Source organism: Scaptodrosophila lebanonensis, unplaced genomic scaffold (genome assembly GCF_003285725.1).
Source record: "Scaptodrosophila lebanonensis strain 11010-0011.00,11010-0021.00 unplaced genomic scaffold, SlebRS2 tig00000159-arrow-arrow-pilon, whole genome shotgun sequence".
Taxonomy (NCBI): Eukaryota; Metazoa; Arthropoda; class Insecta; order Diptera; family Drosophilidae; genus Scaptodrosophila; species Scaptodrosophila lebanonensis.
This window is the reverse complement of record NW_022060596.1, coordinates 224,287-296,375: the sequence shown is the minus strand read 5'-3', so window position 1 is coordinate 296,375 and position 72,089 is coordinate 224,287. Positions and strand designations below refer to the sequence as shown.

General features: G+C 38.1%; 4 protein-coding genes and 1 long non-coding RNA gene across 6 annotated transcripts in view; 3 read left to right on the top strand and 2 right to left on the bottom strand.

The window, feature by feature from the left end:
• Positions 1-5,194, top strand: part of LOC115629605 — a 5,920-nt gene extending 726 nt beyond the window's left edge. The window contains exons 2-7 of the mRNA XM_030526101.1: positions 1,190-1,362; positions 1,993-2,109; positions 2,175-2,423; positions 2,490-2,707; positions 4,218-4,421; positions 4,563-5,194. Of these exons, the coding sequence (XP_030381961.1) occupies positions 1,190-1,362; positions 1,993-2,109; positions 2,175-2,423; positions 2,490-2,707; positions 4,218-4,421; positions 4,563-5,003 (1,402 nt within the window). The 3' untranslated portion in view covers positions 5,004-5,194. The remainder of the gene's footprint in view (positions 1-1,189; positions 1,363-1,992; positions 2,110-2,174; positions 2,424-2,489; positions 2,708-4,217; positions 4,422-4,562) is intronic.
• Positions 5,195-15,649: 10,455 nt separating this feature from the next.
• On the top strand, positions 15,650-30,067 carry LOC115629566 (proteasome subunit alpha type-2-like). Its single transcript, XM_030526058.1, has 2 exons — positions 15,650-15,762; positions 29,401-30,067. Exons 1-2 carry the CDS (start codon positions 15,650-15,652, stop codon positions 30,065-30,067), a joined length of 780 nt encoding a protein of 259 aa, XP_030381918.1.
• A 2,085-nt stretch (positions 30,068-32,152) lies between these two features.
• LOC115629565 (proteasome subunit alpha type-2-like) lies at positions 32,153-34,281 on the bottom strand. Its single transcript, XM_030526057.1, has 3 exons — positions 33,599-34,281; positions 32,296-32,437; positions 32,153-32,188 (listed from the first exon to the last, which is right to left on the bottom strand). Exons 1-3 carry the CDS (start codon positions 34,279-34,281, stop codon positions 32,153-32,155), a joined length of 861 nt encoding a protein of 286 aa, XP_030381917.1.
• Positions 34,282-46,476: 12,195 nt separating this feature from the next.
• On the top strand, positions 46,477-50,619 carry LOC115629621. 2 transcript variants are annotated; one of them, XR_003995936.1, is made up of 2 exons: positions 46,477-46,535; positions 50,223-50,619. It is a non-coding gene; the product is annotated as an uncharacterized LOC115629621 (long non-coding RNA). The 2 variants fall into 2 exon arrangements; XR_003995937.1 differs by lacking the exon at positions 46,477-46,535 and adding an exon at positions 50,050-50,143.
• Positions 50,620-59,825: 9,206 nt separating this feature from the next.
• On the bottom strand, positions 59,826-60,702 carry LOC115629564 (mediator of RNA polymerase II transcription subunit 7-like). Its single transcript, XM_030526056.1, has 2 exons — positions 60,236-60,702; positions 59,826-60,161 (listed from the first exon to the last, which is right to left on the bottom strand). Exons 1-2 carry the CDS (start codon positions 60,662-60,664, stop codon positions 59,826-59,828), a joined length of 765 nt encoding a protein of 254 aa, XP_030381916.1. The 5' UTR covers positions 60,665-60,702.
• Between the last annotated feature and the right edge of the window lie 11,387 nt (positions 60,703-72,089).

The window sequence follows — 72,089 nt, the reverse complement described above, 5'->3', positions numbered from 1 at the left end:
ATTGCGTTTATGCAAACAAAAAGAAGGCAGCTTCTCTTCGATATACAAATATATATTTAAGTACATGTGTAATCAGGAAATGCATATTATGCATAAATTGGCGATCCTCAAATTAAGAGGTGGAAACAGCACTTTGACATCTCCTGCTAATAGAAGTCGCTTTTGCGAACAAACATATATTTTAGAAAAATAAAACCCAAATTTGTTCAAACTTTAATTAAAAAATATTAAAATAATTATAATTCACTCACCTCAAGTGAGTGTGTGTCTGTGTCTGTCTGCAGTTTGCATTTGAATCACAAAAATAACACCGGCAACTGTTTCTAAAGAAGAGGCAGCGATTTAATTCACAATTTTTGATCGAAATTTCAATAAAATACCTAGAGTAAACGTACTATGTATAAACGCCTCTTTCTGGATGTTACACAATGCGAACGGTTTTATAAGGCCATGCAATTATATGGATAATAACTTTTCTAACTTGTCTTTTCAAATAGAGGATGGCTATACAGATTACGTCTGCAGTGTTTGGCTTATGAAGCTTCGGAATTCTGTACAGTATGTTCAAATTTCTATAGATGAAAGGGTGGATAATTAAAACAAAATAGGCCCTAGGAATTAGGGAGTCTACATACTTGTTTATACCAAATAAGGCTAACGTGGGCTCAGTCGTTTTCGAAACCCATGCACGCAGATTTAATATATATCAGTACTTATATTTTATGGATCCGCACATCTTTGATGAACCCTTTATCTCTGCATATATAGTATTATATACTGAGTATATTAAAAAACATAAAAATGTTTCTAGCTTTTCGGTCTACAATAAACAGACCTCCGAATAATTAAGCGTTTAATTAATGACAACTCGAATAGGATAGGTAAAAATCTAGAAAGTGTGTACAAACTAATATTTGTTTGTCAACAATCTGCATAACACGCCAGAATATATTTATGTAGGTTCCTCCGGTTCTTCGTTGACATCAGCGTTTCAGTTACAATGAACCAAAAACCCTCATATTTTCGCCATTTTCGACCGTATGCATAACTGTTTGCACAGCGCCTTCATCGAATGTGTTCATAATTTCTGTAAACAATTTCATTTTTAATTGTATATTGTTGCTCTTCATCTAATTCAAGCAACTTGGAAATTTTGTATATTATTTTCTCCTTCGATGCTATATCACAGGAAACGGATGCGTTGTACCACAAATATATATTTAACGGCCCTGGCAATCACGGACATAGCGTACCTGACTTTTCAGCTCATTTTATCACTCAAGCATTACGACTACATAAAATACCACTTGGAGTTATACTGGATGCTCTATGGCACATTCTTGTGGCTCTGCGATGCATGCGGTAAGTATTAAATTACTGTATAAAAGGATCACTGAATGAAGGATGACAGTGTCTAGTAACTATTTAAAATTTGTAATTATTTTAAATTTAAAATATATGCTATACTCTTGCAATTGATAACGCCAAGTTTTCATTTTTAAGAAGTTCTTAAAAGTAAATCGATATTTATTTATTTATTTTACCAAGAAAGAGAGGAAGAATTTGAATTTGACATAATCCTATACGCCTGTTAATTTTAAGTGTACTCCGACTTACATAAATTGAATTGAAATTGCTGATAGGCTCTAATGTTCTCCACAGCATACATCTCCATTTACATAGCCGTGTGCTTTACTTAAAAGATTACTGTAAAAATGGATTACTGTATAAAGGATACCAGTTTCTACTCACTATTTAAATATGCTATTTAAATATGCTATACATTTAATAGCGCCTTTGTAGTGCACACCAAGTTTTCATTTTGAAGAAGTTCTTAAAAGTATATACTTAGAAATTTATTTATTTATAGAATGTTAACAAGAAAGAAAGGAAGAATTTAAATCGAAAATGTGACACAATCGTATACACCTTTAATTATAATTATACACAAATTGAATTGAAATTGCTGATAGGCTCTAATGTTCTCCACAGCATACATCTCCATTTATATAGCCGTGTGCTTTACTATCGAACGATTTATAGCGATACGCTATCCGCTGAAAAGACAAACATTCTGCACTGAGTCGTTGGCCAAGAAGGTAATAGGAGGTGAGTAGCGTATAAGCGCTTGATGGGTCTCCATGCTTATGCTTTTCACGAATGCCTCCATGCAGCTGTGACGCTCTTTTGTCTGCTGTCCACCGTGTCCACGGCCTTTGAGCACACATACAGCATCAGCGCTAAATTGATTGATAGTGAGTATCGGCCATGCAATCTGACGGCAGCGAACGTGTTGCCAGCGTCCGGGCCAGGAACATCAGACACGTCAGCAACGCCATCCACGACGACGACAACGACTATGCAGTTGTGGCCAGAGCTGCTCGAGAGGTGGGGCAGCGGTGACGATGACGATGACGAAGCAGGTGAGTCGTTAGCTATCTGTGAAAAATATTTACAAAATATTCTTGCCATTTCATTGCAATTTACAGCGACGCTTGCAGACAACATTCCAAGCATTGTGACGCCCCGGACGCGGCTTAAGCCGGCGACTGCCGTTGGTGGCACACCAGTTGCCAGCTTAGAGCAGTCGGCGATGCAGACATGGGCGACACAACTGTCACGTGAGCAGGATAGGAAAAGCTGGGCTCGCACAAATGGGAACAACAGCCGCGTGCTCGCATTTAATGTAACGGAATATTGTCAAAACGTAAGAGACAGAGCGACAGAGAGTGAGAGTGAGGGAGAGAGCGAGAGAGAGAGGGAAAGAGAATGGCAACAGACAGCTGTAAAATGCGAAATTGCAAGTGCATTTGTTTAGTATATACTAAGTACTTAGTATATAGAAAGTGTCATCACAAGAATTTTCTACTGCCGCAGAGGTATCCCCCAAGGGGAAAAGGCAATCGAGATGGTTTCAAAATCTCCTGTTTTATGTTAAAACCACACACAATTCGAGAAATAGCTTCGCAAAATAGTTTATATATAGTTCGTTGTAACTCTCCTAGAAAGCCTCGTGTTAAGCGAAATCGTGTTGAACGAGACAAAAGTGAATTAAAGTAATAAGCTTCATTAAATATTTAAAAATATTTTTTAACTTATGTCGTGTAAGAACGAGCAAATTTTTAAAGGTGTTAGACCGTGTTCGTTTTTAAGGAGGTCGTGTTAAGCGAGTGCTTGGTGTATTAGAAAATTAACTAAAGGCGGCCCTGCGTTCTGTTGTTATTAGAACATAACTACACTATGCTCATGAGAAGTCCATAAATTAATATTGAAAATAATTGTCAATATTTTCTAATAGGAAATACATGTTTCCTCTCAAATGATGTGCAAGCAAAATAATTCCATTACAATTACACAATTACATTACTTAGCAGTTGGTTACCATTTCTATTCCAGAAAGGAAATATGATATATTTCGTAAATTATAGGTTACATGCAATGGCATGCGTCTCCGACCCGATAAAATGAATTATAAACACCGGTACTTAACTACACTATGCCCATGAGAAGCCCATATATGTATATAGATATATTCAGAAGCAAAATAATGCACAATTGGAATATATTGAAAATGATTCTATTGAACAATTGCACAAAACATACATTTTCCAAAGGAGGCAAGATTGCGTATTTTTTTTATAAATTAAATTGTCTAATTTGCTTAGACAAAAATTGCACTGCTTGTTAAAAGGCTGTTAGTGACAATAAAAAAGAAGCAGTCCGATGGTAAAGCAGTTCTTGCTAATAATTAATTATGTTTATTATGATAATCATTAATTAATGAGCAATGTTCACAATGTAAATAAAGTCAAGTCAACTAGAAATCGCCTATAATGTATCTAAATCTCTATAAGATAGAAAGCAAAAAGTTAGTTGACAATAGAAGAAAAAGCATTTGCCATTAAAGATGATTGAAGAGGATTGGACATCTTTATTCCCCTCTTCAAGACTAATTACTGGGTGTCCACAAATGATGTGCATGCAAAAATAGTTCCGTTAAAAAACTTAGTACTTAGCTACTAGTCTAATCAGATATTTTCTTTCGCCGTAATTATAGACTGTACCTTAAGTGGAATAGGGCATATTTTCATAAATATTTACAATGGGGAGAAAGCAGCGTATTTCATTGTCGGGCATATTCTGAAGTAGCATTCATATCTAATTCGGTGTTAACAATTTAGCACTTTATATACATTTTTTTTATATATTTTCCTCAGGTAACTTTTTACACAAACGCCTACTCGCAATTGGGACAGAACACTTTGTATATTAATATCTGGAGCATGGCGACTCTACTGGTCTTCGTGCTGCTGCCCCTGAGCATGCTGGCCACCTTCAATTGTTTCCTCATCATGCTTGTGCATCGCTCGAAGAGTTTGCGGGGCGATCTGACCAATGCCAGTAGCATGCGGCGCACCAAGGTGAGTCAAGTGGACTCGAGTCGAGTCGAGTCGAGTCTGGTCGAGTTGTTGATTCGACGCGATTCGCTTCGATTCGATTCGAATCGCTTCGATTCGTAGGCAATTCTAATCAAAATTCTAAAAACCACATACACTTGGCAGCGGAAATCCAATTCCGGGCTGGCGGGCAGTGTTTCGCAGGAGAATCGCGTGACCATCACACTCATTGCTGTCGTGCTGCTGTTCATCGTTTGCCAGCTGCCTTGGGCCATATATTTGATATTGGTACAGTATATGGAAATTGAGTGGAATATACAATTGGTTGCGGGCAATGTGTTCAATTTTCTGGCCGCCATCAATGCCGCGGCCAATTTTTTCCTATACTGCGTGCTGTCCGACAAATATCGGAAGACCGTGCGTGAACTCATCACGGGCTATCGCTACCGCCACCGACACGCACGCAACAATACGAGTATATATACACCTCACACCACCACCACACTGACCCACATCAATGGCGATGGTGGCTATGGGGGAGCAGGCAGCAGACGTAGTCGAGGAAAGGCGGCTGGGACGACAGGACAGGCGCGTCTGATTTCGTGAATCACGCGTGCATTGAAGCTCATCGCTCGCTCTCTTTGTTTTGTTATATCTTTTAATATGATTACATTTTTGTGTTTTTTTTTTTTTTTTTTAAGGTACCTTAGCAAATTTGTTTAGGTTAAGCTGATCAATCTACAAGTATATATATACGAGTATATATACATACATTGTGCCATAATGTGATGATTATAGTCTTATGCAACTAATATTGTAACATAATTGTCGTCGTATAGTTTAAATACACACGCACACGGAATGCACATCATTTTGATCATTTCTTTTAGGCATTGCAGCACTCATTTCTGGGATAATCCACCGAAAATAAGGGAACTGTTTATGAAAAACCAATATGCAATTACTTATTATTCTGACTTTCTCATTATCAATTCTCTGTTCGACAAATTCCAACAAATCCATCGAGTAATGCTTCAAAATTAATATTATTTATTATTTTGAAAAACATAAAATCTATTTTCAATGATATTCCCATTTCTTTATTGAATGCATTTGAAAAAAGCTGCAACTAACGTTTTTATAATTCTGATATAACTCGTATTAGCCAAAGGACTGTCAATTGTAATATCCTGGTATTATTTTATATTTAACTATCGTCCCGCCCCTGCCCCTCACACACATACACCTTTCTTTTGCTATGAGTTACTGAAAAATAGGAAAATTATAAAAATACTTCGTTTGGATATCGTTATTTAATGATTTTTTTTCTTTAGATTTTCTCTTTTATTCTTTATTGAGTCAGAGCTTCTCTGTAAACAATATTTGATATTGTTTTATTTTATGACAGCAAAATAAAATGTTTTTCAACATTCAGTTGTCGGTGAGTTAAACATTCCTTCTGTAGGTCGATCGCTACTAATTCGAAGGTTTGGCCTTGGAAATTATTAATTGTTAACGCGAAAGATGTTTTTTTTTTTTTTTTTTTACCGGAAATTGAAGTTGTTTTAATTGGATTGACAGGTCAGTTGGAATCATCGGGCAGCTCATATACATCAGCTAGTTGATCAGCTGCTAATAATGGTTGCTACACTTAAATTGTCCTGCAATTCCTTAATAAGCACATGCTCGGAGGGCTTTAATTTCTCAAAAGCATGCTTGGAATCGGAATGATTTTTAACTTCAATTCATGTGGCGGCAGTCCAGAAGGGCTTAGAGAATTCAAAAATCCCTGTGGATCATGGACAGTGTCTTCGATATTAGTGACATAATGTTTCGAGGATGATTCTGAGCCTTTTCAGGAATTTTGCAAATAAAATATAGTCTATGTTAACCGGGGATAGTATAGATTCCCAGCAGTGAATACTTTAAATCGATCCAGTAGTTTCGGAGCCTGTTCAATTCAAATAAACAGACAAACAATCAATGCTCTTTATAATATTAGTATAGATTATATAAAAGCACATGGGGTTTAAATTGTTGCAGAGTTGTTTTGAAAGTCTTCATAGATTGCATTTCGCAAAGCTGTGGATTAAATTAAGCAAATGCTGGCTCTCCCACTTAGACAAGGGCGTTGTCAGCTACCATCTTGCCCAGCAGTTTTCTTTTCGTGGAGTTCACGACGTGCATGCCAGTGGCTGGCATTGTCATTGCCTGCTGCTGATGGCATCATTTAATCCTGGCGGAGGATATGCAGCTAAACCCAATATTGATTTTCGAATGCACAAATGCAGACATCATGGCTCGCAGTGGCCGCCAGTTTCATGTGCGAGCAAACAACAATACGGCAACAAATTGTCAAGGGAATGCAAATCGAACGAACACGAGCATGCAAAGTGCAAAGCAGAGAAAACAACAACTGCAACAACAACAACAGTATCCACACACTGCCACCATCACTACCACCACCACCACTAACAACAACAACAATAAGAACAATATTCTGCAATAGCACAAAAATGAAATATCTCAAAAAATTGGTGCAGAAATATTGAGTTTTATTTCAACGAGTATAAGATAGCCGTTGCTTGATTTTTTTGATAATTGAAGTATTGACAATGTACCACGTACACGTACATGCCTGTATACGAGTACTATGTGTATGCCTGTGTGTCCCTTTGTAGGTGTGTATATGTGTGTGTGTCTGTGTGTGGACACCTGCGCACTTGTACATGCTATTGGCCGTCCAATACTTAATTGAAAGCGAGAGCTGCAACTTGCCAGCACATGCGGCTCAATAAAAATACCAGATTCCGAATGCTGTGCTGTTGAAAGCACACTCGACTCTCGGTCTGAAGCCGGCTACCCTAATAGGATGAGTTCCCCAATAGCTTAAGCTGTTAATTGGCTGCAGGCTGCAGACTGCAGAATTGATTACAAAGTTGGATACTAAGCTCAAAAGTGCAGACTGTGCACCACCTGTCTACACTGAAGTGTAGACATGGATTCCTAGTGTACCTCAAAGTATAGTATTTCACAGCTATATGCAAATATTGTTGGCATTGTTGCGTCAGAGTCTCTAGAAAACCTTTTAAAAGAATTTTCAAATGACTATGCGTTTTATGAAATGGTTGTTGTTGCCGCTGAGGACTTCAATGAAATACAATTTGAAAACAAGATAGTCTAAGTACTTAGTATTCAGTATAGCGCAAAAAACATTTTCGAGTTGTGTTGGGCATTTTTATTTGAGAAGCATATATGTACATGGTCTGTTTAAAAAAAAAGGTGAATTTTGAATTTTTTTTTAAGAATTTATTTATTCATCAATATCCATTTTGTCCCCTTTAAATTAATCCTCCTCAGATATAATGCACTTATGCCTGCGCTTGTTCCAATCCTCGAAACACTTCTGAAATTCACTTTTCCTTTTCCTTAGACCGATTTTGAAAAACAACATTAAAAAAATATATTAAATTTTAATTAAATAATGAACGATGCATTTACAAAATAATTTCTTCATATGATCAGTGAAAAAACTTCAACAAATCCAACTAAGTTTCATTTTAAGGCGAAACAGTGCGTCATAGTAATGAACGTGTGGTCGACTTTATATGGCAAAATCCCCCCTGCAAACGTCCTTGACTATATATAATGAAGTAAGGTATTAGGTATTTGATGAACGTTTAGTTAAATAAGGCCGGTGGATCGCTATTGGCACTCCCACATAGACACTAGTGGGTGCTTTCTATTGCGACTAAAGATCGCTTTGGAGAGCGATTTAATAAGCCGTCAGCATCCTGATGGGCACAGGGAGCATTTTATACTTATACTTAACCCCATTTTTTAAGAGGGCTGGACAGTGGCAGAGAAGGTATTCCAGCGTTTCGATCGCTTCCTGCAGCTGTCGTCCGCTCATTGCTCTCTGTGGAGTTTCAATGTTTGCATTCGTTTTTCTCAGTGACTTATGTACATATATATAGTATGTATATATCTACACACATACATACAAGTACATATACTTGTACAAGGAGTCTGTCACGCAAATACTCTCACCTACCTACACATTTTCTTTAACAAACGTAATGGAGTAACAAACATTTGCGGCTTACTGCATATATTTGACGGTCGGTTTGTTTGTCTGTTTTTCTGTTTGCCACACAAAAAATTTATCAAGTGGCTCGGCAGGAAAACACACACACGCAAACGCACACTCACAAAAAAATCAAGTAAACAAAATACAATATATGTAGATGCATGTGTGTGTGTGTGTGTTGCAAATGTTTCTACTGTGGATTGAGAGTGTCAGTGCATGGAGGAAAAGCCTGAAGTTGGAGCTGCGGCCACTGCGACTGCGACAGCGACTGCGTCTGCAAATGTGACTGCGACTGTGGCACATAACGTTCTGTTCGCTCTACTGGACGCGTGTGCGGATGTATGTATGTGTATGTGTGTGTGTGTGTGTGTGCATGAAAAATTACAAGTCAGCGTCACAATTGAAATATTTCCGACTCAACGCACAGAAATGCGCAATCGAAAATAGTTATCTTGCCATTGGAATTTGCCCAGAAATATGCATTGCCGGCTATATGGAGGGCCACTACTGGGGCAACTGGGGAGGACGGCCCCGGGCGGAAGTGGCAACGGCTGTGGCAGCAATACTCACCATTGAACTAACCATGCGGGGCCATATGTGTGGCAGCAGTGCATTATATTTTTACACTGTCAGTCCCGCAGCCATTCAGTCTTTCCGAAACTCTGCCCATCTCCCTGAATTTGTGTCTGTGTGTTGTTTTGGCGCTTTGTACGCCACACTGGACAAAATTTCCATATTTGATTGTTTTTGGGGGCACGAATGCTTTTTGCATGCGTTGCCCCCATCCCCCGCACCCAACTGTCCTTCCCTTCTGTTTATTGAAAATCGCACATACGTAAAAATTGCGGAGTGGCAGGAGCGAGGAGACAGAAGAGAGGCAACAAAAGCATTGCATACTAAGATGACAAAATGTGATTCACAATGCCGACCAACTAAATAGCATTACTGCCTCACAAACACGATTACCAAATTCTCGTACAAAAAACAAGGTACTAACTGTCCCGCTGAAGTGTACTGCAAGACTGTAGTTATATTTCGGATTGGGACTTATTGAAAATGGAATCGCATTCAAAGTTTCCAACGCTGCCGGCCACATAGAGAAGCTTCAGTCTCCTCCCGACTACGCTGTTATCGCAATTCTTCCTGATTCGGATGTTTTTTCTTCGACGTTACAGACCGTGTGGAGGGGTTTGAAGTCAACTTTCTAATATACCTGTAATGACGAACGAATTATAAACGAGTTGAATATAATTTTCGAATTTCTGAGACAACTCCTTGTAAGATGGAGATCATCTCTCTTGCTCTAGCTCGTATAGATATTGCTAGACAATCGAATAGTTTGTGCACACATCTCTCAAATTGCGAAATATATGCACTACTAACCATTTAAGAGATTTGTAGTCATGGCGTATATTTAAATTATTTGCCCTTTAATATTTAAAGTTTTAATAAATTAAAAGTTTTAATTTAATAATAAATTTAATAGTGCTTTCTCATTTCGTCTAATACAAGTAACAGCATTTTCTTATGGTGTAAGTATTTAGCTGATCATCACTGTGCGCCATGGCTTTGATAAAAAATGGTACTTAAGTAAAGAAAAAAGCTGTGGAAAAATTAAGCCACATATGACCAAGCAAAAGGGAGAGATAATGCAACAGAAGCCAAAAAAAAAAAACAAAAAATTAAATCGCAAAAGAATGAAAAGAGTAACATTCGCAGCAATAACAATAATAATAATAGCAAGCACTGTAAATGAACAAGTCGGCAATAGTTGGGCTGAGGAATGAAGCTTTAAGTGTATGGTAGTGGCTGAAGCAGAAATGATCAACTTTAAACACTAATGATAATTACCACAACTTGAGAGAATGGCAAAGCATACAATTCCTTCATACTTCCACTTGTTGCACTAAGAATAATTAACAATAAATAAATAATAAATAAATAAAATAATAGGTGTTGCCCAAATTGAATTTTTCTAGAATTGTTTAAGCTCGACCTTACTCACAAACTGGCTTACCTCGTCCCATCGTGCCCAAAATTTAGAAAACTTATCTGGAATTACAGCTGAAAGTTTTACAATTAATGGTGATATTTTACTTTTTTACAGTATTATTAAAAAATTAATATTGCCGTTAAAAGTATTTCGTGTTTTACGAAAGTTGTTTAAGTTGTTTAATTTAAATGTATTCTTTGCATTATTGTTATATGAAACGAGTGCATGTTTGGATATGAAATTAAAGGTAATTCAATTACCTTTTAAAGAGTATAAATATGCTTGGGCAATTATCACCCAAAAATAAAAATAAGCCATATAGTTGCACTAGCGAAAAAAACCTAGCCGTACCAATTAATAGTGTTTAAGGCTCGTACTAGGCGTATAGTGCGAGTGGCCTTGGCTTAGTTGCTTGTGATTAACTTTTTGGCTGTGTTAGTTTTTCGATTAAGAGAAATGTTTTAGTGTAAGCATCTGCTCATTTTTTTGTTGCTTTTTTTTCTTCCTCCGTTATCCATCTCTGCGAAAGCAGAGTCAATTTGTGCAATTTTTTTTTCTGTTGTTCAATTTGTTCCCCTTTCTGTGTGTTTTCTGGTTATTGTGCCTATAAGTGAATGCCAAATTTTCAGTCCCAGCCACACTTTTAAAAGCGGGTAAGTGTTGGAATTTATTAACAAATTATTATTATAAGTGCACATGCTTCTGCGCTTAAGAAATATTTAATAACGGCATAGTTGTACTTTCCGCTTATTCCCCTTCGCAGCAGAAGAGCTGAGGAGAGAGCCGGGCAGAAGTTTGGGAGTTTACTGCTCTCGCGGCTAAAGTCCAGTTCTTTTGTTCCGCTCTCTTGTGCTCTCCCATGTTACAGTTATTTGATGCGGTTTGAGCGTAGGAATACGTTCGTTTATTATGTATGTATGTGTTTTCTCTATGAATTTTGTTTTGTTTATTAGTTTTTAAATGAATAAGTTCAGTTCTTTGTTAACTATAAATAAATAAATAAAGCAGTGGATATAGCACATTGCACATAAGCTCCATCTTTAATGAATTTTTTTTTTTTTTTTAAGAACTAGTGATCTTTATGTAATTTTCTATTAACTGGAACTAGAGGGCTCCCTTTCTTTTTTTTAAATTGTAAGTTAAGAGAGTAGCACATGATATATCTTTATTTATGAGATGGAGGGTTTCTCACCTCCAAAGCCGACGAGCTAGAGCCAGACAACGGAGAGTCCTTGGTGGTCGTTGATCAAGCGGCTTAAAATAAGCTTTAAATAAAAATGAATGACAGTAGTATTTGATGAAAACAATGATCAACCTGCTATGAATATATAGTACTTGTATGCATGTAGCAAAATTTTAAATCTTTCTATAAGCTTCCTTATATTTAACACTATTTTAGGGAAATTCTTAACAAAGTCCAGCAGCCAAGTCAAGGATTTGCTAGCTATAAAAGAAACTCTTGCACCTGCACCTGTTGTATCATAAAACGTACAAGTAAACATTCTTGTTAAGATGATGGTAGGTGTATAAGCAGACCTGTAGGAGCATGAAACGTAAACTTTCTTCTTAAGATGATGCTGTATGAGCAGAAAAAGGCATAGAATTCTGCCTTTAATCTCGTCGGCAAGTAGCACCGCTGCAATGCAAAAGTATCTGAGCAAAATGTTAGAATCTGTGAACAAAAACAAGGTAGAATGTAACAGTTGAACAAACCTGGCCGAGTGACACCCTGTACCCAAAAAAAAAACAGTTAGAATGCGAAGTTTTGTGGGAAAAGAGGGGGAAATCATAAAAATAAACTCGTATTGTCCACGGCTTAGGAGAGTCTAGCGATGTTTCCTTCTGTTACATACCTTACACAAACCCAATATACCCTTTTTACCCATCGGAACAGATTGGATTCCATAGCGACTTTAGGAACAGGGAATTAAATGTTAAAAGAATGAGTTTACTTGATACAAATAGGCTGCCTTGAATACCTAAATAAGTTACTAAGAATAAGAACTGCGGTTCTGGCCCTGGATTGTTTTTCAAGAAGAACTCGAGGAATTCCTTAAAGGCCTTGAGCTGTTTTTAAATGTATTTAAATTGAATATCGTATTTTGTCTCATGGCCATTCTGTCCCTACTGAATTATTGCTTGGCCTGAAAAGGACTGGTAGTATTTCCATATTGGGCATTTTTGTCATATATTTTTGCTACCGCTGCAGCACCCATAAATAACATATATATAGAAAAATTCCTGAACAATTTAAAAGTGCTTTAAATATTTTTGATTTGTTTTTTAAATTCATATTTCGTGTCACATTGCACATTTTCAGTTAAAATGTCAAAAAATGTAGACAACTGATTCTGAAGGCAAAACTATTTCATTTTGTTGATTATACAACAAGAAGAACAACAACACGAGCAACACCGATGACCAAATATAGCTTCAAATTGTTGAGGCCAAAGCCATAAAATGTGCCGGACTAGAATTTTACAATTGAGGCTCGTAAAATTTTACGAAAATTGCTAGGGGAAAAAACATTTTGTGGTTGAAGGCAGTTAGCCAAATAAATGTACAACTAGATAAACAAGCCGTTGAAACTATTGCCGGCACACACACTCCCTCACATATTCACACACACACACACACACATACAGATTGCTGCAAACATTCAGATATAGCGCAAATAATGTGTGGCATGCCTGCTCGCCTGAAAGTAGGCAACAAAACGCCAGCCAGCGGCCAACCCTTTTAATCATCAGCTGCTTACTGTTTATTTTTCATTTCATGCTACTTCTTTGCGAACATACATACATATATACATATTTGCCTATGCTAGTGAACAAACATGAGAACGTACACACATACATAAGGGGGTGGTCCGATAAGTACTTGGCCTACAAAAGAGAAACAAACGTTTTGAAAAAGTGCCGATTTTTTTCTCAACATATATAAGGAGACTCCTTATAGCTCGATACAATTGACCGAGCGATTCTCCAACCTCTTTCACCCGTCTGAAAATATACGTTTTCGGCGATAACGTTCTCTTTCGACTCTGTTGTTTCTTTCTTTGGCCGTTTTTTCTGAAGTGGTCTTACGAATGCCATTGTTTTCGGGAGTAAGCAAACGCCGACACCTTTCTCTGGCCAAATATTTCATTCAGTATTCGGCCCACGCGGTCCATTGAGGTGCCTACTGTCTCAGCTATCTCGGGCATCTTCAATTCGCGGTCTGCCAATACGAGATCGTGGATTCACCGACCGATATTGCTCTTTTCCCATTTTTCTACAATCCGCGAACACGGCCGCTTTCACACGCGGTAAAAATAATACCAAAAGTCCGATTCGACTTAAATCTTAAAAGTAGCCATCTCCAAGGATGTACTGCACGATAGCTACTTTCGCTTACCATAGTGGTGCCATCGGGCGGTAAGGCCTACAAGTAGTACTTATCGGACCGCCCTCGTACGTGTTGGAGTGTTGTTGCCAATTACGCCGCTTGCCACTTCAAACTGGAAGTAGCGTATTTTCTGAGGCTCTTTAATGAAATGGCACCATCTCGTTTCATTAGTTGCGCCCATAAATACGTTACAAATTTATAGTGGCCGAACACTAGTCGAACACCCTTATACACACACACTCGGACAGGGCATTAAATATTTTTAATTAACAGTTTTCTGTGGGTTAACATGCCTGCCATTATTTAAGCGATTTCATTTGTATGTGTATGTATGTATGTCTGTATGTATGTCTGTCTGTCTGTAGGTCTGTATGTGAACTGTGCCTTGTTTTCTTATGTTTGCCGAAAATTTGCTTAATTAAAAATAACAAGCTGTGGCAACAACGAACCCAGCAACCACACAGCCGCAAAGCTACAAGCAAAACTTTGTTTAATAGTTAGTTAAGCGTTTAATTTTCACAGTAACAACAACAGCTCCCATGAAAGCAACAATAACGGCAACAATAAGATTAAAAAAAAAAAAACGAAACAAAAAACGAACACTTTCCATGAGGGGAGGCCACATATGCTTTTTGTGTGAGTGCGTTTCTTCTATATGTGTGTATAAGTTTTCGAAAATGATTTCCTTCTTATTTGTTACGTGAGGATGGCAACTTCTTCCTAATGCAACATTTAAGTCTAGGTATAAATGTTTCAAAGCAACACATAACGACTTTGTCTCAGACTGCAGAAACATTTGCATGTCCTTCTACTCTAGGAGAATTCAGTTAGGTTTTGAGAAAGTAATGATTCAATATACTTACTCTAGAAAAGGGTCACATCTTATATTTTATTTCTGCATGGATTCAAAGTTGATTAAAAAGCTTTATTAAAATTAAATACTCAGAATCGATTAAAACATTTGAGCTAACTGCATTACGCGCTGTGATAAATTTTATACAAAACTTAAAAGCTGTTTTCAAAACAAATGAATGGAAAGTAGTACAGACATTAGCGCATTAGCAACTGACTACCATTTATACGGAGAGGTTCCATCTCGTTTCAATTAACCTTTAATACTGATATAAGGTCTCCTCCACAGAAGAAAACGATCCTATTTCAATTCAATATCAGAAATAGATATTTCTCTATAAACTTCATATAATTTTAATTTTTACGATCCGCACAATATGCCAACGAACTCGATCTATATCATACTCTACTAAATCATTTGGTGAGTGAACCAGGAAGTGCGTGCTGCATAAAAGCGAAGCTGTCTTTGTGGCACCAACAGTTTGAAATTAGTTCATAGACTACTACTACTGGTACTCGCACTGGTGAGCAAACATTAAGCTGCATTAGTACATGGGAACAGTTTCCAGTGCTTATCGCTTATCGCCAATGTTAATCAGCAAGAACTCGGAACGAAGACAAAAACTTTTGCTTTCAATGCCCAGGATAAGCCAAATTGAAATCGTGTACGCCAAAGTATAAGAGGCTTAAAGTTGCCGCACTAAAAAAATTTCAGTGTTAATTTTATTTAAAAAGGCAAATCCGGCGCCCAAAAACTTTCATCTACGTCGACGTCGACGTTGGCGCTTGCGTCGACGCCGTCGCAGTTGCTTGCCGCGCGCCTAATGCCAATTAGAGGATATTTGGCGAACAGACGGCCGCAGAACATTTTTGACGATTAGTGTTCCTGATTATGCAATTCCCTTTAATCTTCTGCTACGACACGACAAGATGGCGATGTACGACTACGGGTACGGGTACAGATACGAACCGGAGCGTAGCGGACCCGAGGAACAACATCAAAATCAACTCAAAATCAAAATCAAAATGATTGACAACCGACAGTTAGCAGTTGGCAGAGAGCGAGTGTAAACTGTAAACTGAAAACTGAAAGCTGAACGAAAATTATGCACTTTAAATAAGTTTTTGCGTTAAGTCATTATTCAATTAAATTTTGCATTGCCAGTGGCAACGACAGACGCCACGGACTCTTCTGGATGGGGCAGGGAATAGAATGGTGGGGAATGAGAATGGGAATGGGATGCTGAATAGAGAGTGTGACTGTGAATGCGAGTGTACGAGTATAGTATGTGGGTGTAGGTGCGGGTGTGTGTGTGTATTTTTGTGTCTGTCTTTGGTCTGTTTAAAGCGGTTGGATGCTTCGTACATTTTTAGCTTTTTCATAATGTAATTTTTCGAATAAGTGCCGCAGGCTTAGAATGTTATTGGGTAGCAAAAGAGAGATTGCCACAACAAATTGGTGAAGGGAGGAGAGTAAATCGCGAAGCATGAGCAACAAGGATGTTGAGTGACTGAAGGACGAAACGAACGAACTGAACTAAACTGAAGGAAACTGAACTGAACTGAACGCTTCTCTCTCTTTGTCTGTCTGTCTGTCTGTCTGTCTGCCTATCTGTCCCAGTCTGTCTGTCTGTCGCAGCACGTCAGTAAACAACGTTAGTGTGCGGCATCGCCACCACCCCTCCAGCCCTAGAGGGCGCCTCCACTACATGCCATTTGCCAGCATTTGGGGTACGACAAGTAACAAATAACAAGCAACAAGCTACAAAGTACACAAACGTTCCCAGTCAGTCGGCAGTTGTCAGACAGTGGCTCAGCTGTCAGTCAGTCAACGACGGCGACGTTGGCCACATTCAGGCAATGTTTACATAGCATAGCAAAAGATTTTCAGGCCCCATCGCCCCCATCTTTCTCTCCATTTCCTCCATCTTCCATCCATCCTCCCTTCCCCTTACCTCCCATACAGCTTACGCCAAAAACAAAGTTGTCGCAAGTTTTATGGGCGCGGCAGTTGCAAAAATTTAACTTTTTAATTAAGCATGGAAATTGTTTAGCTGCTGCTACTGTTCCTGCTGCTGCTCAGACACACACACACACACACACACATACATATATACATACTACACATACACACAGACACACATACAATTATACATATACCGAAACAAAAGATAGCGCACAGCAATGCAGGACGGGACAGCGGCAACAACAATGCCGTCAGCCACAACAAGCGCAATAACTGCGGCTAGTCAAGAACTGAACGCAACAGGCAAACTTGACACAAAAAGCGCTTCAAGAGTCGCGACGACAAAAAAACAACAACAACAACGACAACTTTAAAAATGGCGACAGCTTACCGCGGTCAAGTGCTTGTGTCTGTGTGCGTGTGTATTAGCCAACCAGCAAGTGGACGACTATAGTAGCACAACACAAAGTCCCCATTATATTATATATATATATATATATGTATTTTATCAAGTCAAAGTGCTAGGCAGTGGTTTTTCTGATTGCTGCCGCCATTGTTATTGCTCTTAACATACTACAAGCCATAGAGGCAGAAAGAAGGGACCAACTGGAATACATACTGGAATATTCAATAGAAAAAAAATACTGCATTCCTGTATTTTGATAATATATATATCTGTATTTTCAATCACAATCAAAACTAAACACAAAATAGTGCACTATTCACAGTTAAATTAAAAGGTTTCAATGTGGCACTAAAACATACTATACAATAAAAGAAGCTAAAAATAAATCTTCCCTTATCCTTTACTGTGCCCCACTTTCTTCAATATCTTTATTCATTCATGATCATGGGCACCGGATATATATTTAAAAATTTCCCTTTTTATTTTCCATTTGAAAGCATTATCCCTGAAAGGTTCTGGCAAACAAATGATTGCGTAACATTCAGAAATGATCCTCCGACATCCTTCCAAAGGTACGTTTTTCTGTTGGGCTAGGCAATCATTTACTTCGAAAGGCTTCGACCCTGAACAATGGCCGATGGGATTGAAAAACTTATACGATCGATTGCTGTTTTATTTCAGGCTCAAATCCCTAGAAACGTGATTTGTTTTTTGCAAGTAATATCTCTTTGTACATATTTGTCTACTATTTCTTAAGTAATGCACTTTCCTCATGTGCCTGTTATCCTTTTTTCTATCTCTCCTTCATTTGTCAGCAAATACAATTGCACTAAAATATTTCCTATAGTGTCAATAATAAAACTCAATTGTAATTGCAAATAAACTCTCATATGTCAACACATTGGAGGCAATAAATCAACAACCTTTGTCCACTGATGTACACATCATCGGTGTACATTGTTATACCCTGTAACGAAAGGGCAAAAGACTGTTACGAAATCGTTCAGTTTTTGTAACAACAAATAGGAGACGTGGTAGAGTCAGAATACTAATACTTTAATACGAGTTCTGGAAAGTTTACGAGCTTAAGTCACCAGACTTCGGATTGGCAAAGAACAAAGATGCACCCAGCTCTTCAGTAACTCCAGTAATTGATGGATTCTTGTAGTTGCAATTTTTTAGATTTTTCTTACCCATATGCACAGTTCTTAAGCAATTTATTTATATATTTTTTTCTTATTAGCTGCCCATGCACTGTCCTATATGCCCAACATGGTAACACACTTTTAGGACCTTCACTGTAACTTGTAATATTAATACGAAGAAATTAAATTGGTTACATAGCATTAGCTAGCTTGATTTATTTATTTATACTATTTTTATGTCTATAACTTCATTTAAAGTAGAGCTGTCCCGACGAATATAACTGGAAGTTATTGCCAATTAGGTAGAGAATACGAGGAGTAATGACAGAAGCTTAGGAGAATATGAATACCAGGCTTTGTTAATCAGGCTCTCACGCTCTCCGAGATTCTTTTGGCTATACAGTTGATAGACAGACGGGCATAGCTATTTGGACTCATCTCGTCATACTGGTCAAGAACGCTTTCTTCTCTATGCTATGGATCACAATTTTGGGTATGGATTAAAATTGAGGGGAACTGCCACTCTATTGCTTGAAGAATCTCCTGCATACAACTCAGATTTATAAACTAACTTGCGTTATATAATTATGTACGGTGCCATATTTTAAATAGCAAGAACGTAGAACAGCAGCTCACCGCAGTAGTGTTGACAAAGCAATTAATTAAAAACGTTCATATAATATGGCCAGCATAAAATAAAATAAGTTCATCAACAATGTAATAGAGAGAGTTACTTCTGATCGTCGATCCTCGTAAATTCATTTTTGTACATACAGCAATACTGCTACTTTCCTCCAAATAATTGAGAGCATCAATAAATGACACGGCTAAGTGCATACAAATTGAAATATTATTATTATTATTACTTGTATTCAACTTTTGTCACTTAGAATTAATCCTAAATCAAAAAATTGTATACATATAGAAGTAGTATATGTATTGCCAGAGCATTGAAGGCCTTCAGGCTGAAGAAATTGAAATATCCGCTTAGACAATGAAAGCCAATTCCAAACGTTTTATAAAGTCTTTCATTTCTTTAGTGTGTTTACACGGCTTTCAACATTTTAATGATTTGGCATAGAGGGGAGCTGCAGATTTTCCACACCTTTGCTCAGCTACATGCCCTTCTGCCCGTCCACTGACAGTTGATTTGCACTCTGATTGCTCAAAAGGAAAATGGAAACCCAGAGCCGCACATTAATTAGATATACATACTAGTACATATGTACTCGTACAGTAGTTAGACAGATGCTGAGGCTCCTCAGCCACGATTGGACGGATGGGTAAATAAAACATAAGCTCCTTTTGCCTTGCAATCGGCGCCGGCGCCGGCGTCGGCTCCGACTTAGACGCTGGCTTTCCTCTTCTGCATTTAGAGTGCAGCTTGGATGTTTTTTTTTTCTTTTTTGTATTTGACAACTGATGCTAGTAATTATAACGGTAAACAGCACACACATACACATACATATGTGCATGTTTGATCTTCTCCTGTTCTCTCGCAATTTTTTGTATTTGCTCAGCCAGTTTGTTATAGTCTTTGACTTGGCAAGTTTTCCACTTCCACTGTACAGTGGTCACAAATGCAATTAGGTCCGAGAAAATCAACATTTTTAAATGAGCGCAATCGTTGTTATTTATTTAATTGAAAAACTATTCCGCATATTGAAAGCTTCACAAAACCACAGCAATTTGGAAAACTCAAAAAATATGAAGAGCTTAAGAAAACTTGAAGCAATTAATAATAAATTATTTCAACAACGAATAAAAGAATACTCTTGGCATTCGAACAAATTATTAAAGTTCCACTACGCAATAATATTTATTTCCAAAAATGTATATCTAAGCAAAAGTTAGAGAAAGCTCTTTATTTCGATGTGTTTTAGCATTCGCTTCCAACCCGAAAACAACTTTTAAAACAAAAATGGATTGTGCTCGGTTGGTTTTAATTCGCTTCAAATTAATTGGGAGATTTGCCCACACTTTACCCTATAATTAACCCTAATCCTACATAGTTATATATTTTTGTTAAAATACAAGTACATCGAGTTTTTATATAAGTGACATTTTGTGAATTCGTTTATATATGTTTTCAGACATAACACAAAACATTTTTTAAAAATAAATGAATAGTTAGTGCCATTCAAAAGTCGAGTTGTCTTTCGACAACATATTGCTTTAATGTTTGATAAATACGATCTTCAAATATTTTGGATTTCTAACTCCCCAATATTCAGCAAACCACGGTTTGATTCGCATTGGTGCCTGCGAAAAAATAAGACATGAATTTTTGCCAAACAGAAGCGGAGAAGTAGAAAGAACAGTATTTGGTTTCAAAAAATAAAAAGTTCAAAAAATACATAGAGCTGTCGTTTTATATTATAACAACAAGATATGTATTTCACGGAGAAAAGGCGACACAGAAATAAATATTGATTTCAATAAAGCAAATGGCACAAAAATAACAAATCCTTGGCGACATGTTTAACAACTTAATTACTATTTCGGGTATAGTAGCTTTAATAATAAAATCTTCATTTGAATCGAAATAAGACAGGCCTCTGTACAAAATAATTTCAAAAAAAGTTTATTGTAATTTATAATATTATCTGAACAAAACCTGCGTGAACATGCTGTGGAAATTCTTACTTGTTTAAATGACTGCAAGCTAATGAATAAATACGATAGAAATTGCTTGAACATGAAAAAAGTACTTATTAACTCTCAGTGGTTTAATACATTGAATTCCTTTATAATATAAATTTATTTGAGATCTATTAAACACATAAATGCAGATTATTCAACCCAGAAAAAATCTAATAAGGGCAGTATATGAATATATAACTCTTATAAAGAAGGAAAAACTTAAAAATTACGTTTTTCTTAAAGCAACAAATCCAACATTATGTTTTGCGTAAATGATCCTGGTAAAAACTCGAACGGTGTCCCAGCCAGGACAGCTAGAAAGTTTTTTCTGTGCATTTGATGGGATTGGTTCGAGTAATTTACCCTGAGGTGATTCCATATCGCCAGGCACAATATAGGCATAATGAAATAAAAGATTAATAAGAAGACACAAAAGCAAAATTTAATTATATCAATCGCTGTTGAATAAAATTTCTATACTTAAAATTATTATTATTTTTTAGTTCACATTTAAAGAATGCTTTAAGCCCTTAAAAAGAAAAAAACAAATAATTAGCTTGTAATAATATTCCAACTGGATTGAAGCAAATTTCAAAAGAAGCCTCGGGCAAAGAATTTTAGTAGAATTTTGAATTTTTTATCTATTTCCAGACACAAAGTGTGTATCACATGTAGGTTAATTTCTTTGTTGTTCTCAAAATTAAAATTTGCCAAGAAGAGGATGGAAAAAATTCGAAGGATTCCATTATATTGTTGGATAAAGGGTGCTAAAACAGTCGGTAATGTAATGGAATCGTTTTATGTAAGCCCGCTCTTATCTATTCCCAATCCTTGATATTTTGGACTTGCAGCCTTAGAACACCTTAGCTTTCAACCGACTTAAAAACAGTCATAGACAATATGTACTTTTAGGCAAAATGCAAAACACATTGGCTTAAACAAAATTTGTTTATAATAACTAAATACAAGTATTATTGTTATCCCCTATCCAAATTAATTGCAATGCAAATGCAGTGCAATCACTTTCCATTGAGGAATTTCCTAGGGCCCTCTATTTTCATGATAAACAGTTCAGTAGAGCATGGCGTGCTGCTTAAGCCATCGATTGATACAAGGGCGTAGGCAGCTTTTACCAAAAGGGGGGGCCAAAAAATTAAAATTTTGATTAAAAAATGCACGATGCATTTAAAAAATAACTTATGCATATGATCAATGAAAAAACTTCAACAAATCCAACTCAAATCCATTTTAAGGCGAAATAATGCGTCATAATAATGAACGTGTGGTCGACTTTATATGGAAAAATTTGTTTGCCACCCCCCAGCCCTTGGATTGATATTGTCTTCCTACTATATTTTGCATAAGAGACTCGTTTGTAAGGCAGCATTTATCGCATTACCTTTGGAAGATGTCCTTGTGGTCGTCTTACGATAACATTCCATTGACAGCTTGAATTTAGTGCATAATTTAATGTATTTAATACATTTGTTCAGGTTGCTTGCATATATCAGAATCTGTAGTAGCGTTTCATTCCAAGCAGATTCTTGTGAAATGTTTTTCTTCTCGAGTAGTGATACGTGAATTCAAGCACGAACAACTACCGAGCTCTTGTTTGGCAAGTGGCTTAGTAGCATGTTTTTGTCAGCTATTGCATTTAAAATCGACAGTGTTCAGTTTGAAAGTTAAATTTTCTTAATGCTGATACATATTGTGCCTGCCATTAAAGGGAACCGCTAATTGCTCAATTTAAAATGCCTTAAATAAAGATTTATGGGCTCGAAATTGGAAAATAGAGTGGTGCTAGAAAAGAGCAACTCCCCCGCAGCCAATGTTAATTGTGCGGGCAGAAATCATTTGAGCCACTGTGCGCCACCTGCCTCAACTCGGCCGTCGCACAGAGTTGAGTGCCGTTAATTATGATTTTTTGCCACTCCCCCCCATGTCCTTTCTGCATATTAATGCGTGTTTATTTGCCTCGTTTCTAGTTTATTGCAGGCTGTTGCAGCCGCGCTCTCAATTTATGCTGGTTATTATTATTATTTATTATATGCATACACGCCTGTATGTTTGTACGTATGTGTGCATATTGTGTGCAGCATTTAGGTATGTACTATATACGTTTGTATGTGTACTGCACATAATTCATTTAGATAGCTCCTCGAAAGGCAAACGTCAGCAATGCCACCTTGGCGTTTAGCTTTGTTCTGTTGTTTGTGCAATTAATTGGGTGCCGCACCGACTGCTGTTCGTTAACTAATTAAAATTTAAAGTGGCGCCTAATTGACAATTTCGAAGTCTGCCCAGATTAAGCCCCAATATGTTGCATCCATTTCAATCCAGTTGAATGGCCGCAGTAAGTAGGCCGTTTCAATTGTAGGCACAGCTCGTAGAGCTCTAAAGATTCAGCTCAGCAAGTGAAAACTTTGAAATTTTAAATCGGATTATCGCAAAAATTGTTTTACAATTTTCATGCGGCATTTCATGTTAGTATTTTATAGTTGTCCCTCCGTTGACATCTTGGCCATCACTTGCTGGGGCATTTATGAGCGAGTGTCTCCGTTTAAAAGATACACACACACACACTCACTCCCACATGTGTGTGTTAGTGCATTGTGAAGGCAACCAATCAAAATTCCAGTAATAAAATCAAATTTTCATTGCTTTTGTGCATTTCACTTTGCCAACCAATTTTTTGGGCTTTTTTTTCGGCTGTAACGAGCCACAAAGAGCTGCAATTTTTGCAGTTGCCGTTTCATCTCTCGTTTGTTTCAACACACAATCCTACACTCATACGCACACACACACACACACACTATTGCAAATAAATGCCAAAGGACAAGCGATGTTGTGTTGCACTTTTTGTTTTTGTTCACCTCACCTCAAAGAGTTTTTTTTTAGCCTTGTGTAGAATATGCACGAGTATGTATTTAAATTTTTTACACATGTTACAATGCATTTTTAGTAAAAGGAAGGGCATGCTGCCCAAGTTGTTTTACTTGCAACACCAACTGCAGTATCCAACAGTATCGAACAATTCGAAATTATTTCTTTTTTAACCGGCGGCAAATGAATTAAATAAATTATATCATAAAATCATACAGTTTTGAGACAATAGCTTGACTTAAAGAAAACTTTAGCTTTAGCTTAAGAAATAAGTATATAAAATATAATATATAAATTCTATTATTATTTGATGATTTATTTTGTGAAAACATAAGTTCATTTTATTGTTTGTTGTTCCATTTTGCATTTTATATTTTAAATTTACTTTCATTTTATTTTATTTCGACAAAAATAAGCTGTCAGCATAGGTGATAATATTAAATACTACGTTATAATGAAGGCCTTTAAGCATAGCCTAAATAGTAGAAATCTAATAATTATAATTTAAGCATAATCCAAATTCTGTTGTACACCTATCAAGGAAAAGAAGCAGACAATTTCTTGATAAATTGAGACGCCCTAAAAGGACGAAGGAAGAATGCAATGAAATAATTAATAAATTATATTATTTGTACAACTATTACTGCTATCATATTTAAGCGTCTATTTTATTATCATTTCATTGCTTTTTAATTGCTGATACAAGTACATGTTGCCTTACACATTTGTTTAAGAAAAAAAACAGCCGACCAACTCCCATGAAGGCTGCTGTTCAACAGAAAGTGTTGTTGAGCAACCAAATTAGTTAGTTGTGTTTTTTAACCTTGCCTTCCTTTATTTTAACAAACAATATAAATGGTCAGAGTTCGAGTTGATACAAAATACTTGAGCAAATATAAATTATTCGGAATGTTTTACCTTTATAGTAAATGTAAACTAATTGTAAATCAAAAATTGTAAATGATGTAAATGTTTTAAATTATTGCTTGCAAAGGGCACCAAGAACAAAGCAATTGTATTACTGTATTATCACTGCTAATAATAATTGTTGTTTTTTTTGTAATTAAACATTTTTTTATTAAAATCGTCTTTTAATTGTATGAATAATACCCTCAATTACATTTCCTATCTCCCATAGCATATTAATATATTAGTATATGCATTTGATTGCAAGATTGAAGATTGAAGGCACAATTCTGTAGAGTAAGGAAAGTGTATGCGTGTTGTCAGCATTGACAGGATTCAGGACGTTTTATTTTGGGTTCTTATATGCTAGCCTGAAATATTTTTCCACATTGTTCGTGGCGTTCGATGGTTAGATGGCTGGCAACCAAAAGCGCTTCCAAAAATCCATGGAAAGTGCTAAACTTGTAACAATAACTTTTACGCACGTCAGAGCAGACTCGCATGGAAAATTTTCACTCGCTGCACAATGTGTGCGATATACGCAATGGAAACGCAAGAGAAAAAGCAATAGACAGCGGACTAACAGACAGACAGACAGGCAGACAGACAGACAGACAGACAGACAGACAAACAGATAGACAGACGTACTCAAATTTTTCGTTAGATTTTTCTGCTTGAAATGCAGTAAAAAAATACTAAAAGGCGGCGCACAAAGTGAACATGTTTTTGAGTTTGTTGTAGATGTTGTTGCAATTGTTGTTGTTGTCGTTGTTGTTATTGTTTTGCCACAAAACGTTTGGCAGCTAGGCAATATTTGTACAGACGCACACACACACACATTCACACATTTAAGCCTCTTTTTCACGCATGTGATATTTTTCGTTTTCCTTTTGTAACCAATTGGCTTTGTGTAATTTGCACTTGGCAAGCGCTTCATTAGAGCGCGAGCAATTAAAAAACTGCCACTGGCATCCGGAATTTGTTGACTATAAAAAACCATACATACATATGCACAGTTTTTTTTTGCTGCAGTTGAATTAAATATAAACATTGAAACATGGAACAAAAAACATATTGGTTGCTCAAAACATGCGCAGAAAATAAAGTTGATCGTGTAAGTAAAAATGTGAAATTTTATAAATCGCTCTCACAGTTTAAAAAACTCGTTTACTACGCATCTGAAAATGGTGGTTTTGATTTTTTTCATAATGCGAATGATTATAAAAGGAACGCTGTTGCTTCATATTAGTGGAGGAGGGCCGCAAAGGCTTTGAGTATTTGGAACCCATCGCACATTCTGTAAAAGCAAGTAATTACTCTATTGAATTTTAATGAAATTACATTTCCTTCTGAGATTATATTTTTAAACAAGAACAGATTTTTGTTTTACTGTTGGTGTGTTGTTTATGTTTATTTGGGAAAAAAAGGAGGAAGAAAAATGTCACAACTTAAAACCTTCTTTAAGTCTTTAAATTCCTCAAAGGAAGACACCACGTGCTTGAACACTTACATATGTATACATAGAAATTGTAAAAGTCGATGTTTTCGCACCAATAACTGAATTGCATTTAAGAAGTTTGACGCATAGAGGCTTGCCAATTATTATTTAAATTGTAGGCATTTCTAGCCATGAACAAAAAGAAGATAAATTCCAATAAAAATTAAACAAGGCGGAAGCATCAAATATCAAATCCTCCCAAATGCATTTCAAATTGTTCTGTTTTGTGAAAGTACAAACCATTCACTTATTTCTGAAAATATTTAATTCACATAAAGTGAGACATGCGATTTTGTATTTTATATTATACGTTTTGTTCTGGCAACTGTTCTAATACATTAGGTTGAAATTGCTGGCTCGAGGTAATGGTTGGAAGTGCAGGAAACCTCGAAAACTGCTGTGAAGTATAGTATAATATAATAATAATGTGAAATGTAAGACAGATTTTTGAAAATTATGTGTAGCCCACATGGAATGTTCAGGAATGTTGAAGAAATAATAAATAGAAATAAAGAATAAATAGCAGAAACATAGGGGGCGATATTATAACATTATTTATGCATTATCTCCAAAATGGCACAATGGCGAGTACTTCCAAAGATCACAAAATTTTCAAGGAATATGTTTAATATGTTTATACAAAATGGCTCAGCAATAAATGTTAACAACGATTCAGAAAAACTCTGCGAAGAAGCATATGAGTAGCTCTATGTTTGTTAATAAGTAAGTAATCATATACTTGTATATACTTGTACATCAAAGTTCGTGGATAGGATTGTACCATCCCATATAGAAAGAATCCGAATATGACAATGGAAATTCATAGAGCATGTCTTGGAGTAGCAACCTCACTACACTGCAACCAATTGTTTTACTGTTGATTATTTTCTTCCTTTTTAAAATCTAAAATCTCTGAATCACGTATTTTGGTCGATAGGGTCGGTAACATTTTTTGGACATTGGGCCCAAAGGTTCCATAGGGTCTTCTGTGCATATTTATATGTAAATGTGTTTCTGTGTTTTTTTGGTCTGTGTGCGCGTTATTTGTAGAATTTATGTGGCATGCACTTAGAGTGACTTTGTGGTTTCATTTATGAGCTTTTGCGGTTTTATTGCAACTACAGGCACGCACGAACACTCACACAGAAACACACAGACACCAGAGGGCAGACACTCGCCTCGTATCAGACGTTTATGGCGGTCTCGGCCGCATGCTACTTAAACCGCACCCAAAACGCAGTTAGCAGTCGGAACTCGGAAGTCGGGAGTCGGCAGTCGGCAATGGACAGTCCCCTCTGTGTACTGTCTACTGTCCACTGTCCAGTGTCCACTATCCACTCCATATAGTCCGCAGCCACAGCACGCAGTGACAATACAAACTGAGAGTCAGACGCTGATAATTTATAACCGGCCGTACCGCAAAACGCAACGCAAAAACCCAACTGACTGGACCTGTGCATGAATAGTCAGTCTATTAGAAGCGCGTTAGTCGCACAGGTGCTTCAAGAACGGATTGAGATGGAGCGGGAGGATAGGAGTTGATGGGGCTGATGTCGCAGTAGCCAAGGTGGTGGACAGTCAATAAAAGGAGAAGGGCCGCCAACAAGTTGATGATTAATGCAACTTGAATTGCCAAATTATACGGTGGTGGCATTCCTTCTCTCATTTTAAGATGTAGCCAGCAATAAAGTTACCGACAATTGTCAAAGTAAAGTTTTTGTTTTTGTTTTTGTTTTTTTTTTGCACAAAAACGGACGAACATCATGGGCCTAAGTAAAAGGACGCCAGGCATGGCCGACAATCAGTTCTACTTTTACATGCCTCTCGTTGCTCGTCCTTAGCTTCATACATACATAATCAAATCGTGTGCTGGCAATGTCTGGGAATGTGAAGTGCCAACGTCCGTATGTCCGTGTGTCCGTGTGTCCGTATGTCCTGTTGCCAAAGTTGTCGCAAAGTCTCTTGTCTGTACGCTTTACGGCCCCAGTTTTCAAGCTCAAGCTTCCTAGCTTAATGCTTCATGCCCCATGCTACATGTTCCATGCTGCATGCTGTGTACGTATATGCTACCCACTTCATTTTATATGGCATAGTTACGGACACGCACACACACACACACACACACACACACACATACACACACACATTAATGGAACGCTAGGCGAATGGGGAGGGACGGTGGAGAAGGGCTTGTATGCCGTGCACCCTTTTCTTGCTAACTTGCTGTGCGAAAAATGATTAATGTGATTTTAACTTAAAATTTACATTGTGTTCATGATATTTAGTTGAATTTACGAGCGCTGTTTGAGTTTCCGAGCGAACAGGAGTGGGGGAGTTGCTCATTTTAATGCTCCAACAGGCGTCAGCAGGAAGGTAAGCCAAGTAAGCTGAGGGCTATAGAGCAGCGGAATTAATGATTGTTTTTCATTGCCGCCCTGCAGCTGCTGAGACAAACAGGGTCGGGAAACAGGCGCTCAACTAAACGAAATGTTTAATGATGTAAAGCATTTAAGCAGCTATCTGTTTGGTGAGTTTCGGAAGGACTTTCAACTTGTTGATTAGCTGTTTGTTGTTGTTGTTGTTGTTGTTGTTTAGCATCGGACTGTAGCGGACAGACAACTTTGTGAAATATACATAAATTCCTAATGGACTTCCCATTAACGTAATGTTTAGCCAACAATGCAACAAACTGCAGTTGGCCTCCGACATACATAGCACCACTGCTTCGACAAATTCAACAAAATGACTTTTAATTCGAATACAAGTTGTTAAATACTATCTGTTGTCTGCGAGTCTCTGGAATTAAGTATCAAAGACATTGAGTCTTCCAGATTATGAGACATTTTGACATAGTTTTTGAAATCATTAAATCACAAAGTTTTGATTCCATGTTTGCTGTCTGCCCATATTCATGTACTTGTACTTTGCCTTTGCAAAGGATATAAAGCCACAGCCAAGAAATTAAAATCTCCTTGTATGCAGTAAGCCCCTGTAGTACATAGTATAGATAAAATCTAAAATAATACTGATCATGATAATATATTAGATACTTTGTGCAACTTACTACGTGACTTTCAAGACGTTTTGCATCCATACTATAAAGCATATGCTTTCAACTCATTTGGGTCAGCTGGTGTAACATTTAAGTAAAAAGAAAACTCATTCATTTCAATAATATCGTTTGAAATACAAGTAGTTCAGAAGTGTACAAAATTTCTGCCTATCGCCCTTCAGCGCCAATGGCTATCTCTTGCAGGTGGAGTACGCCACGGTGGCCGCCTCTAAAGGTGAGACTAGCGTCGGAATTCGGGCCTGCGACGGAGTCGTGATTGCGACAGAGCGCCGGTTCCAGCTTGGGCTCGTTGACGAAGCGACATTGCAAAATGCGAAGAAGGTGAGTGAAAACATTGGCATTACCTATTCTGGACTGGAGCCGGACTTCCGGGTGCTGGTGGATCGTGCACGCAAATATGCTGAGGTCTACCGAGTCAAATACGATGAACTGATGCCAGCCTTCGAGCTGGTGAAGCAGATGGGGACTCTTTTGCAGGAGTACACGCAGTCGTGCGGAGTGCGACCCTTCGGAATGTTCCTGCTATATGCCGGATGGGAATCTGGTGGACCATTTTTGTACAGAACCGATCCTTCAGGCGCATATTGTGCCTTAAATGCAGCAGCATTCGGAAAGAACGCCGCTATCGCGAATGAGTTTTTGAAGTGTCAGGCTTGTGACGAAATGAAGCTGGACGTTGCTGTCTGCACTGCCATTATGGCTCTCAAGAAGGGCTTCAAGGGGAACTTGTCTAAGCACGACATTGAAGTTGGCGTCTGCCATGAAAACGGCTTCTCATTACTGGATGCTAACACCATCGAAATACACTTGAACACGCTTTTTGATTGAAATAATACAAGTAGGTTCTTGTTCTTGCTCGTGTTTTTCGTTTTTTACTATATTCTGCGACACAGCAAGCCAACAAAATTTAAAACATAAATAAAACCATAAAACCAAAAATTCAAAATGCACTCAATAAATAAAGTTTCGTTATTCAAAAATATAAATGTGTGCATTCATTTGGAGTGAAGGGAATTCAAATTCGGTTCTTTGCTAAGCAGTATAGCAGCACAGGTTTAATAATGCTGTCTGTCTGTCTGTCTGTCTGTCTGTCTGTCTTTGTTCTCCAGCATTTCATTCTTGTTTATATACTCGTATTCTGCTTGCTCGCTAGGTACATTTCTAAAATACATACATCCATTGTTTGAATGTATCTCAACATATTTTCTTCGGACTGAAAACAAAATTGACATCATGTAATTATTATGAATATTGATAATTAATTTGCTTTTTTATTGGGTAGGTAGATAGGTAGGTACGGCAGCCAGGGTGTAAGCCCTGACTCATCCATCCATAGAGCTGCCTGGATGAATTTGAAAATGTCTATCGGCTTTCTGTTTGCTAGTGCCGATAGACTTGGGAAGAGGCTAGCTTCTAGAAAGCGTTGTCTTGTCCTTGACAGGACTGGGAAGTCACAGAAGAGGTGGGTTACAGTTTCCTCCTCTTCGCTAGAGCGAATGACAGTATCAAAGGGAGTGTGGGGATACTCTTCGGGGATGCAGTAGTCAGTGACTGAGGGGATAGTGTCATTTCTCTCAGGATTTTGGCATGACCAAAACATTATTCTGACCTCTGGTTGGTTTCGTTCATCTTCCCTAAATGTAGTGCCCGAAGCAGTGTAAACTCCCTTTCCCTTGCTTCCCATTTCACATTTTTTATTTCTTTAAACGGACATTGGACAACATTTGTAAAACAAAACATTTCGTCAAATTTTTTCTCAGAATAAAAACAGAGATAAATTAAAAGTTAAAAACAGTGTTGCTTGTTTTTGGGCAACTAATACATACCACTTGAGTGCCAGCTATGGGTTTTCCGACCAATAGCATGAGAGAGCGTGCCTCCACCAATAAAAACACCCAAGAATGGGTTAAATATTTGGCATTGGAAAATGCTCATATTTGATGATGAGATAATACTTGCATATTTACGAGCTGATATTTCTTTAATACTTCTTTGATGTACTTTAATTAATTAAGCAAAAATTGAATGCAAATTCATAAACTACATTTAAACTGTGGAAACGCGTGATTGTGAGTGTGCGTGCGTGCGTGCGTGCGTGCCACCTCACTCATGTCACGAGTGACATTTCGGTGAATTGAACAAACACCAAATGTCAGACATCAATTTAAAAGTGGAAATTATCAAGAATAGCAGGAGCGAGCGGTGATGTTGATGTTGTTCATGTTGCTTGCAGACAGACACATTAACAAATAGCGTCAATAGGCAGAGTAGCAACAAAAACCAAATCAAAAACAAAAACAAAAACAACAGCAAAAGCAAAAGCAACAACATCTATATCAACAAAAATGACAAATTTTAATGAGCGACCAATTGACGGGCATTTTGTGGTTGGGTTGTTGGTCGGGATGTCGGTTGGATGGCTGCTTCAGTTGTTTGTTGTTTTTGCGGCTTGCTTAACACAATTAATTAGTTAATGCCCATCGCTTTGGCGTGAAATTTATTGCTATATGTATGTACGAGTGTTTGCGTTGCTAGCTGCTTTTGGCGTTCTTGTTGCTACTGCTGTAACTGTTTTTGTTGTAATTGCTACTAATTACGGCCGCTGCGATTGTAGCCAGGCCAACGAGACGAAGATGGAGGTGATGGTGATGGTGATGAGGACGACGACGACAACGACGACGACGATGATGGTGGTGATGATGACGACTTTGTCTGTTGTTGTCTGCTTACACTCGTCCAGCCGCATCTAACCACGCCACCCACCGACCACCGCCCACCGCCCACCCCCACTGTTTGTCTACTTATGCAAATGCGGCCCAGTCGACCGAAGTGACGCGGCCTTCTGCGCCCCGTGTATTATGCCATGTACATACATACAAATAGTATATATGTATAAATAATTTACATAAACATCTAATTGTTGGGTGGCTGTTGCTCGCCGTGTTGTTGCTGTAATCATGCTTAATTGTTTTCGTTGGCATTTCATGTTAAATGCTCATGATTGACAGTTTGTGCTTTGGCGGTTTTATGGCAACAACAGGGCACAAACCGCTCACCACTTCAAGTCCGACATCCCAGCTCCGCCCAGACCAGCCCAGATCCGCCCCGCCCCGCCCCATTAGGCTGCTACCGCCTCCTGCTTGGATCGGCGTTGTAACCGCCAGCGCCACAGCCACCACTATCAGCAATTGCCGCATTCTGCGTGCCCAGCTCATTTGATGTGCCCTTAAGTGTTTAATGACACGTTTGCATTACACACACACACACACACACACACACACACACACACATCAACACAAACACACGCACACACATAGTGTTGGTTGGCTCCTTGCTGTTGCTGTTTCAGAACCACAAAATGAATTTCAGTTTTAATTCGAGTTCCAGTTACATGAACGTGGCTATTACGAGTATTTCATAAATTCAATTAAGCAAATTGTGCGAAGTTATGGCCAAGAGTGGTCGGCCATATGTCATGGCTGGTGATTGTGTTTGTTCCATTCGAATGTGAATATCCTGCCTCTCCATTGTACTCACAAACTGCAGACTCGTACATGCAGCGTCTTCGATGTCGCATTCCAAAATTCCTCACCCAAATAAACTCTAGTATGCACAATGAATTGTGAATGAATCAGAGTTGAATTTGGAATTTCTTACCAAGTAGCCACTACATTATTTTTCAGGTCTGATCCTTATATTATCGTGGCGGTCAAATTTTGTATTGCTGCAGGCACACAGTCTAATAGAAACACCTAATATGGACTTTTAAAAAATCGAAAATCCTCAAAAAATTGATTGTAAATAAAAAAATAATATATATATTAATTACGCAATTCAAATGAGTTGTGGTCAGTCCAAAGTTGAGCCAAAGTCTCAAGCACAACACCTGCTGGCAGATCATGGACAGAGATACATTTGGGGTTATAGAATTATTAGAATTATGATGAAATAAACAATTAAGGGTGCGAATTTTTAGAACAAAATTCAAAAATAGATAAAAAAAATAAATTCCTGTGCATTCCCAGACTCAGTTCCCGCGGCGAAGCCGAAGAAAATATGTTGAAGATATATTCAAACAATGGATGTATGTATTTTAGAAATGTAATCTGTGTCGCAGAATATAGTAAAATAGGAAAAACACGAGCTTTTTTTTTTTTTTTTTTACTTATATACAATTTATTAAACTAGTTTTCTACTACCAATATGGCAGCTTAAGCTAGTTGAAAGTTAGGGAATACAAAAGTTGTCTATAGTAAGTATCTATAGGACGCACTTATATCTATGTACATATATACAATATTTACAATGTTTTACATGAAAAATGATTATATTTTATGATATATACTATATATTTTATACAAGGGCTCTTGTGGGGAGATGGTGTTAGCATCCAGTAATGAGAAGCCGTTTTCATGGCAGACGCCAACTTCAATGTCGTGCTTAGACAAGTTCCCCTTGAAGCCCTTCTTGAGAGCCATAATGGCAGTGCAGACAGCAACGTCCAGCTTCATTTCGTCACAAGCCTGACACTTCAAAAACTCATTCTCAATAGCGGCGTTCTTTCCGAATGCTGCTGCATTTAAGGCACAATATGCGCCTGAAGGATCGGTTCTGTACAAAAATGGTCCACCAGATTCCCATCCGGCATATAGCAGGAACACTCCGAAGGGTCGCACTCCGCACGACTGCGTGTACTCCTGCAAAAGAGTCCCCATCTGCTTCACCAGCTCGAAGGCTGGCATCAGTTCATCGTATTTGACTCGGTAGACCTCAGCATATTTGCGTGCACGATCCACCAGCACCCGGAAGTCCGGCTCCAGTCCAGAATAGGTAATGCCAATGTTTTCACTCACCTTCTTCGCATTTTGCAATGTCGCTTCGTCAACGAGCCCAAGCTGGAACCGGCGTTCTGTCGCAATCACGACTCCGTCGCAGGTCCGAATTCCGACGCTAGTCTCACCTTTAGAGGCGGCCACCGTGGCGTACTCCACCTGCAAGAGATGGCCATTGGCGCTGAAGGGCGATAGGCAGAAGTTGAACATGTTGCGACTTATTTTTGTACACTTCTGAACTACTTGTATTTCAAACGATATTATTGAAATGAATGAGTTTTCTTTTTACTTAAATGTTACACCAGCTGACCCAAATGAGTTGAAAGCATATGATATATAGTATGGATGCAAAATGTCTTGACTTCAGATTTTCTACTTTGTCTCTAGCTAATTAAAATTGTTTTATGGGCATTTTTTTGCGGGTTTTCTAACGAATTTCCAGCGAATATTATACTCATAACCGAGAGCGATAACCATTTTCTAGCAACTCTTTCAAAGCCAAATGCACATTAGCCAATAATCACACAATTTTTTGTTTATTGAATAAGTTTCAAACGAGTACGATATGTCAACATTTTAATAGTTTCTCACCTGCACATTACTTTAGTGAAAAGTTGTCGTCATTTCTGAACCGATTTATGTATGTATTATATACAATTATTTGAACAATTACGTTACTCAAAACCGAATATAGTTGTGTGTGTTTCTTTTGATGCAACACAGTAAACGTTGGATAAAAGTAAGCTGAAGAAACTCAACGTGTTACAAGTCGTATAGAAAAAATGTTCCAAAGTATGTTAAATCGGGAATAGAACTACCATTTTTCATCCTTTTGTCGATTCTATACACGTGTAACAATAATGTATTCGGGCTGCAGCATCTAAATACATTGATAAGCTGATCATAGGAATTTGGATATTTCCAGCAAATCTACAAACGAAATTTTAAATTTTTTTTCGGGACAAATCTCTAGTGCTAATAGTATTATATGGCTTTATTACATGTTTAATAATTTAACTCATAGCAAATAGTAGTTTAAATACAATTTGTAAGATAGCAGCATTTTGAACACTATTCAAAGTCAAAGCCACAATCACACAAAAAATAATTTGAAATTTGTCTTAAATAATATTTCACTCAAGAGACAACTCGCGCTCATTGTTCTGAGCAATGACTTCCCTATTGTGGCTTGCCACAACCGTATTGGCCGTGTTTTTGGTTCAGACGTTCATTTACACTCAAAATCATGATCTAGCCTTGCAAATAACGGACCCCAACAGCGTTCTGCAGGTGCTGAAGGAAGTTTCTGTTGGCGTTCTGGAGAACATGAAGATTGAGCTTAAAACAGCGCTGGTCGCTGGCAAACATTTGACAGCAAGGGCACAACAGAAGCTTCGTAATTTTCGCAAAAGACGAGAGGAGGCGAGTGTTAAGCAATTGAAGCATATTCCTAACGAAGAAAACCAAAGAAACCAAATTCAAAATTCTTGTTGTGAATGCTAAGAATTCAGCGAACGGCCTGCACAAGATCGATTGCCTCCAGCAATGTCTGTTTAAAATAAAATAAACTATCCAAAGAAATATAATACTTATAACAACACTGTTGGTTCTTGGTCATTTATCAGAAATCCCTTTCGCCCACGTTTCGCCTCAAAACCAATTCTCGGTGCCACTGACAAAGATATTTTTAGACATAAAAATAATCATATGTAAACCTTGTAGTTTTTCAAAACACTAGAATTCGCACACAGTAGAGATGCCTACTGGGCCCAAATAAAAAATTACATTTTTCAAACTTCAAATTTTACTGAGTTAAGTCTTATTTTGTGAGTCAAACGAAAATTAAAGATGAAATATTTAAAAGACGCAATTCTTGTTTAAAATAAGTACCAAACTGTGTATTAATTAAACAAACTTGGCAAAAATTGTCTGGTAATAAACTGCCACTTAAATATACAATACCAGCGAAACAAGATGCAAGTACTTTTTCCAATGCTAGAAATGTATTTAAAAAAGTTACAAATAAATTTAATGAGCCTAATTCTTTATACATTTAATTGATTTTTCCGGAAATTCTCGCTGGCTAGTATTAATGCGAACAGCATATTTGTTTTTTATTTAACTTAGTACGTTAAAGAATTTAAGCACAATTAGTAAGTCAAATGTTGTCGTCGACAGTCAGCTGTTGCTGAGGGGACATGATGTCAATTTTTTTTTTGTTTAAATCAATTCATTTAGATGGTGGTGCTGATAAATTATAAATTATTATTAGATGTATTATGTAGGGAGAAAATTTCGTTTATAGAGAAGCAATTTCAATTTATTTGACTCTTAATTAAATCTACTGACAAAAGAATTGATATAAAAACCATAATAATAAAGCAAATTGAAAAGAATGTAAAACAGAGTTCAAATGATTTTGAATATCTTATTAAAGATTTTTATATTATTTCTAATTTATTTTTAATTTTTTAATTTTTCCTTTTTTTGTTGTGGCAACTGATTAGTGTTTTTTCTCAAACAAGCTTGTAAAATAGTATAAATAATATCTTGATTATTTGTTTGATTTTAAAAGATATTTATTTTGATATTATATGTTGTTTTAAGAATGAATAGTAGTATTGGTTACAGATTCCCTACACATACTGACTACATCGTTTAAGCAACTTTTGCCACACTTGCGTTTTATGTATGAACTCTATACAGTTCAAAAAGCAACTTAATTGTGGAAGGCTTGGTTGACTTGGCCATTGTCCAGTTTAGTTAAGTGCAGTTCGGACCAAATTCCATAGCATAGCTGTTTCATATAATATTCTTTCACTTTTCTTAGCCACTTGCTTTGTTGCTTGAAGCCCTGCTAAGCTGCAACCTTGGCAAATGAAAGCGAGGGCAAGACAATAGACAAACAGACTGGCGGGGAGGTGATGTGATGCTCGGTTGCAACAATTAAAATATGACACACATGCATGTTGAGAGAGAGAGAGAAGCTGGAGCACCATGTCCATGTCCATGTCTATGCCCATACCCATGTCCATGTCTATGTTGCACTGCTGCTGTGGCAGTTTTCAATTGTTTACGGTTATGAGGAGCGGCTTATGTTTTACGTGCTGCAGGGCCCTTATACTGCTATTGGGTCTGCAGTTGCTAACAAATTGTATTTCATAGATGCAGCAAGAGGATTTTGCAATTTAAATATCTACAAAGTGCATGCACCCACAAAAATATACAAGACGTACAAGTATGCTATACTTGTATATATGTACATATATGTTGGTAACCTCGTACAGGTGTGTGTAAATATGTATACTTGTACATAATGTATGTAGAAATACAGGGTGCGCCATCTTTTATGTCGGTATGTAAAGGGCACATTTTGCTGTGTCCAATAAAGGCGGCCACTTGATTGATGTTGTTTTCAAAAATTACTCTGAAGAAATTGCACAGAACCAAATTAAATAATAATATCTCATACTTGAAAATCGGTTGTTTATTTTCAAAGATATTCAATGTTTACATACCGACATAAAAGATGGCGCACCCTGTATATGTACATCTACAACATATGGATAGACAGAGCACGCATTTCTTCATGCTCCACCAGTCAGTTAGTCAGACAAACTGACAAACACAAACTGAGCGCAATCCATGCATAGAACTCTTTGATTTTTAGCAGTTTAATATGAAATGTTATGCAGCAATTGTCCAGTCTGTCCGAAAGAAGGCCCCACAGGCACTCCAACTTTGCTGCTATTTATCTTTTTATCAATCATTTACTTTCGCTCTCCGTCCATCTCTTCGTCCGTGCTAGCACTGACAGCATCATGTATAAATAGTTTTTGCATTTTCGACTAAGCATTCTCAATCTAATTGATCTCTTTATGCTGCACATTACGTTTGCTTCCGCTTCCGCTTTTGCCTTTGACAGCCACTACCTCTTCCATTCGTTACACTTCGGCTTGAATATGAAAGGCAATGAAATATATATTGCATACTTTCAGGCTGAAGCGTTTTTACAGCGCGACCACATGACGTATGCGTGATGTGCGCGCTTTAATGCAGTTGTAAAAAATACAAAAATAAAAGTATTTCCCTGGCCTCAACGACGCATGAATACCCTCTACACAATTTGCGACCGAACATTCTTAATCAAAACATGCAAATAAAAGAAAAAAGTATCCTTTGGAAGTTCTGCGAGAAAAAAACTAAATATTTAAATCGCGCGTGATGCATTTTATGACTTTGTTTCGCTTTTTTGAAATGCCATAATAACAATTTCGACATTACACATAGCCCTCGAGGTTTTCTAGGAACGCAACGTGTTAAGAGAAATCGTTTTAAATGAGACATGGACATACAACGTGTGGAGTTACCTTCCCAGATTTCGACAAATACACAAAAAAAAGTTTTGCTGTTTAAATTTTCGCTGTTTGTCAAAATAAACACAAAGTTACTCCATCAACAGAATAATCGTATTAAAAAGAAAAATGTTTTTTAAACGGAAAAAATGTAAAAGCAACTTAATACAAAATGTAAAAACCTTTTGGGCGCCTTGGTATATAACCTAATGAAAGAAAGAAAGTGTTTTTCAATTACTTAATGGCTTCTATATCACACAAAATATGTTTATTTTAGCTAATTCTCTGTACAACTGCAATGGTCTTGTCTAACATATGCAAATCGTTCTTGAAGTTTTTATATAACTAAGCGATTTATATGTTCAGTTTCTTCAGAGTTGCTGCCATCTGATTTTGAATTGCGCCCTCTTTATGAAGAATAATTGCAAATAATAATTCTTTATACATGCCTTTTTCTTCAAGCACAATCTAATATTTCTTCCCAATTACATCGATGAGTATGTTTTAGTTGTATCCGAAATCCGAAATGAAACTGCAAATAATATCCGAATCCATGGCTTATACGAGGTTTTCAGCGTGTTAAAGGGGGGAAGGAAACAAATGTATAATCTTGCTAGACAGAGTTCGTGTTAAAGAAGTTCGTGTTAAAGGAGAACAAGGTGTAGAACTCCTTTTATCAGTCACTGCTATTTATATAAGAAACCAGATCCAAAGTATTTAATGCGGGACAAGCAATGTGAATGACGCCTTCTTGGAACAACTGACATGGCACTGATTGGAATAAATAAACACATAAAAAACTCAATAGATGGGATGTTGTCATATCTATGTTATAAGTTCTCGTATGCCTCTTGTGAAGGGTATAAAAAGAGGAAAGAAAAAACACATCGGCACACTTGCAGCGTCTGCTGTGGCAATGAAAAGTTAAGTGGCATGTGGTTGATGCTTCAACATAGACTGAATGACTAGAGAACGTGGAAAAGGAAAACGACGTACTGTGCGGATATTTGGGTCTAGAGTCTAATTGAGGCATACACACAAGGACACACACACACACACACATATGTATATGCTCACGCACATTCTGCCGCTAAGAGCACAATTACAGGCAACAAGGTATAAATAGCGATCGCGTTGGCAATTAAAACTCAACGGAAGCATTGAAAAGGGCAAATTTAAGCTCAATTTGAATTTGTGAGTGCCTTGGCGCTTGGCTTAGGTAGGCATTTGGTGGGTAGATGAAAAGAAGTATGGTACGCTTCTGCGAGCACATCCACAAGTGGTGCTAAGTACTTACAATTATAATGCTTGCCAGCTGCTGTGGCTCGAGAATGCTAGAGCGAAGTCAGTTGCAAGTTTATTCAGATTCTTGAATAATGTACTTCAAACTGTTAGAGTCCTACAGTTGCTTTTATACTATCTGCTGCTAGTAGTAAGGACTTTCCTGAGTTCACTAATCTTTCAAGTAATTAATAATGTTGACAAAAAGAAACTTATTCTTATTAATAATAATATTTACGACGCAGCTATTAATCTTATTAAAAGTTAAACTTGACAAGAAATATGACTTTACCTCCAGATTATTATTCGATGAATTTCTTTGATATTAATGTAATTAAAGCCAATGGTTTTCCACATCAAAAGAATCATTACACAATCCTGTAAGAAGTAATTAATGAAAATAATATTAATATATATAATGCTTTATTTTGAATTATTTTTAAACTTTTTACTATCTGTACATCTGCACATCAATAGTATTTTGGCAATTTTCTTTATTTATTATTTTTCTGTACATTAATAATTTTGTAGCTGGCCCATTTATGCTAGGCAATGAATTTTTGTTAAAATATATTCCATTTTCACATTGAAATTCAGTTTCAGAAAAGCTCTTTAGAAGCTAGGATGCACAAATACTGCGCTAGGTGCCAGGAGTGTTTTTCCCATTTGGAAATTCTTGGAATTTTGGTAACTACATCTCGTTAGTGATTATGTGTCCGTATGCCAGGTTTCATTATGATTGGCCAATTATTAAGAAAGTTAAGGCCGTACATATAATCTCTGCCCAAACTCTGTCCGCAGTTGTTGCTGTGGCTGCTGCTTTGGTTCAAGTCTACTTAGCACGCAAGCCAGATGTAAGCTGAAGCAATTGTTAGCGACTGCTGCATTCTAATCGGTTGTGTTTTGCGTTGTTCTAATCGTACTTATGAATCCACATACATTGGAATGAACAACAATTTCCTGAGTAGGTGTGTTTGCCAAGGGAAACAAATTTATATGTTCCTTGAAAATACTTGAAAATCCTTCAATGCCAAATTAGAGGTTTCGTTGTGTTCATAACACAAACTATTCCAAATTAATTAGTAAAATTTCCAAAAACTGCTTGAGTTTTCCAAAACTTACACCATTAAAGGACGCTTGTGACGAAAATGCAACATCCTTTCCGTAATTACGACAAACTGTTCTATACGTTTATTTGCTTTTTATTATTGAAGCTAAGTACAATCAACAAATTTGTCATACAGATTTTGTAAAGTCATAATTTGTTCTATTTAATGCGCTTCTTCTATACTATTTGTATAACTCAAGTAGTTCTTGATATTTTACTCTAATTTTTTTGTAGTACCTCCCCATATATGTTTGTCTCCAAACCGATAAGTTGTAGTTTCTATGTTCGGTGAGTGGAAAATTAAAAATGTATATTACATTTATTAATTCTTTTATAGGCTGTAAGTTTTCTTATTTACAAGTATTTTTTGTTTTAATTTTAAGCTGAACTTCTTTGTATAGGTTTTCTTGTAGTCAAATGAATACTTAATGAGATTGATATTATTTCTTCCGATTGTTCTTCGCTGACCTTATTCACAAATTCTTAAAATATGTTAGGGGGGAATCCGAAGCGAAACTTGCACCCATAATAGTATTACAATTCCTTTATGTTTAAATTTACAAAATGTGCTTGAGCTATTCTTCTCCTACTGACTACTACTGCTGGACAGTATGGTTTTAACAACATATTTTGCTCAGTGCACCTGCGAGGGAGCAGTACTTTTCAATTCCAATCAGCAGCGGAAGAGTCAATTGGTCGGTCAGTCAGTGAGCCAGCCAGTTGGTTGGGCTAGGTCGGTCAGTTTGTCAATCAGTGCCAAAAAGTGCTAAGCCATTTGCCCGTTCATTTACTTATTTGTGCAACGACTTGCAACAAAGCTGAGGTTCAGTAGCAGTTGCAGTAGCAGTTGCAGTAGCAGTAGCATGCTGATGAATTTGCCCAATTTGCGCTCAAAAGTATGCAGCACATTTGCACAGACTGTTTGCAGTTGTGTCTTTTGTGTCATTAGTGTGTACATACGTGTGTATATACTTGTACATTTGTGTGTGTGGGTTTGTGGGTGTGTGGGTGAGCCACGTTCTAAGGTCGCACCTAAAAGGTCAATTTTCTAGTCCGATATCAACGCAAAAGTGCAGACGAAGCAAACAAAAAAAGGAGAAGAGAGCACACGAACGGAAATTTATGAAGGCCAGAATGGGACAACGTGGATGACAACAATGCGCCATTATTTTTGCGTTCGATCAAACAAAAGTCGAAGATTTATGCATCTGGGTGTTTCGTGTGCTGTTTGTGTGGTTCATGGCTTAAAAGTGAGCTACACATGTTGAACGGCCATGTCCAGAGCACGGGGGCGGACAGACAGTCCAGCAAGAGAGGCAGGCACATTCATGCATTCATTCATTTGAAGCTGCTGTCATCGTCACCCTCGTTCTCCTCGTTCTCATCGTTCTCATCGTTTTCGTCCCTTTTGTCTCCGTCCTCCTCGACGTAGTTGTCGTTGCGGCAATGAATGAATGAATTAATGCACATGTGTTTGTACGCTTTGCTGTTGTGAATTTGCTTGTTTTTCGCACAGCATTGACCAACAGGACCAGGACCATGACCAGGACTAGGACCAAGGGCAAGGGATAGTGTTAGAGAGCGGATGAAAGTATGCATGCAAAGAAACGAAAAAATACCGAAAACAAAAGTCAAGACAACACATGCTACGTCCACCCACCCACACACACATTTGTGCGATAATTATCGATGTCCTGCTGTCAAATACATGAGCAAATAAGGCATGTTAAACGGCATATGCATCAGCGACTTTGTGTTGTTGTGTATTTGTGTATGCTTGCTTGCTGCAAAGGCAAAGTCAAAACAGGACGTTTTCTCCCCTTTGGGCGCCATTGTTGTGCAATTGTTCTTGTTTTATTGGGAACTACAAGTACATATGTTATGGTCGACTTTGTCGAACTACATAAGTATGTCTAGAGTACATATAATGTTACTTCTCTTAAAATCATTAAGAATGGCTTTTGAAAATATAGTTTACTGCTACAACGACACCTTAAGGGTTTCCCTTTTCGAAGTGACCATAACATACGTGTCCTTTTAGCTCATAAACAGTGGTAATATGTACTATTAATCCTCCTTTCAATTGAAATTATAATTTACATAATCTTTAAAATAAACATGCTAAATACCAATGCATTGTTAAATCAGAAAATGTAAAATTTAAATACAGTCCACATACAAATAAGAGACAAAATTATATATCAAATGGTAATTAAAGTGAACTGCAGAAAGAGAAGCAACATACATGTTGAAGATAGAAAATAAGTCTAGATCTTAAGTAACAATAAAATTGGAAGTGTGTATGTACAAGTATATTCCCTAGAGACTCCAAAACCGCTGAACCGAATTTGATAAAATTCAGTGGAAATATACAAAATAGTCCAATGGGTGCACCTGTAGAGGGTAATGCCAATTCGTCAACGCGATCAACCTTAGTTTTCTTTCATATTTCTGCTCATTTTCCTTTGTTTGACAGTCACTATTTACTCCCGTTGTTAGTGTTCCACTCGTAAATAAATAAAATTATAAAATCGAATCCACCAAAAAAACATCTATTAGTAAAAAAAAAACAAAATCCAAAAAGAGGAGCGAAAAAAGAGTAGCTGGAAATGACGGTGAACGCTAATCACGTTTTAAAGAGGCATCCACATCTAGAGCCATAAAAACGAAGGACGGGAGTCGCGGCTTCGACACTCCGATCCAAGAAACACAAACAGGAGGCGATGAATATCTTTTGTTTAGACGAAGAAAGATGAACGACGGTGGGTACTCAACTATAATCAATGATCTAATCGAAGCCATAAAAGGAGGTTTTGGGAAAGATGTGACGTCGGAATGCTTAAAAAGCAGTACAATTCGGTGGCGCAGCAAGGCCTTTAATTATATTAGTGGATTAGGCAAACTGTGATCTCCTCTTGGCTGAAGGACTACATCAACAACGTTGTTATCCACAGCAAGCAAAAACAGTGACGTGGTGCTGAGCGACCGCAGATTTAGTCCTGCCGCAACAACTAAAGAGCCCCAAGATAAGGACAACTGTCATGGGAAAATGTGCATCGAGCGTCAGCTCTATCCTTGGAGATACTGAGGTAAGCCTCAAGAACATGACTTGGCGTAAAAGGATAAACCACGCAAATAGCAATTAAAGTATCAATAGTTTTTAGCTCACCTCGCATGTACTTGTACAAGCTTTTGGGCACATTTTCGAGTGTGTACGAGTATATACCATAAGTATAGTAGTACATGTAGGCAGACATGCATGCGGGACCAGATACGAGTGCAGTAGTATATTTTTGCATGTTCATACATATTAGCACATGCTAGTGTGCGAGTGTGCGAGTGTGTGTAACAAGAGCTGTTGGCATGGAATTTGCACAAATGCATCAGCATAATTTGCATGGTTATCGCATATGTGATGAGCCTGTGGAAGGATGTGGTGGGGAAGTATGCACAAAAATCAGTTGCAGTCTCGCACACTGGCACAATAGATCAATGCCAACAGCAGTGACATTTGGTATTTACCTTTTCATATTACTAATATTATTAAAAGCAGAAGAGCGAGCGAGCAAAGCGAGCGAGCGAGTGAGTGAGTGGGTGAGCAACAACATATTATTATTATGCATGTGTGCGTGGAAAATGAGCTGCCAGCTTACCTAGCTTTATACTATACATACATGTACATATACATACATATGTATATATAGTGTATTATGTGCTCATGTGTGTGACCCGACTGACATTCATGATGCACTATAGCATTGGCAAATGAAGTTCTTGCGGTTGCAAAATGAAGTCCAGAGTTCTATGCTATTTTGCCTTTGACAGCACAAGCAGTGGTATATTGTTGTTTTTGTTTCTGTTGTTGTTGTTGTTGTTGTTGTTGCTGCTGCTGCTGCTGCTGCTGTTACAAGCATTCACGTTGGCATTCAATGGGGTGTGCTTCGTCGGTAATGCTTATACATACAACTATATACAAATATGTATATATCTTTATATAAAATCAAGGAAATATTCCAAACAAAAACAGCAGTAAATGAACTCAAGGAATGCACCATTGAGCAATGGGTGTCGTTCGTGTGTGTGAGTGTGTGAGAGGGCGGGGCTGGGTTGGGTACACATCTGCACCCTGACTGCTATTACATTGACTTTCCTGGATGCATACGGTACATGTAACTGTCATTGTTGTTGTGCAGCGAAAGTCGTTCATGAAGGTGCTCTTTACGATATGCTATACTTGTATAATTATGACATAAACGACTGCAGATATTAAGCATACGCAGCGTTGTCCCGCAAAAGTTATCACTAACTTTATTGCTATTACTGTCATTATCGTGGTCGGTGGCAGTGCTTTTACCGTTCTTGCCTAAGGCAATGCAATTTTGTTGCCAATTTTCACTTAATTTGTCGCGCCAATCAAGTACAAATCGCACCCATTGGCAAAACTTCCTTGCCCGGTAAGGCTGCCTTATGCACATACCGACACACACACACACACACACATTATCTTTTACCTAATATATACAGCAATATATACTATATATTTGTATAAAGTAGGCGTCGCTTCGCTTCTGACACGTTCGCCTGTTGATTTTAATCAGCGAGCGGGTTTTTCTGCATTTTTATAAACATTTATTTTTAGGACGCGGTTGGAAGGTCTAAAATCAAAATGGGTCCCGCAGGCTATAGACAGCAGACAGTAGACTATACTGTCAACATACTTGCCACATTTTGTTGTAGTTGTTGCTGCTCGTATCATGTTCAAATATGGATGCGCGTGTCATCTAAACAGCATCGATGCCATTTACCTCAATTTCCAATTATATTCAATTATGCTCTTTTTTGATTTTGAATGACAGATTGCTGCAAGAACGGATTATACATATAAGCTTACCAAATCAATGGCATTAATATGGATGTATGCAATGTACCTACGGCATTGGGTGAATCAGACTTGGATGAAAGTTGACAAAACGGAATTGTAGACTGATGGGAATTTGGAAATTATTATCCAAATATCGATCGGGCATCTTTGTTTCGTGTGGCCTTTGTATGCATTAGACCCTTTGCTGCAGACATATGTTTTTGCTTCAAACTTAGGAGCAGCTATGAACATATCCCTCAGGGCAGAACTCTTAACTGTGAGCTCATTAGCCAGACTTTTGTGCCTTGATTAAATGTGCTTCTTGCCGTCCATTTATTTATTAAAGAAATTAAATATGTTTTGGACTGTCTTCGTAGCTTGTGAGTTTATTAGCCAGGATTTTGTGCATTAATTAAATGTGCTCTCATAACTCTCAGTATAGTAGTTTTGTGTCCGCTCTGAGGTAGTCCGATTCCCGAAACTATTTAACTCAGACCTCTTATCACAAGTCCATTTATTTATTAAAGAAATTAAATATGTTTAGGACTGTCTTCGAAGCCAGTGTTTTTCTTGTGTACGAGTAATTACTATCATAAATAAAACTGTAGAAGAATTATTTACAATTACTAGAAAAGAAGTAAAACCTAGGGTGTAAAACGTTTTCAATAAATTCAGAAATAGTTTAGAATTAAGCTTTAAATGTCATTTGTAAGGTGAAAATTTTAATGAATATAATAGACAGATTCGGAAAAAAAACATCCAATAAATCCAAACTTTTTGAGGCTTATCCCTAGTTGCATATGTGCGAAAATTGTTTGTCTGTTGAAAAGAGATCGATTTGGTAGAACTATAAATCGAAGTAAGTATTTCTGCTTATAAGTATTATTACAAGTTCCAACTATGCAGAAAACGTCTGCTCATTAACAACTTACTATGACAGATCCATGCCTTATTGTGGTTTATACTTGTATGTGTGCAAGAAGTGCATTAGAATATTGCTTAGGCGTTAAGCTTTAAAATCGTAGGAAGCTTCAGGCGCAATTTGTTATTCAAATGGCGCACCGTGTTGTGTGTAAATGTCACTGTGTCGGAGTGTGTGTGTGTGTGTTTGTATGTCTGTGTCTGCGTAAACTGGCAAAAGTCGCACCCAGAGCCTATTTAATTCATGCCAATCCTCAAGTAAACATATTATCCCATAGCTTTTACAAATACGACGCGTCGACCCGTACCAATAAAAGCCCTAAGGCCAGACCCAAACAGAAAAAAACGAACCTCCCAGATGTAAAGACGTCTACCAAGTTGTCTGAAATGAGAGAAAGAAACAAATTTTTTGAAAAGGAAAATAAAAAGAGTTGTGATAATTATGCGTCTTAGACGAAACCATTAAAATAATGCTCGGTTTTGTAGCTACTGTTGTTGTTGTTGTTGTTGTTGTTGTCTATGATGAAGTTGCAACTCAATTTGTTGCTGTGCCAGAATGTGGCAAATGGTAAATGACATTATTTTTGTTTGACAAGTCAAAGCAGCGGCAATGGCGGCTGCGTTGGCTGCGGTTTCGACTTCGGCGGCCACGGCCGCGTCACCTGGCACAAGAGCACTTCAAAGTTGGTAAAGCATGCTTCAAGGAGCGACCGAGTGCGTGTGTGAGTGCGAGTGTGTGTTTATGCGGCCACCAGCCAGTCAGCCAGACAGGCAGTCAGCCAGAGTGCCAGACAGGCAGACAGCCACATCCCTGCTCAGTTAGAGAGTCAGCGAGACAGTCAGGCAGTCAGTCACTTACTAACTCACTCACTCACTCACTCACTCATTCAGTCACACGCTCAGCCAGCGGCTTGGGTTTGGTTGCCCAGTCCGCTGTTTGGTCCCCACTTGTTTGGCTTTTATGCCCAACCGCTAACGAGTTCACCATCACCGTTGCCGTCGCAGTCGCCGTCGCCGTCGCAGTCATTGCGCCGAGCTGCCGCTTCAAGTAATGCCAAGCGACAAAAACTTTAAATGGTTTTAGACAGTTTGTTTAAGCCAACAGCCCTAAAAACCCCCAACAGTTGGCCTGGCGTCTTACCCCAGGCTCGCTGCTACTACTTTTTTCCCATTCTCTTATCCCGGCTCTAGTGCATTTGCATAAATTCAACACTGCGAGCATGTGCTCTCTTAAAACGCCACCAGCTCTCTCTTAAATGTTTTTCAACACAGCAGCGAGTCGCGGCGCAAACTCAACACACGCCGCCCAAAATCCACCCATTTCTGACCCGTCCACCGTACCTGGCGCGTGTCTCGTTCTTTTGTCGCCCTTCTCCTGCTCCTTCTGCTTCCACTCTCCCTGCCACCAATGCCCATTAGTGTCTGCCATTTGGTTGTTGTTGTTGCATTTTTGCTGTTTTTGTTTTTTTGGGTCGTTTTCTGTGTCGTAGGCACCTTTTGAAAATGCAGGTCGGCCCAAAAATGCAAGTGCAAGACGAGAGCTGGAGCTCGAGCCAATTCCCCATCGGATCGGCCCGTTCGCCAAATGAACTTCAAGCGGCACGTAAATGTAAAAAACGCACCGCCAGCCGGACGAGCCTCATTGAAAATAAAGGAAGGCCTTTTTTTTGAACGCTGCCCCTTGTGGGACTGTCGGGTAATAGAGAGAAGAAGAAGAAGAAGAAGCGTAAATGGAAGAAGTTACATTGTTAGCACGGCCACATGCGGCATAAATGTTAATTATAGTGCAGATCAAATACGATTACACCTAATACGGTTTTTACACGGTAGATTGGTTCCAGAAAACCCCGTGTAAAAAAAACATAGATCAGGAGGCTGCTCAGGACCCATCCTCTGGACCTCCCCAGGGACTAGCCGGATACTAAAAACTCATGAGAAATGAAATAATTAATCTTTAAGTTTATTTAACAAATTTAAAGATTGTCCACGTTGGACAGTTTTAAATGAAAACACTCTGCTGATACAACAAAATATGCAAAAATAGGTGACTGGTTCCTTTTCTCCAAAACCTATTAAAATCAGTGAAAAACAATGAAATATGGAATGGAATAAAGTTGTGTAACCATAAATCCCATAATCCAATTTTTAATTGCCAAACCGTGTTTAATCAAAACCGTGTAAAAACAAAATTAGGTGTACTTCCGCAAAAGATCAATGTCCGCAAATTTGAACCAAGAAAATCAAAGATAACAGCAATACTAATATTAAAAAATATTTTCCCGCTTCAAACTATGTTTTTGGATAATGAACAGATCGCACATCTGACAAATGATCAATTATAATGACAAATGGAAAATGGGCGACAAATATGCATGTATGTGTTACCGGACCTCTACATATATACTTAGTATATAACATCTGGACCTTATTAAAATGAACTAGATTCGATATTACTATAATTCGACATTACTGTCGCTATTGATTCGACGCTGCTATTGTTCTTATCCTTCGACGTCTCCTCTGATGCATCGGTCGCTACGCAGCGCATCGCTGGAGGCGATCATAATTGGTCGCTGGCGTCGAAATATGATCCTCGTAGCCACTGCGCTGACAGGTACTGCCGCCATTGTGGTGCAACGAGTGTCATGTTGCATTGCCGGCTTGCGAAACGGTGTAAGCTCAGAACATTTCAATGGCGAGCGGCCTCGAGTCTTGACGACCCTGCACCTTCATCTAAACATTTAGGTTTCGATTACAGTTATTTCGTTATTAATTAAAACGATTTGAAGCAAATTAATGACAATAATGACAGAAAGCATCGATAATTACTTAATTCCACACACGGCTCTCCCAGATTCGGCCCATCACGATGAATCAACTTATTCAGTTTCCGAAACTTTTTTAAAAGTTCTGAAAACCTATGAAAATGTTGTTTTAATCGCCCATGTTCGACCGGGACGCATCCTACTTTTATCGATTTATTTTTAAGTCTTGATTGAGGAAAGTTTCCAATTAATGTTCAAAACTTACGTGGTGAACATTTAAGGCGAGTTAGGAGTAATATTAAGGCAAGGCAAGAGCTGTGATGCGAATAATTCCACGAAGCCGTCCATTCCGGTTAACTGATTGTAAAGGTATTGGTTTTTATAATTACACTCACCCAGTAATTAAGAATATAATTACATTAGCTTTTTATAAGAGAAATCCTGTTTTGTTGGGCCTAATTCTGCTAAATTGATTCCAAAACAAAACGTGTATAAAAAACCATGTAAAAAAGACATTGATCGAATGTAAAAGTAGGTGTTTGGTTGCTTATCTCCAAAACCTATTAAAAGGAAGAGACATCGATGGATAACAATATCGATGATTTCCCTTCGACGTACATCCCTACCTGGGGCTACTTGTACATTTCCAATATTTATCGATTAGTCTCCGAAGCTTTGTGTACTTTAGTCAGAATTTTCCAAATTACATAAATCTATAGGAAAGTAGGCTGTGCTTGTGCTTGTCAGGAACAGGAGACATATCGCCTTCACTTCACAAAAAGTATAAAATAACGAAAATTTACAAACCTATGGGTATTTAGACAATTTTTAGCAACATCATTTGCTTGTCTATCTTGCAGATCTCTCAGAAAATGGACTTTCAACTTTACCTTCTGGTCATACCAACTGTTGGCACATTGATTTACGGGATTGTAAACTGGATTACCCATTCCCGGAAGCGCAATGAGTACTCGTATGTCGCAAATAACATTTTAATGGAAGATTATTTCGGGTCCATGGTGCTGCGCAGCCAAGAGAGGGCTAAGCAAGAAGCCAATGCAGAAGACCCATCTTTGTTTACACAGGAGGCATTGTTGTCTGCTATTCGACTGCAGCTGGTGCAACCAGACATTGATTTAGCCGAAAACATATAGTTTATTTTGATAAATACAATTATTTATTTTATATGAAAAATAATGGTTAATATTTTGCCGGAATTAAAAATGTATCTTTAGCATTTGAAAAGACTAAACCAAATGAATCGAATTTTATATATTCAGACTCTGCTCTTAGATGGGGACAAACGATGAGGGAGAGGGCTGGCGAGAAGGCAGTTGCTTCGGGTGCTCCATCACTACTATACAAATAGCTGTGGATATTGCACCACAAAACTGTGAGGGGAAAACCATTCAATCCTTCACAGAGGATCACAATAAATAACTGTCGCAATTAAAAAATGCATCTTATGTATTCAGACTCCACTCTTAGATGTGGACAAACGAATGAGGAAGAGGGCTGGTGGCAAGGCAGTCGCTTCGAATAGCTGTGGATATTGAAAAGATCCGTTCTTGCACCGCAAAACTGTGAGGGAGAACCAATCAATCCTTCAAAGGATCGCAATCGCATAATCTGATAATATTCAGACTCCACTCTTAGATGTTGACAAACGAATGAGGAAGAGGGCTGGTGGCAAGGCAGTCGCTTCGAATAGCTGTGGATATTTGGAAAGATCCGTTCTTGCACCGCAAAACTGTGAGGGAGAACCAATCAATCCTTCAAAGGATCGCAATCGCATAATCTGATAATATTCAGACTCCACTCTTAGATGTGGACAAACGAATGAGGAAGAGGGCTGGTGGCAAGGCAGTCGCTTCGAATAGCTGTGGATATTGGAAAGATCCGTTCTTGCACCGCAAAACTGTGAGGGAAAACCAATCAATCCTTCACAAAGGATCGTTTTCCCGGTCGCACCTAATTTAACATAATCTGATAATAGATAATAAGTATGTAGTTGCAAGCAAAATGGGGGGAGACGAGAATAGCCCGGCACAGGCATCAAGTGAGTGCCAGGCGCGATAATATAAAACTTCATTTGAGGCAACATGGCGTATGCGCAATATTAATAACAGTATCATCAGCATACATAGAACATTGGCCATGGCACGTGCGAACGAGCTTAGCCATTTTATTTTATGCAGCTGCTAATGGCACAATTTGGAGACAGACACATACCCACACGCATGCTATTAAATACGCATATAATTCGCACACACACATGCACGCAAAACAATTAACTGTTAACATACACTCACACACACACACACACACACACACGTGATGATGTTTCACTTTTACGCTAATCCGCAAACGTTTGTACATTCTGGTTGACTCGCTCTCCTCTTCACCAGCTTGTTGCGTTTTATTCTTTTTGAATTAATGGTCAGTTCTGAAGATACATACATACATACTACTGGTACTTGCATGCACTTACAAACACACACACACGCACACACATACATACGAGTATGCGAGCCTGTATATAATACGAGATCATCATACATAGTCAGAGCTGCTGCTACAGCTAGTTGGCCACACACTCAGACAATTGCGGTGGACGCGCACATTTAGCGCAAATTGCTCTTTTACATTCTCTAAACAGCCACCCACTCGCCCCCCTTCCCCTCCCCCTCCCCCTCCCCCGAGCAGTCCCCCCCATACTCCCCCCACCCTCCTATAAGTATGTGGCTTCCGCTGCCATTGTACTTGTCGCCATTATCGAAGGCTAAGCTAAGATAGCCAGCACATTGTTATGTCGCCGTGTGTGTGTGTACATACATATACATATGTATATACATACATATCGGTTGTGTGTGTGTGTGTGTGTATTAGCAAGCACAGCACTTTGCGACGCACACACACACTCACACTCACACACATATGCATCATTTGCCATTATCGCGTGCGCCTTAAAAGCACAGCACAGCAGCCAACTTGAAAAAGTTGTATAAAAGCGAAAAGCGACAACGAAGTTCTTGGGCCAATAAATAGTCGAAAGCGGCAAGAGAAACAGCAATAGCAACAACGACAACAACAACAACAACAACAACAGCAACAACTACAACTACAGTAACTGAAATAGCAACATCAACAACAGAAATGGCGGCAACAGAAGCAAGCTACTACTTTGCTTTGTCACCATTTTCCCATTGCCATTGTTGGTGCTGTTCCCATTGCCCGCTGTCTTTCTTTCCTTTGACTTTGCTACTTTATCGCTATAATTCGATTTGCTGTTGTTGTTCTTGTTGCTTTTGTTGTTGCCAGCGGCATTTGCTCGCTTGTCGTTTCATTGCACTTAAGAGTGACCATTCATTTTCAGCAACAACTCGTCCTCGAATCAAAGACCTTCTCCTTCTACAAGTATTTTGTTCAATTTATTTTTCATTTTCAAATTCGAAAACAACTGTCAGTTGAGAAAAAGTATGCACAGCATATGGGATTGGCTACTGGGAATGGATAACGCATCTGAAGAGCCAGCAATTACAGTATTAACTAACTACTAAATGAAATTGCACTTGTTTGAAAGCACAGCTTATACGATATTAATATTTTGTAAGATAGCAAATAAATCGTTTGCTATGTATGAATACGAAGAGTCCTTCCTACATAAGGTCATGTGAAAACAACTAATTGTTTCTTTATTCATATGAATGATTTTTAAAGTAATTTCAAAAAATACATCCCTTTTCCTACAGAAAAATTGTATTTAATCCTGAAAGAATAGATATAAACCCACTATAAAATCTTCTTTTTTGATCCAAATTTTTCTGACAATTGTGGTGTTATATACATATGTATGTACTTGTATACACCCAATTCTGTTTTTACACGTTCGGTTTAAACACGGTTTTGATTTAAAAGGGTTTGAAAATAACAAATTTTAAATTTTTTACACGATTTTATTCCACTCCAAGCGAATTCGAGTAACTGATGCTGACAGCAATTAAATTTGTGTTCCTGAATTTATGATGATCTTTTTAATTTTATTTTTTTTTACCTCAGAAATTGAATAGCTGTTTTACACTCGTACATAATTGCTTTTAGTTCCTGATCTTGTCATACATTTAATTTACATTACAAACATTTAAGCTTAGAGTGCAAATCTTTTTCTTTTTTTAATAACTATGCTTATTATATATGTGATATAATAAAATAAACTTGAATACTTGATCTTAAAAAATCCTTGTTTTTTCACTAATTTTAATAGGTTTTAGAGATAAGGAATACGATGCATGTCTTTTTTAAAACGGGTTTTTCTGTAACCAGTCTACCGTGTAAATAAAAATTTGTTACCCAATATTTGTGTTTAATCCTGAAGTAAACTTAATTAAAAACCTTTCCTTTTTTGATGCATCATTTTTCTGACAATGGTGTAATTCTGTTTCTACACGGTATTTTTTTACACGATTGTGATATAACACGGTTTGCAAATTAAAATTTGCTTATATATTTCTTTAGAGATGAGGAACCAATCCCCTACTTTTGCATATGATCGAGGTCTTTTTTTACACGGTTGTTTCTGGAACCAATCTACCGTGTAAAAACAGAATTAGGTGTATACTTGTATGTATACACACTTCAAATTAAGTCAATGATTCAGCACTAAAGGATGTGCGCTGATTTTGTTTAAAATAAAGCCACGCTCAATTAAAATACGATGTATAACTGCTCTAACTCCAATGTTTAGTTGAATCTCGAACTTAGCCAATATTGGGTCTCGTATACTCGTACTGTGCGCCCAAATTTCGGTCACCCTGATTGGACGGGTCGTCGCGATTTTACCGCGATTTACTGTCATTTTTATGGCGCCTGACACTGCTGTTGCGAACGTGGGGCGGGAATATAAGGAACTGGAATGGGGATGGGAATGGGGATGGGGATGAGCACTAAGTGCGCTCGAATTTTCTAGGTACGAATGAGTCCTGAAGACAAAAAGGACGACACAGAGTCTGCCACAATAGGAATTACTTGATTATCGTTTACACGTCGCCAGCACCAATCGGTCAATGGGAAATGGCCACCGGCCAGTGGGAGATGGGAAATGGGAAGACTCCGGCTGTCTGCTAATAGACTTACCAGTCCCTCATTCGGACAGCCGGCAAGACGCTCATTCTTTAGCCATTTTCACGCATTGTGCGTAGATCTTATTAAAATTATTCGATTTGCCTTTTATGTGCTCGTGTGTGTCGGTGTCGGTCTCGGTCTCGGTGTCCGTGTCCGTGTCCGTGTCGGTATTGGCCAGTATCGGTCAGTGACTTGCCAATTTGCTGCCAACTTGGCCAGTTTATTAGTTTGTCGTGAGCCAAGTGAAGACCAATATAACTACATTTATACTTATATACGAATATATTGTATGTACATATATGTATCTATAAGAATATATGCGTGCCTGATATATGCGTGTCTGTCTGTTGGGCCAACAGGGGAAGATGCGGCAGAGGGGCATTGCTGTATCGCTGCCGGGCAAGTGGCAAGTGGCAAGTTTCGGGACAGGTCATTAACTAGTCGTCGTTAATTTCAATTCTGCCCCCACGGCCTTCCATTCGCAATTTATGTTTGCCATTTATAATGCTAAGTGGCCAAGCGCACAGTGAAAGTGTAATTAAATAAACTGAAAAAGGTATAGAGGGGGGCGGACGAGGGACGGAAGTCGGAGGTCGGAGGACGAAGGACGGCCTCGACAAAAGTGTGGTACGAAATTAACAGTGGCGCTTAGTTGCGTGTGTATGTGTGTGTGTGTTTGCTGATGTGCTGTTGGTCCTGCGTGCTCGTGGCATGTCAATAAATAAAATGGGTTAAGTTTGCCAGCCGAATGAGCAGTATTAATTGCGTTTATTTGGTGCAAAGTGCTTGGAATGATTGATGATTGAATGTGATGGCAGTCGAATGCGATCAGCTAAATACATAGCTGAAGCATGAAACCAGAAAAGTCAACGATCAGATTTATGTACGGCTGCAATGAAACACGTTATTGGATAGTCTCAAACAATCAAGCCATCCATTATACTGACTTGACTGAACTGAGAGCAGCATATACATATATTGTATACTTGTAGACTTTTTTGTATAATTGTCACAATTGTTGTTTAACTTGTATTATTTCTCCATTTTCTTTTATTAAGTAGAAAAGAAGGCTAAGCTGCCTGTACTCTAAACAGCAAGATATCTTTACATCATTTGGTTATTCATTATGTTTTTAAGAAAGTGAATAAATTGAAATTGAAATTGAAATTTTTTCGTGTTACAAGCTATGGAAATTTTTATTGAGTGGGAGGTACTTGGTATGATTTTCTTCTATGCATCATTGTATTAACAGCCAGCTATCAACATGATAATCTACACTACTTTTGAGGCCCACTCATGATTACTCATCCCAGCTTATACAAAAATTCGAGTAACTGCGAATATTATCGACTACTCATACCTTAAATAAAAGGGCTATATTGGCAATCTCTGCAATATTTTGCCCAAGGAATACTAAAACAGAAGAATGCACAGTCTTGGCACAATGAATATACATATAATCCTAATCCTCAGATGTCCTATAAAGATAATTATTAATTAATTATTAATTAATTATTCCAAGCTTTTGGTTGTTCCGTCTGCTAGTTATCATTGCTTTTAATATGGAAATTATTATATTGATGGTGATACATGATGTATAAGTTTAATAAATAATTAATTTTTAATAATTAAAATATTTTCGCACCCCCATACAAGGGCGTACGCAGGGGGGCAACGGGCCCCGCAATATGAAGCCGACCACACATTCATTATTATGGCGCACTATTCCGCCTGAAATGGAACCGAGTTGAATTTATTTTATTTTATTTTATGGATCATATGCGTAATATGCTTAAATTATTATTTAATAAAAAAAAATTTTTTTTGGCTTGCCCTCCCCCTTTGGGTAAAGCTGTGTACGCCCTTGCCCCCACACTACAATACTGGTGGATAAAAACCTATGACATTTTAATATCTGGATGCAGCCACCCCCCCTCTACTTTATGTAAGGAAGCAATAAATGGAAGGCATTGAATGCTTTTTTGGGGTTGACGAAGATACTGGCGGAATGTGTGATCAAATGAAAAGCAGCACGAAATCGATTTGTTTCATCTATTCAACTTTCCCTGGTGAGCGAGGGCGTCTTCTGATACCAGACTACGATCTTACATGGCATACGAGAGTGTACGCTGCCCCAGTCGCCGTTTTCCGCCCTTCGACCCGCTCAGGCTGAGTGCTTGTAGGGGTGATTCCAAGCGCTTAACCCGAATGAATCGCATGGGAAAGCCGGTAACATTGCCATCGGACGACGCCTCCACAATACCACTCAGTTCGATGGTGTAGAGCGAGGTTCCATTTCGTATTTTGATGAAATGTCGCATTAGTTCCTCGTCTAGTGTCAGGTAGGCCATGAGGGATTTCGAGTCTTCCAATGTATTGACCAGTTCATCGGCGCCTTCTGTTGCCTCAGATAGGGACGTGGGCAGATGTTCTGTGGAGCTATTAACCTGTTTGTCTTCTTGCTGTTGCCAGCGCTGCATAAAAGATGGAAGCTCCATCGAAATATTGCCGCAGAGCAGGTCCAATACGAGGCCCAGCACAATGATTTGTGCGATCAGACGCCAAAACATATTTTCAATTTAGTTCGATTTATGATAATTTTTCCGTTTATTCAAACAACACAATAGCAACCATACAAGTATTTCCCAACACACACTTGGAGCATTTGAAGTGTACGGCCCCGATGATTGCGTAGTTTAAATTTTCCGCTTGCCAATTTCATGCAGTTTTCCGCTAGTTGCGAAAGTTGGCAGCTAAAAGGAAAAACTCCCGAAACTAAATAAATAAATATGCGCACATAAAAAGTGCCACGCCCTTGCGCCTACAACAACTTTTATTTAACAGTGAGCCAGCGCAAAGTAATATGCATGTGTGTGTCGGTGCGCGTGTGGAAATAAAACTTTTTCATAATTTTGTATAAGAAAAGTTTTGCGTTGTGCCACATAGTTGCAAGTGCTTCCTGCTGATTTTTCTTCTGCGTTCTCCACGCCGCTTTTTATTTTCTTTCGTGGCCGTAAACGCCGACGTTATACAGTGGCTCAAATTGCCATTCAAGGTAAGCAAAATTTGAAATTTCAATTCATGCGTGTCACTGCGAGCACGAGAAGAGAGCTGACTTGACAAACTTTTCATTACTCCACAATAGGTATGTACTACACGAACTAATGTAGAGTATTTGTACATACATGGGTACTAAAGGGCACAAGCCTAGCTAAGCCCCATAGTTTCTCCATCAAGAGATATTTCGTGTTCGGACGAACTGTAAAGGGAGCAAGGAATTTCCTCACTGGTTGCATCCATGAATATATGTATGTTAGTATATTCACTAGATCTGCTACCATAGAGAATTATTTAAAACAAAAATGTTTGATTGAAGTTCACCAATTTGACTGAAACATTTTGAAGAAAACAGCGGTTGGTGTAATACTTGTAAACTATTTTTTACCCAATTATCACCCACGTGGAAGTGACAAAGCCTTGTTACACATTTTATTCCCCAAAGGACGGGTGTGTCACAATTTCAAATATTTAGTTGAAGTGCTTTGCGGCTAAGAACTGATAAATCAAATAATCAGCTAGTGAATGAGGACGAAAAGTCTCAATGTTTCTAGCTTCGATCCATCGGCTATATCTCTGCTTTTATCTGCGGCATGCGTCCTATACCCTACTTGTATACCCAGCTTCAGACTCCATAAGAGCACATGCTGGTTGAGACAGGACAGGACAGGACAGGGACAGGGACTGCTGCATTTTAGGGAGTGTAGCATTTTTTGCAGTATTACTAATATTTTCAAGCTTTCCTTCTTTATTTTTAAACAATTTTAAACATAAATAAGAGAATTACCCTATATCGAACCAACATCACCCGCTACGTTGGGTCGTTGTAGCAGTGCAAAATAAAATATTTTCAAAAAATATAATGGTCTCTCCATATATAGATTTGTATTATAGCTGTATCCTATTTATAATCTATGTGTTCCCCTTTAAGCAGTACACTTGTTTAATAAAAATAAAGTAAAACTTATTTATATATTATCGTATATACAATGTGTATGTGATAAAGTTTTGATACATAATGGGCGGATTTACAGGTGGTTTTCTTAACAAAGACTGTGATTTTCAAATATTGTAGTTACTATACCCTGCACATGAAATGTACTAGGGTATCCCAGTTCAGTGCGATTAAATGTAACACTCAGAGGGAATATTTAAATTTGTGTTTTTTAAAGGCGCCCACTGTTCCGGGTCTATAGCAAAAGAGTTGGGCCCCCTCGACTCCAGCTTCCCATTCTTTTTTAATTTTCCTATTTGTAGGGTGTTGGGTGTGCGTTGAGCATGTTGGGAATGGAAGGGGAGTGTGCACGTGAGAGTTTGTAGTTGCAGCTGCTTGGTTTTGATGCGCCTATGCGGCCAGAGCGGTTAACTGCAGTTGGCGCCTGTCAGTCCATCTCTTTCCAGTCTCCGACAGCCGACCGCAAGACTTTGTGAATTAATTAAACTGTGAACTGTGCAAAAGGAAATCGGTATAAAAACAAACTCCACCACCTGGTCATTCACTTAATGAATGCTTCTCCCTGAGATTTTTCGCCCAGCAAAGGCCTTGACACAAAGAACTTTTCATAAGGTTGCATCTTCTTTGGTGAGGCACAGTGAGTTAAATAAGATAAAATACAAATACAATAAGCATGTTGTATTGTTTCATTACGAACGGTCCTCGACTGCGAACATCCAATGACTTTTTTGTAACCAAAACTATAGCATTAGAAAAAAAATGAAAATGAACCTTATTATTTGTATTAGATTAGGAATGGAGGTATTGGTCTAAATGCTCTGCTGAAGGAGAAGTAGATGCACTCCAGTCAGATGCACCATTTTCATAAAGCAAAGACGACGATCATCATTTTGGGTCGAGCTTTTGATTCCTTTCAAAATGTTTAGTTTATCAAACGCCTCACATAGCACGCCGGCCTCCTTTTCACATTGGGGAGGGCAAAGATTCAGTTCTACGGCTATGGCGCATAGGCTTCTCTCCAGCAGCGTAATTATCTCCTCGTTCCTGAGCACAATCTTGAATTGTTTAAAGTAGTTATTTTTAAAATGTCCAATTTGAATACTGCATTTCAAAACAAACAATAAAGAACTGATACGAATACCAAAGACAACTATTAATTATATTTCAGCTAAAGCGGAATTCATCAAAAGGGCCTACTGCTACAGGAAATTGCTGGTCTTCACCTGCTTCCAAGCCAAGTCAACTCTGTAAAAGAGTTTTATTAAAGATATATTGCATATTGTTCAACTAAAATCGGAGATGCCTTAAGTTGGTGTTAGACGTTCCCGATTCATTCAATTTCATCAACAATCTTGCACATAATGAAATCTTTTTCAAATCTTGGGTCATCGGCTGCTGATGCGCTTAGCTTCGGAGTCGCCGATTCTTCAACTTCTTCGTCATCATCATCGTCATCGTCATCATCATCGTCTGCTGGGACGGACAGTGAACCGCTTTTGAGGATGTCGCGCACGTGCTTGAGATTGTCCTGGAAGCGGGAAATTGTCTCAACTCGTTGGCGTTTCTGCAACTCCATCATAACACGCAGAGTCTCGCGAGCTTGATGCGGCCTGAGCTCGTTGATCAAATGGTTCATTTGGACGAAGAGCAAGTTTATATGATCAAGCTGTTCAACAATGAAGAAGACAAAACGACACATTAACATTGACTTTAAAAATAACCTCCAACTGTGGGACTTACCTTTTCTCTACGCTTGGGATGTTCGGGACACATTATAAGCGTGTCGAGTAGATCTAAGAAGGTGACTACCAGCGAGTGATTTAGCTTTGTCAGCTCCTTACGGCGATCAAAATGTACTGGTACTATACGTTTAATGTTCTGCGACTCCAAAGGGCACACCAGCTCATTGGAATTGTGCTGAATACCGAACACAGTGATGTTTTGGTTATCTGAAGGTGCTGGCGGTGGAGGTGGCGCCAAGCCTTTTGCTACAGCCTTATTAGAATAGTTCTTAAAGTATTCCTTTGGTGGCAGCGGCAGGCTTGAAACCTGTTCTAGATCTGCACGATTCACTGTATCGGTCTTCGTGAGGTTTTCGCTTACACTCGAATCTTTCACGGACCTGTGGGTAATCCCTTTAGATGTTGAAGGAATATCGTCGGATTGCATTACGAATAAACAAGAACCACGTTGGAAGCAATTTCTCAGCAATACATAAATAGTAATTAACTCCTAACTCTTTTACGCGTATTTCTTAAAGAAAACAAAAGAGCACACGTGTGCTTTCCCTAATGGCGGAATAAGAAGAACAAGAGAACGGCAGCTAAAACGAAGCATAAAATAAATCGATAGTATATCACTTGAATTTATACGCACCCGTTACTTAAGCACGAGTATTTCAACTACATCGCAAGTCACAACTTTAATTCATTCGTTCATCGTTGAATCAATTAAATTAAATTAAAAAAAGGCCCACAATCAAAATCCTTGTTGTTGCCCATTTGTTTACATGAAACGACTGATCAAAAATAATTTCAAAAACGGCAGTTAGCCAACGATTTGTTATAAATTGTGTGCACAATTGCCATACAAGTATACATATATATGCCATAATGCGCCCGACAGACTTTAAAAAACTCACTAAGCTTAGTATGTAAATGAACTTCTTGATAACCCTAGGAAACGTCAATTTGTTAAACTTGCACAATTCAAGAAAATGCTAAGGTTTCAAGCAAAATAGAATATATTTTAGGAGCACCCGAAACATTTTAAAGTTGTGTCTAAAAAAAAAACATTTGTTTTCCAAGGTAGACGTGGCAGGAACGTCCTTAAACTTTTCTATGCAATTGATATGATTAATTGCTTATCCATCTTCATTCCACACTTTCAATTCAACTACTTGGGGCTATAAATAAAGGACAGGTGCGCATATTTAACGCAGCATCAATGCACATATGAGTACAATAAGCAACGACTGTTTTTCCACTTATATTGCAGTTTTATTTCAATAAATCCTCAATCTTAAAATTGACATTCGAATGCACTTACAAAAACAGATTTGCGTTTCTTAACATGTTGCCATGGATCGCAATAAAATTAACAGGTATAAGAATAATCAGGTTATAGTGGAATTGCAAGGAATCTAATTTCAATTTATAGAGACATTTAAGAAACATAAAATTGTCCAAAATACCAAAGTAGTTCGATTGCTGTAATACTTTAAAAGTTTATCGGCTTTCGAAAATATATGGTCTGGTGGCACAGAAGTGCTTACTGGCGGCACGAATTTTCGGAATATTTTATATAAGTATAAGGGCCCTTTAATTGTTTCCCAAAGAAATAATACATGATTATTTACAGCTGATACTGCCATGTGCATGTACATACGTATACGAAAATTTTGCAGTTTATCGAAACAACATTCTTAGGAGAGTCCTCAACTGGTGGCAATTCGACTGTGAATTGCTTTGAAAAATGGTAAGTAGATCGTAAGGTTTCGATGTTATTGCCTAGACAGCGATGATGTATCGCCGATGTATCGCGCTCGTAAAAACATAGGAAAAAATCGAGAAATCATTGTCTAAGGTTCGACGAGGTCAACAAAATGTATGTAACTGATAGTTGTCCAGTCCTCCGTCAAAGGGAATTTTAGCACGGTAAATCGTAAAATCGATGAGTTTTTAACAATAATGGTTAGTCCCGTTCCAATAACAAAGTATAATAATAGTAGCACATAGTACATGATTCACAACTTTTATTTGGTTCAACCATGGTCGTGACTGCGTTAGGGCCTTTGGGCTTTGTGCGTCGGTGCAGGTGTCATTGCTACGCAGCGCCGGGGATTCCCCGAACATGAGGGCGAGAGAAGTGCTGCAGAGCTATGTATGTACTTGTATGTATGCCTCGGTCACTGAGCAAAGCTGCTGGAAAAATCAAATAAAATGTCATTCAATAGACGTCGCAGGCCACACGGGTGGACGATGCGACAAGCGCCGTTGTCGTATTGAGTCTGTGTGTGTGTATGTCTATGTGTGGGTGTGGGTGTTCGTGCTCAGATCGCTCCATTGCCTTTCAATTAAGATTCAGCGTTGTTGTGTTTCAATCATCATTTGCAAGCAAAACAAATTTTCGTGCTGTGGAAGGAGCGCATGTTGCACATGTCACATGCAGACAGCTCACAAATACATACATACATCCATACATATAAAGATAGATACACACACACACACACAGACGAAGGCATCTGTATGCATGCAGATTTGTTCGCTTTGCGTGACATTCGCGCAACTTTGTGTCCCGTCTCTCTGAGGCTGGCCTGCAAAAATGGCGACGTCTGTTTGTTGCCAACATGTTGCCGATGCCAATACAAATGGTTCCGGGAGGCGTGCGTGTATTGTGTATGTGTGTGTGGGCGGATGGGCATGCGAATTCAAATTCAGCTTCAACACAAATGCAATTTGTATAATTGACTATGACTGTCGCCTATGAGTGTACACATGAGTTTGCGAATGTGTTCGATGTTGGCCCAACTCTATGCTTAGGCTCCTTTTCGATTTGGAATATGTTTAAACAATTTGTGCGCCTCGCATGTGGCTTTCGTTTTGAGTTTGCTGCTGTTGGTGTGGTTTTTGGGCCAGCGGCGTTCGCTGGCCCGGAATTCGTTTGTGGCTAAATGCAATTATAAAGAGATTTGCCGACACAGTGCCAAAGAGTGTGCATTTAATACATATACTAAGTACTTATACTTGTACGTATCTGTATGCATGCATGCTACAGTCGCCTTTAACAAATGGTGAGCTTTAAGAAGTCAACACTTTCCTGGCTAGTGAGTGCAATGGACGTGCCTGTAAAGAACTCGCCGATGTACTCTTCCAAGAGAGTCCAGAGCTCCGTTTTGTATTTATTTATGTGACTCCTTGTTTTTATTGGACCTTATTTGCCATTCGGGCAGCGAATAATTCATAGTCAAGTTTATTGAGAAACTACAGTGAAACTACACATGAAATTAAGAAAAAAATGTCCACATGCAAAAGTTATCAGAGCCAGAAAACTTACAATAAATTAGCACGTAATTAGTAAGTTTATGTGGAGTGATTCAAACTCATGTAAACAAAACCAGCTGCTGGCAGACTTTCGCAGGGATTACATTTAAGGCTATAAATTTCATAACAATTTGCCTATCGCGATAACATAAGGACACATACGCACTAACCGGATATAATTACGAAATTTGAGTAAAAAAGTCGATGAATTACGAAAGCTATAGAGAATCACTGATAGCAGGAAAGCGGGGAAGCAGGGAAAACTTTGAAAAAAAAAAACAGTTGTACTGCGTCCACATATACTAACTCCCTAGATCAAAATCCGCACCAAACTGTCGCGCTCTGAGGATGCTTTGACTTCTCGACGGCCACGTAAGGGTTCTCAGATCCCCTTGTTCCTTTTCAAGCTGATCCGCAAAGTGAAGCCGAAAATGAGAAATTTCTTTTCTATAAACATTGACTTTGAAAATAGGTTAGTAATATTTTCTAACGTTGTTCAAGCGTAAAGCGATTCATTGCATTCCATGGAGATACTGACTTTTAATCACAATATCCAGCGGATATAACCATTGGATCTTGAAGACCGTCTTTTGACATCAAAGGGTCGATCCGCGTCGACGATGTGCATATTCGAGCTCATCTAATATATATGTGTGAGATATTATGGTAGATATTAAATAATGTAAAATGATTTATGATTCAACGTCGTTCTGCCAAACCACATTCCGCTTATGACAAAATAGTGTTTGGGTTCAATGAGTGCTTGGATAAAGGGAATTTTCTTTTTATTTGCACCCTTAAGATATTCAAATAGCAATTAATAAATGAAAGAATGTTATCACAATGTTGTCAACGGCCACGACAGTTATACCAATAACAGCAAAATTACAACCACTCTTGTTCTAAGCCTAAAAAATAAAACATGAAAATATTCGACGAAACAAAAGAACAACAATGACATGAAATGTAATGACAAGCCATTTAAGAAGCTGGTGCCAAGGGCTCTTTGAACTTTCATTTTATGGAAGTATCTTTGTTTTTAAAAACACACAAACGTACCTTGAGGCCCATGTGTAATTCTAAACATTTATACAATTAATTTAAATTAAACTACTTTTACAAAAGTGAGCAAAAGAAACATATAATTATGTTACAAATTACAAATATCTGCATCTGTATGTTCGGTTATATCTGAACAAAACGTTTGCATTTCTTCAGTGTTTATTGATTGTTATTATTGAATATCAGGCAGAGTATTTGCATCCGTTTAAATAACATAGTGTTTGTTCAAGAGGCAACTCTCTTTAGGTTTTAAAAGGTTCACAAATAATACCGCTTTTGAAAAGTAGACATCTGTCTATCAACGTCATTAACTATTTGTTTTAAATTCTGATTTATCAGCTATTTAGGAGCATTTTTATTTGCAGAACAAATTTCGTATTTAGTATCTATTCAAGAGACGATAGTGAGGATAGTGATGCTTTCACCGATTTTTTTCGACTTTGTTAAAATTGTATGCTAGTATCAATTATCGTGAGTCGTGAGTTTTAGTGAAGAGTGCCAGTTCACGATCAGGCACGTACTTGCGCACAACTCTAGTATTTGGAATGTTTGGGCATCGTGCTCCGAATTGTGAATTTAAAGGAACAGCTCAACGCAAAATGTACTAAACAAATGCCCCCGGAGCCTTTAACATGCAGAGTTGTTAATTTGTCTGGGATATTAATGTTTTTTGTATGTGTGTGTAGACTCAGTTGTCCCCAAGTCATTTGCTGTGTGGTTTGTTTCCAGCAAGGATGTGCGAAGTGGAACATTTGTTAATGTACTTGTATTTTGAAAGTGGTCGAGCGTCAAGTATGTATTCAAAAATCCTGTTTAATGTCAAAGCTGTTGACTATTTCATTATAACAGATACTTGTATATTTATGTTCAAACATTTGATTTGAGCCTTGCAGCAACTTTACATTACAGAATATTCAGAATATGAGTGCTGCAAGTGTTATGATTATGGATGTGGTAGACTACAAGTCTTGGAATTGTTAGTTAATGAGTCTAAGTGCACTCTACTACTTGTAGAAACGAAGCTAACCAGCTGTAAGAAGAAATTAGAGCCGCATTGAAGGAAGTGGATGTGGTGGGTCAGTGAAGTCCGTTAGGTCCTGATGCTGGAATCCATAACGCTGACATCCTGCCGTGCGCTTCACTTGAGATTGCAATTTTCTAAATTACATTTAGAATTTTACATTTCCCTTCCCCTCCTTCCCAACAGCCGTGCTTGTGTATTTTTTGGCTTAGCAAAATATTTGTAAATAAATATTTGCCAAGCTTTTATTTTTCCAACTGCATAGCTAGCATGAGTTTACTTTTTGTGTGCTGCTTTTGCCCTGCTTAAGTGTATATACATACATACATACATACATACATATATTTCTAAATATGTATACATACATATGTACGCTTGGATTTGTGTATGCGTTCTATGGCCATGGCTGATTGTAATGCAATTTGTATGCATTGTGCATGACAAACAAAAACCAAAGCGCAAACCGGGCCAATCATAGCGCCTCGAACCCTTTGGGAGGTCGACTCCGGCCAGCTGGCCGCTCCTGGCTCCTGTTGGTTGTTGGCTGCTGGAGACCGGCTGCCGGCTGGCTGCATAGTGCCAGCTGCAATAACTAGCTGTAAGAGCAGCAGGAGAACCGACTACGACGGCAAGTCGTGCGAAATTATGTCGTGCAAGACTTCAAAGTCATTGCAAGTCACACGCACACACCCACACGCACACACACACACACACCCACGCGCACATCCGAATGCAAATAAACAACAAATTATTTCTACAATGGAAATTAGTTTCGTCTTGCATTCTTTTGCCGCATGTGTTGCCTTGTATTTGCTGTTGTTTCTGCTGCTTTTGTTGTTGTTGTTGTTGCTGCATTTGTTGTTGTTGTTGTTTATCTTTTGGCAAGGCATCCAAAGAGCAAGGCCATGCATATCAATGGCAACAGATGCCGCATTGAATATAAACGTGGAGCATCTTCCGACTGCTGCGGTTGCTCCATTTAATTGAATGCCCGAGACTCGGATTCACTCTTAGAAGTGAGCAAATAGCAGGGGTTTATTTAATCGCATATCCATTTCCATATCCACTGTTTATACTATGCACCGGAACCTATCCATCTAAATACTTTTAACTTATCACGGATTTATTTAGTTTTTTATTTGATTTAAGCTGCCCTTTTTCTTTTATTTTAAATACACTCAAAAAAAGCACTGTTAGATTACAATATTTTACCAACGATTTGTTCACACAATTTTAGTAAATACGTATGTATAAATATATATTTTAATACGTTACTTTTTTTTTGTTGCTAATTTACTTAATGTGTTAATTGTTTTGAACGATGATATTTCGTACATGCATAATGTTTACATATTTTCATGCGGAAGCCATTTTCAAAACAGTTTGTTAATATGTATAATATTGACATTTTGCACTGTTTATAATAGAGATCAATATTGGTATTTAAAAATATAATTGAATATTATTTTTTAATTAGACCCACTTGGGAAAATATTCGAATAAAGTATTAAGAACATTGACGTTAATAGATTTCTTGTTTATTTATAATTGATTTACAAAAAACTTCAAACCAAATTCGAGAAAAATATTAAAGCATACTATGGAAAATAATAAATTGAACTATTTGCTATTTGAATTAAGTGCATATTCAAACGGAAATTATGGTTCAACAAGAATTGAATGTTACACATTTGAACGACCTGATCATAAGTAGTATGATCCACTTAAATAGAAATTCATATACCTACATATATAGACAGATTTACGTGTCCGTGAAAGTGGAAAATTGAAAACGAAACTGTACATGTCTAGTACTAATATAAGGGACACTCATAGATCACGTTACAAGGTGTTTTCGGCTCGTCGATTTGTAAAAATAGGTGTCGAGCCCTACACTTGTAGAGCATGGCAACTTGTTCCTTGCTTGTTTAGTTATTCGAGTAAATCTCTATGCTCGGTAGAGCGAAAACCGCTGGAAAACAAATCAGCTTGGCCAGCAATTAAAACTGCAGAGTAAATAGCGCAAAAAAGGACATGTCACTAGCAAGCTGACAGCGGGAAGGGGACAAGGACCGTATAAAAGGGCTGGGGAAAGGTAGTACGGAGAGTAGCTCGCAGCTCTTACAACAATTGCAAATCAAAATATTGCACTTGCACTCAATTGAGCGCAAGAAGCACAAAACAAATCGTGCGAAAGCAGACGGGCAGCAGAAAAAACCAAGGAAAAGGCAACAACAAAAGCTACAGCTACGGCGACACCGAAGCAGAGAAAACAAACAGCAAACAGAGTCAAATGTCCTTACGATGTCATTACCGACGACGTTAGTCGTCCTCATCCTCATGCTCATCCTGGTCGTCGTCGTCGTCGTCGTCGTCGTCGTCGCTTGTTTGCGCGCTCGCCTGCAACCATAACACAGTCCCATAGTCCTCCCCAGTCCCCTAGTCCAACAATCGGCCTTAGCTTTGGCCTCCAATTCTCGGCACACTGCTGAGCTGCGCCACACCTACCCCTGGGAGCGTTTACAAGGATGTGGCGCATTGTGCGTCCAGCCCTGGTCAGTTGTCGCACAACTGTTGTTGGATTTAACAATGCCATCACTTGGAGCATGGAGATGGTTGCTAGGTGCTGGCTGCTGGGTGCTGGCTGCTTGGTGCTTGGTGCTGCTTGCACCATTGGCTGCGTCAACAAAAGCTAAAATTGCCTTAAGCCGGCAAATACCTCGGTGGCAGAGTGGCAGCCTCAACCCCCTCGACCCCCTCCCTCCAACCACATTCACAGACGCCAGCCGGACTGTATTTTGTGAAAAGTGAACGCGGTTTCGTTGTTGTTTTAGAGACGTGCACATACAAAAGATTTATTTTTAGCATGTCCCCACATACAGAGACATGGAGCAGCAATCGTTTAATAAATATACTACTTGTACAGTATAGGGAAAATAACAGGACAAATAAATTAAAAGTGGACGTTATTGCAGCAACTAAGCCACTCCCGGCTAGTTCGGGTTTCATAAGCAATGTCCATTCACAGATATCAGTCACATCGTTTATTGTAATATTACTTTCAAAACCCCACGCGTTATGTTAAATTTGTTGTGGGTATACAACCCACAGTTTCGCAATTTCACTCATATATTATAGTCTAATCAAAGCATAATATTAATCGTAAGTATAGTATGTTCTCCTCCACTTTGCGATGATTTCTTTAATTTTGCATCCAATTACATCGACCGGATCCGCACTTGCCCTCTCATGTCAACCTTAAATTTTAAACATTTCCGGTTGTCTCTGCCCGACCCTGACGTTGCATTCTTCTTTGTTTTCTATAACAGTATGAAGCCTATTTTAGGAAACGAACTGATTTGTTTTATTTTAACACCTAACTTCGTGTTGACTTGCTCAGTAATTAACTGTACAGTGCACAGTATTTTTGAAAAATGTTGTTGCAAAGGTTCTTCTAAGTATTAAGATATTTAAATTTGAAATTTGGTTTGTAGGCATATTTTGTTCTTTCAAATGTCTTGTCTTATTTATGTTAGTTTTATCACAAATAGTACTTCTATTATATAGAATTGTTGATAGCATTAATTTGAAGTCTATTATTTGGAAAAGGACACAATAAAGTTGGTTTAATAGGAATTCCTAAATTCTTTTGTGATGCAATTAAATTGTTTAGAATGAAACAAACTTATTCTTGGTTATCAAATTATTTGAGATATAATTTCTCCAATTTATTCATTAGTTTTATCTTTGTGAGTTTGAAAATGTGTACCATTCACACTTTACACCTACAATTAAATTTTAGGGGTTTCTACTGTTTTAGTTGATTGAGCGGGTTGATCTTCTAATAAAAATTTTGTTTTATAAGGCGGACGATATTTTACGAGCTGTTGCTCAAGCTATTTTTTAGCTTTACTTGGAGAATCAAAATGACCATCAATTTGTTATGTTAAGCCATTTTAAGTGTTTGTTTTTAATTATATAGAGTTGTATTGCAACATGAGATGTGTTTTCTTATATGATTGAGCAAGTCTTTTGACTTTTGCGACATCAAAATGGTTTGATATTCATCTGAGTTCTTTACGTTTATTGTTTGCAACACTATTGTATATGACTGCGTCTTCTACACTATTATTGCTGTCTGCTCCAAATATCATATTACTGTAAATACTTAAACTCTGAATTAAAAAAAGTTACCATGAGCCTATGCCCATGCAATGGTTATTTGTCGCGTCCTTTTCATCCCCGTAGCTATTCAGCCCACGATAATAAATGTGAAAACACGTTGCAGCCAAGACATACACATACTTGTATGTATATAGATAATTAACAGTATTTCTGGCTTTAGGGAATTCGTATCTGTCTTAGTATGGTGTACAGATGATGTCTAAGATTGAAAATTGAAAAAACTTAAAGCAATTTTCCACTCATTGTTGTAAACTGTCGTTTAATAGCGATTGCTGTGGAAATTTAATTTCTCAAGCAAACCTGTCTCGTCTAAAAGTATTCATTGGTTTAGTAAAAAATTACCTTGAAGCAATCTCATCACATATGGGTACATAGGAGGGAAGACGTGCAGCAGATCCACCCATTCCTCTACTCAGTTCCCATTCCACTTGGAGTTAATAACACGGACAAGAATTGTAGGATTGCTTACAACATATATGTGAGATTTTGTTGTAACAACCAACCAAGCAACGCGTAACGTGTTTATTTCATACTGCCACAAACTCGAACTCAGTAATCTTTGCGAAAAGTTTTTCTTTGTGGCGCTCACACAAAAGTTTCACAGCTTGCAACCCATAAGCCACTCTGACAGACCAGCGCGAAACAATTTGGCCGCCCGCTGAGGCTCCTGATCCCGACGATTGCTAGCAGTGCGAATCGTTGGAATCGTGCGAGTTGGCAATTCAAAACGGAAACAGCACCGGCAGAAATGGGAGCACTAGCAGCTGGTTAAGCCACGAGAAGCTGCTCGACAGGACCCACAAAACAACGCGGAGGAAAACGACAACACATCCATGCGGCGGATTTGGTTGGCCAGTCGCCCTCAGCTCCCTTCCTAAGCAAATTAAAAGCTTACAGCCACGTTAGGGATAATACATGTGTGCATATTCTTGACTGGATCAAGTTTTCGCTCTAATCTTAATTTTAATCAAACATTTCTATCTTTGCAAGCATAGTGATATCAACTCGTGTAGTCGTAGAGCTATGGCCAATAGAAATTGCTAACCCTTCACAGTCCAAGTGTCTTTATATTTTATATTTTTATCAAAATGAAGGAGCTAACATGACCTGATGTTTTAATATTTTATCCGTGCTTCCAAATATAACTAAATAGAGTCGTTCCTCGAAATAAAGTTAAGGAGTTTATGTATACTTGGTTGGCGACTCAATAAAAATTCTATATTGAGAATATTTTTAGCTGAGCCAAAAATTCCCCTTAATGGAAGGATCGCGAAGCCTGTGGCACCATTCAGGTGCAGGAAATCCCGTCTGATCTATTATGATTAGCCAGGACAGAAATGGAGTTTAATATGCAGGAAATATAGAACCAGTTGGGCAGGATATACCATTCAGTTCTTAGTCGCAGTAGGGCCCATTGAAGACAACCTTTGTCAGAAGTTCGGCAGCAAAAGAAAGGATCAGCCGCTCTCTCCCTCTCACAGCAGCATCATCTGAGCTTCTACAACAATTGCAGGAGCAACAATTACTCTTGCAGTTGTTACAACAACAACAGCAACAAGGCACGAGTATGCCCGGTTAGCTCCATAAAAATATCGTTGCTTGAGCTCGAAATAAAAGGGTGTACACTTTTTACTCAATCATTAATCAGATTATTATTTGAATATTATATTAATAAATTCTTGGCAAGCTAAACGTTCATCGAATATCAATTCTTCCGAATGCTCAAAACTTGTTCGTTTCTGGTGGACTTAAGGTATGATATTTTCCCCCTGTCTATAAATTTGCCTTTCGGGTTTACTTTACGTACACATGTACACCTATTCCAAGCGACAGTACTGCAGTCCACTTGATTCTTGGCAATAAACATTGATCAGGACAATGAACTGTAGCCAGGGTGTGCAACATTTTGTAACAAATTTAGGTCGTTCCAAGTGCCAGAAAAAGCAAAGTAAATAGAAAAGTACGACCACAAGCTGTGCGTGGTGCGAGGTGGTTTGGTAAAGGCTTCGTTGCGCAGCTGTTTCAAAGGCTTTTAAGACAAAGCTGGAAGAGTACATTGAAGTTTTAAAGCTGTATGTCACACCCAGAACAAAGCATCAGCTCGCCGGCCGGAGTGTGCAAAATGTTAATTATTCAGGTGCGATGACAATGGCTAGATTAGTGGTTATTTATTTTCTAATAAATACAGATGGGCTCCGCCTCCAAGGGCAATTGGGCAAGGTCTCAAAATTAAAGTATCAATGTAACAATGTGTATCGGTGGGCTGCCGAACAAAAACTCTACT

What these genes read in the sequence shown, in the direction of transcription:
- LOC115629566 (XM_030526058.1), top strand. Translation starts at nt 15,650, where the DNA reads ATGGCGATGTACGACTACGGGTACGGGTACAGATACGAACCGGAGCGT. An exon ending in AAAATGATTGACAACCGACA is followed by an intron (nt 15,763 to 29,400) that starts GTTAGCAGTTGG and finishes ATCGCCCTTCAG; the next exon opens with CGCCAATGGCTATCTCTTGC.
- LOC115629565 (XM_030526057.1), bottom strand. Translation starts at nt 34,281, where the DNA reads ATGTTCAACTTCTGCCTATCGCCCTTCAGCGCCAATGGCCATCTCTTG. An exon ending in ATCTCCCCACAAGAGCCCTT is followed by an intron (nt 32,438 to 33,598) that starts GTATAAAATATA and finishes CTGGGCACGCAG; the next exon opens with AATGCGGCAATTGCTGATAG. An exon ending in GGGATGTCGGACTTGAAGTG is followed by an intron (nt 32,189 to 32,295) that starts GTGAGCGGTTTG and finishes GCATGATTACAG; the next exon opens with CAACAACACGGCGAGCAACA.
- LOC115629564 (XM_030526056.1), bottom strand. Translation starts at nt 60,664, where the DNA reads ATGCAATCCGACGATATTCCTTCAACATCTAAAGGGATTACCCACAGG. An exon ending in ATCCCAAGCGTAGAGAAAAG is followed by an intron (nt 60,162 to 60,235) that starts GTAAGTCCCACA and finishes ATTGTTGAACAG; the next exon opens with CTTGATCATATAAACTTGCT.